Source organism: Sorex araneus, chromosome 4 (assembly GCF_027595985.1).
Source record: "Sorex araneus isolate mSorAra2 chromosome 4, mSorAra2.pri, whole genome shotgun sequence".
Taxonomy (NCBI): Eukaryota; Metazoa; Chordata; class Mammalia; order Eulipotyphla; family Soricidae; genus Sorex; species Sorex araneus.
Window position 1 is genome coordinate 122,255,086 of NC_073305.1, and position 72,089 is coordinate 122,327,174.

Below are 72,089 nucleotides of genomic sequence, written 5' to 3' on the forward strand. Positions count from 1 at the left end.
CAGACCGCAGGGATAGTACAGGGGCTAAGGAATTTGCCTTGCAGGCAGCTTCTTGCACCAGGTAGAATCTCTCAAGCACAGAGCCATGAGTAAGCCCTGAATCTAACTGATCTTGCCAATAAATAAATCAAATAAAGGTCTATTTCCTTGGATTGTTGCTACTGTATATACCAAAATATGAGTTCATCTGGTATTTGACTTCTTCCCTCTTTATGTGACACAACTCTCATTCCACCTATATTTAAGAAACAGTAATATTTCATTTTTTCTTATAGCTTAGTGATATTCTATTGCATATATAGTCTACATATAAATTCTGAAGTCTTGCCCTGTTTTTCTTTTCCCTTCTGTTGGTTCAAATCCCTTTCTTGGTTACATACCTAATATTTGTGCTCCCCAGGGCTAAACCATCTCCTACAACAAAAGGAGGGCTTGTAATTGCCTTGAAATTCAAAGCCTAGCACTCACTCTTAGGAGAATATGCAGATGCTGCCTGATTATCCTTCTCCCTTCTGGAATTCTAAAGCTCTCTTTTTCAGGAGGTTTCATCTGACATAACACCTTCCAAGATAATATCGTTAATGAATTCTTTGTAACATTGAATTTCTACCTCCTGAATTCAGTGCAATTTTCCTAATTCCTGGCATCAACTTTAATTTTGTCATCATTGTCATTGTTTTATTTATATTTTGTGGGAGCACACCCAGAAGTGCTCAGAACTTGCTCATGGGGTTACTCCTGGTTGTGTTTGTGTGTATCTTACCTGCTAGGCTATGTCTTCAACACCTCATCATGTGTATCTTAACTGAATCTAGGTCATTGTTTCCCAAAGTGGGTGATAGTACATTCTTGGGGGCACTGGAGAAATCCACTCCAATGTTAGCTATGGGTAGTGGTGGTGGGTGATTTCTGCTTGCTTAAAGAAGGTAGATTTCCTGAAGAGTGGTAATGGTGGTGGATGTGGGGAAGAAGGCAAGATAAGTGTTTGTTTATTTATCTGTTTTTGTTTTTATCTGAAAATGGAATGTTAGGTCAAATAAGCTTGGGAATCTCTGATGTCAATTTAAAGTTTTCCAAAATCATCCAAACATTACTTGACTTTCCTAGTTACATTTAAAATGATAAACTATCACATAACAAAAATTCTTATTCCTGTGTTTTGGGCTGGAGCAATAGTGCAGCGGGTAGGGCTTTTTCCTTGGCACACAGCCGACCCGGGTTCTATTCCTCCGCCCATCTCAGAGAGCCGGACAAGCTACCGAGAGTATTCCACCCACACGGCAGAACCTAGCAAGCTCCCTGTGGCATATTCAATATGCCAAAAGCAGTAACAACAAGTCTCACGATGGTGACGTTATTGGTGCCCACTCGAGCAAATCAATGAGCAACGGAATGACAGTGACAGTGATGGTGTTTTGTTTAATATTTTTATTCCCCTTAATTCCACTCAATTGACAGTTAATTAACCCACCACCAGTTTAGGTGGTTGCACATTCAAATGTCTATGCAGCTGATGAATTCTTATCAAGTTCAATAGAAGAGCCCGAATCAGATCACCATTATACTTTACCTATAAAATATAATAGTCTGTATTTCCTCTCAGTGTTTCCTCTGATCTCTGCCAGTGTCTACTACATGGAATGAGATACAGGATCTAATCCCTCCTCTGCCTCAAGCTCCTGAAGTTTCTTATTATATTAGCTTCTTTGAAACCTTTCTTTCATAAGAACTTAGGCCTTATGCCTCATATTCTTTTTTACCTATCCTCCCCCACCCCTCACTAAAGATGTCCCAACTACACAGGTTCTTTCTAGAATATTAGTCATATTTATATTATCTTATGTTTCAAACCTTGTGACCTTCTTAGGGACAAACAAAGAGTGAATTTAACTTTTAGGCCCAAAACCTCTTCTAATATCAAATACTCAAAGATTCTTACTGAGTTATGTCCCTTTTAGATTTTTGTTGTATTATCTGAGATCACTCACTACTCCCTCTTGGCAGAAAGTTTGTTTTGTTTTTGAGTTTATGGGGCACCTTTTTCGGGACTCCTACCAGCTTTTTGGGTTTCTTACCAACTTCATGTTCAAGGGTCTTCCCTGGCTGTGCTCAGGGGAACTTGTAGGCTCAGAGATCAAACCTGGGTCTTCCACGTTCAAAGCAGTTGATTAGTCTGTAGAACTGCCTCACTGTTACAGAATTTCTAACTTTTTACAAATGCATTTATTTGAATAACTGTTTGACATAAAGTAAACATATTTGGAGGAAAATAATCTCCAATACCTTGTAATATTCATGACTATTTGATTCTTTATGGTCTATCTTATAAAAATAGATTCAAACATAAGAAATGAAAAAAGGGAGATGATATGTAATAAAACTGACATTTGAGCAGTTCCCAATGTTATCAAATCTTTCTTAAAACTTTTATTTCTAGTGGCAATATAAGGTATTGCTTATAGTGTTTCAGGAATACCAAAATAGGCAGACTACTCTAAATTGTAGGCAGCAATTTTAAGGAACAAAGGAAATTACTAGCATGCCATTTCTTCCTAGGAGGCTACTCTGTTTTTCCTTCTTCACCTTCAACTCGATTTTAAAGAGGCTTGAACAATATTTAGCCATGTGTGCAATCTAGCTGACATCAAGAATGCATTACTTATTTATGAATATACGTAGGACAGTTATATTTTTAAAATTTTTTTAAATTTTATTGAATCACCATGAGATAGTTACAAGTTTTCATTTTTGGGTTACAGTCTCACAATGATCAAACATCCATCCCTCCACCAGTGCACATTCCCCACCACCAATATCCCAGGTATAATCCCCTTTCCCACCCTCCCCTGCCTATATGGCAGACAATAATCTCCATACTCTCTCTCTACTTTTGGGCATTATAGCTTGCAACACAGACACTGAGAGGTCATCATGTTTGATCCATTACCTACTTTCAGCATGCATCTCCCATTCCAAATGGTTCATCCAGCCTTCATTTTTTTAGTGATCCTTTCTCTATTCCATCTGCTTTCTCCCCTCCACTCATAAAGCAGTCTTCCAGCTATGGGTCAATCCCCCTGGTTCTTGTATCTACTGTCCTTGGGTGTCAGCCTCATGTGATGTTATTTTATACTCCACAAATGAATGCAGTCCCTCTATGTCTGTCCCTCTCTCTTTCTAACTCATTTCACTTAGCATGATACTCTCCATGTCTATCCACTTATAAGCCAATTTCATGACTTCATCTCTCCTAACAGCTGCATAGTATTCCATTGTGCAGATGTACCAAAGTTTCTTTAACCAGTCATCTGCTTTAGGGCACTCAGGTTGTTTCCAGATTTTGGCTATTGTAAACAGTGCTGCGATAAATATATAGGTACAGATGTAATTTCTACTGTGCTTTTTTGCATCCTTGGGATATATTCCCAGAAATGGTATTGCAGGGTCATATGGAAGCTTAATTTCTAGTTTTTGAAGGACTGTTAGTATTGTTTTCCAGAAAGGCTAGACCAGTTGGCATTCCCACCAACAGTGAAGGAACGTCCCTTTTTCCCCACATCCACGCCAGCATTGGTTGCTTTAGTTCTTTTGAATATGTGCTAGTCTCTGTGGTGTGAGATGATATCTCATTGTTGTTTTGATTTGCATCTCCCTGATGACTAGTGATGTGGAGCATTTTTTCATGTGCCTTTTGGTCATTTGTATTTTTTTTTGAGGAAACTTCTCTTCATTTCTTCTCCCCAGTTTTTGATGTGGTTGGAGGTTTTTTTCTTATACAATTCTACTAGTGTCTTGTATATTCTAGATATTAATCCCTTATCATATGGGTGTTGGGTAAATATTCTTTCTCATTCTGTGGGCTCTTTCTGTATGTTGGTCACTTTCTTTAGAAGTGTAGAAGCTTCTTAATTTGATGTAGTCCCATTTATTTATATTTTCTTCCACTTGCATGGTCAGTGCTGTTTCGTCCTAGAGGACCTGCATGTTCTAAGGTAGGGAAAAGGAATCTTCAAATTACTCCAGAGACAGTTATAGTATGTTATCAGGGAAAGAAGACATTAAGAGTCAAATTGCGGGGCCGGAGCGATAGCACAGCGGGTAGGGCGTTTGCCTTGCACGCGGCCGACCCGGGTTCGATCCCCGGCATCCCATATGGTCCCCAAGCACTGCCAGGAGTAATTCCTGAGTGCAAAGCCAGGAGTGACCCCTGAGCATCGCTGGGTGTGACCCAAAAAGCAAAAAAAAAAAAAAAAAAAAAAAAGAGTCTAATTGCTGGGGAACAAATTCAGCATCATTACAGATAGCATTCGACATCCTAAAATGTTTTGTTTCAAAAATATAATGTTTGGTTGGAACAAAATGCAGTATGTAGAGCACTTGCCTTACACAGGTCCAGCCCCTTTTGATTGGCTGTACCACATATGGTGCCCTAAGGCTGCCAGGAGTGATCCCTGAGCCTGAGCGTAAATCCAGTAGCAAGTTGCTGAGCATCTCCGACTGTGACCCCAAAACAAAATCAAAAGGAAAGAAAACAAATCTGAACTTGGTCATTCTGAAGGCATATCTAAAGTAAATACTAAGGGAATACGGGTGGAAGGAAGTGGACACTGGTGAAGGGATTGATGTCAAAACATTGTATGCCTGAAAAAAGAATTGTGAATAACTTTGTAATCCATAGTGACTAAATACAATTGTTTTAAAAATCAAAATTCTAAAAGAATTAATTACACAAACCTTATGACTATGACCCACAGAAGACCTGTTAAAAAACAAGCTGCTGCTTTTCTTGCTTTTATTGGGACAGATATAATCTAAAATGTGTGTAAGCATTCTACTGCTTATAGTTTCCAAATTCTGTCACTAAAGAATTTCTTGTGTATAGGGTGAGGTTAATTAAAAAGAAACAAATTGACAACGATAGTTGAAAATGATCACTCTGCAGAAGAACTTAGGGCTGAAAGGAGGTAAAGTGTTATACGTGATACCGTTTCAGTTGCAGTATTGCAAAGCACAATGCATAAAACGAAAAAAGTGGATGAAAAGAAAGAGAGAAGAAAAGTGCCAGGCATAGAAGCAGGCTGAGGTTTGGGGCAAGGAACTGTGGACATTGGTGACTGGAAATATGCACTGGTGAACGAATGAATGATGGGATGGGTAATTGAATACTATATGATTCAAAATCAATCATGAGCAACTTTTGTAATTGTATCACTGTCCTCCAGTTGTTCGTCAATTTACTCAAGCAGGCACCAATAACGTCTCTATTACACTCAGCCCTGAGATTTTAGCGGCCTCTTGTTACTCGTCTTTCCGAATGATTGGAGGCTCTTTCAGGGTCAGGGGAATGAGACCTATCATTACTGTTTTTGGCATATTGAATATGCCACAGGTAGCTTGCCAGGCTCTGCCATGTGGGATACTCTCAGTAGCTTGCCAGGCTCTCTGAGAGGTACGTATATATTTTTTACTGTATTGGGGATATGAATATGCCATGGGGAGCTTGGAAGGCTGTCCCATGTGGGCAATAGACTCTTGGTAGCTTATCAGGTTCTCTAAGAAGGAGAACTAGGCTATTAGATGCTTCCAGGAGCTTTGTCTTATAGTCTCTGGATGCTGGCCGTTGATGGGATTACAAGGCACTCGGGGCAGTTTGTGATTGTGGCTGCCAAGCTACTGGAAAATGGGGTTCTGTATGGAGAAGGCTCAGTCCCAATTCGAGCAGGCTTGGAGATCTCAGCCCCGGGTCTCACACACCTGGGTTCCTCTGCTGGTCTCTTCATGTGTGAGGCTCATCCAAACATGTGGAGAGTGGCCTTGAGCAACTTTGTAACTGTATCTCACCATAATTCAAGAAAAGAATCAAAACAGAAAAACCCCAATATTTTTCACAAACTGTAATATGTTAATTGATTTCCTTTGTATTTCAGCAGCTTATATATGACTTTTTGTTTCATATGGCTTACAATTTTTTTTAAGTCTATAAATTTTCTTGTTCCACCTCTTTGGTAGTACAAGTAAATCTGTTTTCAAATGTATGGAAAAATATGAATTAATAAACCTTCAGTGAATCTGACAAGAAAAGTACATATTTAGCAATTCATATGGAAAAATATGAACTAATAAACCTTAAGTGAATCTGACAAGAAAAGTACATATTTAGCAATTTAGTTCTTTAAAATTAAGTCTTAGCAGCTCAAATATTCAGAAAAAAAAGGCAATTTCATCTTTTAGTTTGAATGCCATTTTGTGTTGGACTACCTCCAAGAATCCCCTTTTCAATCAAAAATGATTATAGAAATGCGATGTTTTACATCAGATACTTGACTAAAATATCTCTTCTCATCAGACTTCTAAGAGTCAAACTGCAGGTGGTCCTAAATTTATTTTAAATGTCTGCTATTTTTCTCCATTTGAAATCTCTTTCAAGTAAAATGACTTAACAGAATATCAGGAAGCAATTTATTGAAGATTGTGTATTTATTTTAATCAACATAGAAAGTTAACTCAATGACTCTAATATATCACTTGAATTCAGCTACATTTTGTGTTATTCTTTTTATAACTGAAGATAAAATTTTCTGTGGCCCATTAAGTGTATTATAATTTCTCTTTTTAATTAAATTTGAACATAAATCAATTATCATTTCTCTCATTAAGTTCTATTCAATTTAAGATAAACTTCTTGTTGTTCTATCTCATAATATTATATTGTCTGGCATAGTTTCATGTATTTTTAAAAATTCTTATAAATATGACAACCACTATGTAATATAAAACACATATTTTTGCAATTTGCTATCTAGAACTGAAGTATGTATGCTTATTTGCTTCTTTTTTAAGATGAGGAAGTCAAATAATTTTAGTTTGCCTAATTTGCAGTTTAATAATTTTCTTTTCTTCTTACTTTTTTGGGGGGTGAGCTTTCTTTGCTCAGGGGTTACTCCTGACTCTGTACTCAGGAATTACTCCAAGAGATGCTCAGGTAACAATATGGAATACTGGGGATCAAACCCAGGTTGCCCATGCATAAGGCAAGCACCCTACTACCTGCTATTTCTTTTGTCCCCAGTTGAGTAATTTTCATATTTGAAAAATCTTACTATAATATTTAAAGATTGTTGTTTGTCTTTTTACAAAGCATTTGCCCTGTGTTATCTCAAATTGCAAATTTTTTATGATTTTTTTTTTATTGAATCACCATGTGGAAAGTTACAAAGCTTTAAGGCTTAAGTCTCAGTTACACAATGCTTGAACACCCATTCAAATTGCAAATTTTTGTAATGATATCTTAAATATCAGAGTTCTTATTACTATGAAGATATTAAATTTGTACTGAAATATGTCAGTTGTCAAAAAAAGGATTTTCAAAAAATACAAAGTTAAAATATTTTGCATACCTAGAGAAAATAACTTAAGATTTTTTATATAAGCAATCATATCTACTGATGCACATATATGTATATTATTTATGAATGCACAAATTTTCCAAAGATGTCTACAATATCTAGACTGGAGCAATAGCACAGTGGATAGGGCTTTTGCCTTGCACGCGGCCGACCCAGGTTCGACTCATCTGTCCTTCTTGGAGATGCCTGCAAGCTACCAAGAGTATCCATCCTGCACAGCAGTGCCTGGCAAGCTACCCATGGCGTATTCAATATGCCAAAAACAGTAGCAATAAATATCACAATGGAGACCTTACTGATTCCCGCTCGAGCAAATTGATGAACATCGGGACGACAGTGCAGCACAGTGCTACAGTCTACAATATCTACATTTCACTTACTTTTCTGTTAAAAATTCCATATTTCCACGCAAAATTTACACATTTATGTAAATTTTTATTAATTTATTTATATTTTATTTTCTATTTTATAGTCTATTTTATAGTCTATTTTTATATTAATAACATTTATGAATATGAAAATAGACACATTTTCATATTAATACTTATTGATGTTAATACATATTAATAGATATTGATGTTAATACATACTAATACATATTAATACCTATCATTGGAATGTTTCTAGGAGCAACTTGAATATTATTTTTAAATGTAATATATAAAATACGTAGATATTATATCTTTTGATTTAAAATAAATTTATATTAATAAATAGGTTAACATTTTTGCTATTTTAAAAACTACTGTGAAGAATATTGTTATTTCAGGGAGTTCTTATGTTTTTTCAATTTGTTTTGTTTCAGTTTTTGGTTTTTGGACCACACTCTGGTCTCTGCTCAAGGATTTCTTCTGGTTCTCTACTCAGGGATCACTCTAATGGCTCTCAGGGGAACGACATGGGGTACCAGGGATCTAACCCATGTTAGCAGCATGCAATAAACTGCCATACCCTTTCTACTATGTCAATGATTTAGTATATGCTTATTTTTATGTATTCCAATAAATTCCTATATATATGCATATATATTCTTTAAGCAACGTATTTAGTACTTTGATATGTTTTAAATTCTAGAGTATTTTTAAGTAGCTGAACTAAAATTTTATGAGTGTTGCTTTATCCATAAAAAATAAACTTTAGGGGCAAGAGTAATAGTACAGCAGATAGGGCGTTTGCATGGCACATGGCCAACCTGGGTTCGATCCCCGGCATTTCATACGGTACTCCAAGCACCACCAGGAGTAATTCCTGAGTGCAGACCCAGGAGTTTTGCTGGGTGTGACCCCACTCCCCGAAAGAAAATAACTTCAAATCTGAAAAAAAAAGTTGTAAAAATTCAGGTTTTAATTTGTATGTTATTGAATACATCTAAACATTAAACAACTACATATTTAAAGAATCTATGCAAATTAAATGTCAAGATCCACTTACAAAACCTCATAACTTCCAGACTACTAAGCAGAATTTGAAAACAAGCATAGAAAGTTATCTATTTTTTCTTATGCACACAATACTTTTTTTACATTTCAATTCATTAATTATTTATTCATATTATATGTTTTAAACAAGATGTCAGATATTCATTTTAGTTTAGGCACTGATTCATATCACTATTAATAATAAGGTTTCACACATTCAGTGTTTCAACAGCTCACTTTATCAGTGTCCCCTCTACCTTTCAACCTAATTACCCCATCTTCTACCATTGTAAATTCAATTCTGTAGACTAGTTCTCAAACTGACCTCTCTTAGGCCATTTCGTATTTATTCCTCTCAGTGTGCACTTATATCACACATGAAACAGAGTTTTTTCTGACTTACATCATGCAGCATGATACTTTTTAGATCCATACAATAGCAGCGAATTGCATGACTGTATCTTTTTTTAGAGCAAAGGAGTATTCCACAGTTTCTATGCAACCAAAGTTCCTTTATTCTGGCATCTGTTTTTGGAACTTGCACTATTTCCAGATTTTGGCTACTGTGAACTGTGTTTCAATAAACACAGAAGCTCAAATTATTTTCTGAATATTTTGATGTGGCCTTGGGGTAGATGCCAAGAAGTGAAATCATTGAATCATATGGAAGCTCAATTCCTAGTTTTTTGAGTTTATATTGTTTTACAAAGGTATCTACATTGTTTTCTACAAAGGTGTGTTGACATTCTCACCAGCAGTGAATTAGGGTTCCTTTATCCCACATCTACACTAGCAGTCATTTATTTTTATTCTTTTTGATGTGTGCCATTAATGAAATAAATTATTATCCTAGAAATAATTTCTTGCCAGGCTCTGCCGTGCAGGCGGATACTCTCCATAGCTTGCTGGGCTCTCCAAGAGGGGCGGGGTAATCAAACCTGGGTCAGCCTCGTGCGAGGCGAACACCCTACCCGCTGCACTATTGCTCCAGCCATATTTGGTATGCCAAAAACAGTAACAACAAGTCTCACAATGGAGACATTACTGGTGCCCGCTTGAGCAAATCGATGAGCAAGAGAATTACAAAGATGTGGCAGAAATAATTCCATTCGTAATGGCCATTCCTTTATCAACAAATAGAAATGGGACAAATGGATAGCCATATGCAAAAGAAGAAAGTTTGATTACTTCTAAATGCATCTAGGCACAAAAACTCAAGCATTGTTCAAGATCTACAAGGGTAACTCTGTGCCATGCTGGGGGGAGGCCATGCAATGCAAGATCAAATGCAAGGCATCACAATTAACAGTTTGATTCACATCAAATATTAAGAGGATTTCAAGACATAAAGTAAATGGAAGATAACATAGGTGAAACAGTCTCACCTATATAATCATGTCTCTGGGAATTAAAGCTTAAGAGAAGGGAAATGAAAATAAAAATATAATTGTGATTATATTAATTTAAAATTCATTGGGATAAGCAAAATAAAATGAAAGAAGGAAAACAGTGCAACTATTACCTCTCTTGTGAATTGGGCACTCAGGTTGTTTCCAGATTCCAGCTATTGTGAATTGTGCTGCATTGAATATAAAAATGCAGATGGAGGAAACAGCGGGACGCTTGGGCAGTCTCGGGCCAGGGTCGGAGCTCGGACTCCGGCCGAGATTCGACCCGGGTGGCCATGCCTTTGCACAGCGGCTTGGCTGCGGAATGAGCAGGATCCAGAACCAGCTATATGACTTGGTGTTCCAGCGAATGCTTCAACCATGTATCCAGACTGTGAACTAAGCTTTTGCTCCATGCTGCTCCAGGAAGGGAAATGATTCAATTTCCAACTTAAATCTCCCTGGACTTAATTACTAAAATACAGAAATTGTAAACCGCGCGGCCGCACAACTTTTTATCTCTTCATTCTCATCAGTGGAAAACTAATTATCAAATATTTCCTTGTCAAAAGGGCTGCATTCTTGGGGGATAAATTTCAACAAGAATAGTGAGTTTGTGTTGAAACTCCAACAACAATAGTGAGTTTTGTGTTGAAATATGGAATGTAATCAAGGTAAAGAGAAAAGGAAGTGAAATTTATCAGTTACGCAGGGGGGGACTGGGGGGTGAGGGGTGGGATGTATACTGGGGTTTTTTTTTTTGGTGGTGGAATATGGACACTGGTGAAAGGATGGGTGTTTGAGCATTGTATAACTGAGACATAAGCCTGAGAACTTTGTAACTTTCCACATGTTGATTCAATAAAATAAATTAAAATAAATAAATAAATAAATGACAAGCAAAAAAAATGCAGATGGCGTTTCTGTTGTGTGGGCCCCCAAAGTATATTCCCAGAAATGGCACTCTGGGTGAAATAGGAGCTCAATTTCTAGTTTTTTTAGGAATATATATATATTGTTTCCCAAAAAGGTTGGAATAGTTGGCAATTCAAACAATGAAGGAGAGTCCCTTTCTCCCCACGTCTGTGACAGCACTGGTTGCTTTGGTTCTTTTGGATATGTGCCGGTCTCTGTTATGTGAGATGATATGTCATTGTTGTTTTGATCTGCAACTTCCTGATGATTAGTGATAAAGAGCATTTTTTCATCTGTCTTTTGACCATTTGAATTTCATCTTTGAGAAAGTTTCTGATCATATCCTCTCCCCATTTTCTCATGGTGTTGGATTTTTTTTTTCTTGTAGAGTTCAACCAGTGCAGTATCTTTGATATTAATCATAAGGTCGTTGAGTGAATGACCTTTCCCATTCCGTAGGCTCTAATTGTATCTTTGTTACTATTTCTTTGAGGTGCAGGCTAATGAGTAAAGGAATAGACAAATGAATAATGGATAAACATGAACTACGGAACATCTATACAGTGGAATACTATGCAGCTATTAGGGAAAATAAAGTCATGAAATTTGCCTATATCATGCTGAGTGTAATGTCAGAAGAAGAGGGACAGATTTAGAATGACTGCATTAATTTTTGGTATATAGTATTTGTTGGTGTACAACATCCCATAATCTCAGGCTAGCTAGGCTTGGCTGTATAAACACACATTAAGTAATATTTCTGTTACTGTTACTTTAACTGACTATACTTCTGTAGTGTAACTGACTTTGATACTGTTTCCATTGACTAAGTTAATTTGCATATCCTGCCTATATGGCTGAATATCATTGGTTAAAACATCAACCTACTTAATAAAAGGGGGCTGAACAGGCTGCTCTCCAGCAGCCACAACACAAAAACCTCTGAAGACAGTTATGTGATCCTCCCAAAAAATGTATATTTCTTTGGCGAGTATGTCTTAAATGCCTCAGACTGTCAAGTTAAACCTTACTGCAACATCGTTGCAACGTATGGTGTCCAATGCCAGGCTCGAAGATAAAGGCCTGGTATGGAAGAAATAGAGAAAGGGGAGAGATAAAGAAAGGGAATAAAGAAAGATAGAGAGAAAGAAAGGAAAGAAGAGGAAAAAGAAAGGGAATAAAGAAATAGAGATAGAAAGAAAAGAAGAAGAAGAAAAAGAGAAAGAAAGGGAATAAAGAAATATAGATAGAAAGAAGAAAAACAGGGAAGAAGAAAAGAGAAAGAGGGAAAAAGAAGAAATATAGATAGAAAGGAAGGAAAAACTAAAAAGAGAAAAGGGGATAAAGAAATAGAGATAGAGAGAAAGGAAGGAAAGAAGAAAAAGAAAGGTAATAAAGAAATATAGATAGAGAGAAATAAAGAGAAGAAAAGGAGAAAGAAAGGGAGAAAGAAGAAATATAGAAAGAGAAAGAAATAGAAAGGAAGGAAGAAGAAAAAGAGAAAGGGAGAAAGAAGAAATATAAATAAGGAAGGAAGAAGAAAAAGAGAAAGAAATGAAGGAAGAAAAAGAAAGAAAGGGAGAAAGAAGAAATATAGGTAAGGAAGAAGAAAAAGTGAAAGAAATATAGATAAGGAAGGAAGAAGAAAAAAGAGAAAGGGAGAAAGAAGAAATTTAGATAGAAAGAAAGGTAGAAGAAGGAAAAGAAAGGGAACAAAGGAAGATAGTCAGGAAGAAAGAAAGGGAAAAGAAAAAAAGGAGAAAGAAAGGGAGAAAAGAAATAAAGAATAAATAAAGGAAGAAAAAGAAAAAAGGGCAATGGGTAATTCTGTAACGTCTCAGCAGGATGCCTATGTTAACACTTTGAACTCTAACAAAAGCAGCTGGTCTGCCTTTAAAGGAACAGATAAGATGCCTCTTGAGAGAATATAAAAGTATTGTCATTGGTTTAAGCAAAAAGATAGAGAGCAATTTGATTTAAAACTATGGAAAAAAGTAGGGGGAAAGTTGCATGATGCACAAGTTTTCAAAGCAACTTACAGAGAAACTCCTGTGTTAGAGGAGAAAAGTGGGGAAGAATTTTTGATATTGAAAAAATTTTGTGCTAAGCCAACAGCATCTGTCTTGTCTGGTGAATCATATCAAATTGATGATTCACCTACCTGGTCTCAATCTGACAGTGTCAAGTCAGACACAGAAAATTCGGTTTTAAAAGAGGTTGTAAACTCCCAAGAGTTGAGAAAAGTTAATGAAACATTAGAAAAATTAATTAGACAAATGAAGGACCTTGAGATGCACCACCTTTCTGAAAGAAAGATAATGCCTGCTGTACAGGGTATCACTGATCCTGACCCTTTGGCAGCTCCTTCCCCTCGCCTATATAATAGGGAAGAGGAATCTCTGTGTTGCCTTTTTAAACTTACTCCTGAGTTGCATTCTCTGATACAAAAATATGAAGCCCCTTTATGTAAAGCAAAGTTGAGTCAACAGCCTGCTCAGTTTATGGCTTTTCCAGTTGTTTATAATCCTGATATACAAAGAAAAAGACAGGCAGGTGAATATGAGCCTGTTCCTTTTAAGTTTCTTTCCTCACTAAGCAAGCTGTGACCACCTATGGTGTTACTTCTAACTATGTGCTAGCCCTTCTAGAAAATTTAGGGGAAGCTAATACTGCAATTCCACTTGATTGGCAAACTCTTGCGAAGGTAGTGTTAGAAAATTCTCAATATGTACAATTTAAATCCTGGTGGAGAGAAAAGGCTGAGAAATTTGCTAGAATTAAAACACCAAAACAAGTTGATAACACTGTGAACCAGATTTTAGGCACTGACAAGTGGGCTTTAGCGGAAGAACAAGTTTATTAAGAGGCAAACATTTTAGAAGCTGTTAGTAAGACCTGTCTAAAGGCGTGGTGTTATCTTGAGACCTCTGCAAAACGTACTATGTCATTCACAAAAATCTTTCAGGAAGCAAATGAGCTTTACGCAGATTTTATTGCCAGACTCCAAGACTCTCTTGAAAAGTCTATACCTGATGAAGGCCTTCGTGAAATGCTTATGCTAACTTTAGCGGTGGAAAATGCTACAGCAGATTGCCAAAAGGCAATTCAAACTGCTAAGCTAATGGGAAAAAACTCTCTGGATGATTTTATTAAAGTATGTAGGGAAGTGGGAACACTAACCCATCAGGCGCAAATAATAGCCACTGCTTTTAAAAGAGTAAACTAGATAAAATGTTACAGCTGTGGAGCTTTGGGACATCTCAGACGAAATTGTACTAGTATTAGCTCTAGGATGACAAAAGAACCAGGCATCTGTAGAAAATGTAGGAAGGGGAAGCATTGGGCCAATGAATGCCACTATAAAAGAGAAAAATTTGGAAAAGATAATGAGCCATCGGGAAACTGGAGTTGGGGCTTGACCCGGGGCCCCTTCAACAATATGGGAAATCTTCAATACAATCTAAAATTAAGTTAAAGAGTTCTTCATCCCCTACCATGATAACAATCAATAAACCAAAGAGCATTAGCAAGAAACTGTCCTATACTGACCTTGTGAGAACAATGGAGGGAAGTGTAGCCGCTGATATTTCAGTTTTACAGGATTTGTTTCTGATTCCTAATAAAATTTATAAAATTCCAACTACTGTTTATGGCCCCCTTCCAAAAGGAGCAGCAGGATTGATCTTAGGGAGAAGTAGTATGACTCTGCGAGGTGTTAATGTAAAAGTGGGACTCATTGACAGTGATTTTGTGAATGAAATATCAATTATAGTCACTGTTCAAGCGGATATTAGAATATTAAAAGGGGAATGTATTGCTCAACTGCTTTTGCTTCCATGTATACTAGGAAAAAATACAGGCATGGAAAAAAAGGGTGATTTTGGAAGCACTAATGCAGAAATATTTTGGGCAAAAAAGATTACTGATGATAAGCCTACTTTGGTTATGACGTTTAAGGATGGGACAAAATTGGAGGGTGTGTTAGATTGAGATGCTGATGTTACTGTTGTTGCCTTTCATCATTGGCCTATGGTTTGGCAAAAGCGGTGTGTGGACATTACTTTTTCTGGTATTGGAGTGGTCACTGATGTTCAGCAGAGTGTGCAACCTCTTCGTTGTAGCGATCCTGATGGAGACACGGCAATCATCCAGCCATATATTGCTCCAATAACTATCACCCTATGGGGACAAGATTTGTTGAAAAAACTTGGTGTGAAATATTTTAAAGAAAAAGGTGTCTCAGCAATCGCCATTTTAATTTGGACCACTGCTCAAAAGACAGCTTTCCCAAAAGTCTGGAAAAAGTTTCGGCCTGTTTGGATTAAGCAGTGTGGCCCTTAACAAAAGAAAAACTTATGGCTTTAAATGAATTAGTAACAGAACAGTTTGAATTGGGACATATTGTTTTCAGCTCTAGTTATTGGAATTCACCAGTATTTGTTATCAAGATAAAGACTGGTAAATGGCAAATGTTAAGTGATCTAAGAAAAGTTAATGACTGCATGGAACCAATGGGCCCTTTGCAATTGGGCCTACCTAATTTAGCCATTATCCCAAAACAATGGAATATTATTATAATTGATCTAAAGGATTGTTTCTATACCATCCCTTTGAGAGAAGAGGATAGAGAAAAATTTGCCTTTACTGTCCCTTTCTTAAATAGTGAAACTCCTGCTAAAAGATATCACTGGACTGTTTTGCCTCAAGCGATGATGACTAGTCACACGATGTGTCAATATTTTGTTAATCAACCATTGGATATAATTAGGACACAGTACCCTGAAGTCAAAATTATTCACTACATGGATGATATTCTTATCACTGCTCCACCTCATATAAATTTGCAAAAGTTTATGAAGCTGTACCTCATGAACTAGAGTCATGGGATTTAAAAATTGCACAGGACAAAATTCAATGTCAGGTTCCCTGGGAATTTTTGGGACAAATAGTATGGGAGAGTAGAATTACACCTCAAAAGGTCCATTTATTTGGAGAGATAAATTAAGAACTTTAAATAACTTTCAAATACTATTAGGAAATATAAATTGGCTACGACCTTCTTTGGGTATTCCAACCTATGCCCTACAAAATTTGTTTCAAACATTGGAAGGTGATCTCTCTTTAAATAGTCCAAGGCAACTTAGCCCAGCAGCTGAAAAAGAATTAGAAATAATTGAGGAAATTGTTAATAAGGCTCAGTTGGATAGAACTGATTCTTCAAAAAGTTTAAATCTGATAGTGTTGCGTACTTCACATTCTCCTACTGGGATTTTGATACACAGAACTAATATTGTGGAATGGAGTTTTTTACGTGACAAGTCTAGTAAAACATTGGTTACATATGTAAATAAGATATCTAATAATTTTTAAATGAAAAAGAAGAACTAGACAATTAATAGGGAGCGATCCTACTGAAATTATTGTACCATTGACTAATGAGCAAATTCAAGCGCTATGGGAAATTGATGAAGATTGGCAAATTGCTTGCACTAATTATCTGGGCGAAATTCATAACAACTTTCCAAAGCAAAAGATATTTCAATTTCTTAAATTTACTAATTGGATTTGGCCTAATATTATAAAGGTTGAACCTATTGAGTCCACTGTTGCATTCTTCGAGGATGCTGGTAAAGAAGGAAAGGCTGCTTGTACTGACATGCAGGATGACAGGGTTTTGCAAATTCCATATAGATCAGTTCAGAATAAATAAGCCCTAATAGAATTTAAAATGATAAAACTAATCAGAGACGTAAGGTCCTTTACAGGAACCCAGTATCTAGGAGTTGGATGCGAGGCCAGGTGGATAGGTGGGGATGAGGTTTTGCTTTTATTTCAGCAAATAGAAACCATTTTTGGTGTCCTACAAAAAGACTAAAGCTTCTCAGTGAATAATGGATAGCAAATGAAAAAAACTGCAGTATGGATTCCTTTTTTATAGATTTTTGCTGGCTTTGTAAAAAAAGAAGCACTTTTTTTTTTTTTTTTGGATCCAATTCTACAAGCAGGAAACAGGCTAGTTGGACTGAGAAATGGGGGTAATCCCAATTGGTCAACAGGGAAATTTTTACCCTGGGGACTGCCTTTACTTTCTCTGTCCATCAGTTTTTCTTCCCTGATTCTTGGAGGGTCAGATCGATTGATCAGGTATGTATGAATGCACATGCATGTGATTTTGTTGTCTTTCTGTATGTCTGTCTGTGTTAAGTGTTTAAATATTGAAGTCAGACTGAAATCAGAAGTGGCAATCCTACTCCAAAAAATTTTAAAAGTTTGAGTGTCTTTTGGAGCTTATTAAGAGTTGTAGAGCATGAAACCAGAGTGAAAACTGTTCAAGATTGATATAAAAGGTTCATGATTTAAAATATCTAAAGTATAAGAACTATTAAAATCAATTAAAAGGATGTTTTCCTCATGCTTTGTAAAAATGATACAAGTTAGTATCATGTATTAACAAATGTTAGTACATTTTTCTCTTTAAATATTTATAAATTTTGTTTGTATCTGTGTTATAGTGAACTGTTAAAAGAGAATTGAAATAATTGTATATAAAACAGGTTCAAAAGGTACTGGTTTAGTTCAAAACGTAAGTTTTAAGAGATAACAGGTTTATTATATAAGACTGGATGATATTTCATGCATATTTTATCGAGACATCTATGAAGTTTGAGAAGGAGGAAGTTTCTAATTTTACTTACGGATGCTGGTGATTCTTCTTTGTCCATGAGAGAAGAATCTGATAATCTGATAAAGGGAGTGCTTCGGCAGTTACTGGTTGTGGAAAAACCTGGACTGTGAAATTCATCCAGAAATGACATGAAAGTGTTGTTCTTGTTTAGAGACTAATTGATCTTCGTTGACAAATGTCTCTGAACAAGGACTGGAACTGAAATATTACTTAATGTGTGTAAACTCTGTATATGTAAACTCTGTATTGTAGAATGAAAAACAATTTCTGTAGAATAAGGTTAGATTTTCTTAAGATTTTCTTGAGGTATTACTGGAAAGATTTGTGAAAATGTTTGTATTGTTTATTATTGGTCATTTTAAACAAAAAAGAGGAAAATGTTGGTGTACAATATCCCATAATCTCAGGCCTAGCTAGGCTTGGCTGTAAACATCGTTTTTTTCTGCTACTGTTACTTTAACTGAATAGACTTGTGGTAGTGTAACTGACTTTGATACTGTTCTCCTTGACTAAGTTAATTTGCATATTCTGCCTATGTAGCTGAATATGATTGGTTAAAACATCAACCTACTTAATAAAAGGGGGCTGAACAGGCTGCTCTCCAGCAGGCCACAACACAAAAACCTCGAAGACAATTATGTGATCCTCCCAAAAAAATGTATATTTCTTTCAGGAGTATGTCTTAAATGCCTTGGACTGTCAGGTTATACCTTACTGCAACATTGTTGCAACATAGTATATACATATTAGAAGACTAATATCCATGGCCAGGGAAAATAGAGGCTAAGAGGACTGGTCAGAGGTTGGAATCAAGGGGTGGAGAGGTCGAGGGTGAGTAAGATAAAGGAGGTAACAGTATGACAATTATAGCTGGAAATGATCATTTTGGGCAAGAATTGAGAGAGAGAGGGAGGGAGTTAAAACCACCTGCTATAAAGGCAGGCTGAGGAATGGGTGGTGGGGGGAGTGATGGGAGGGAATTGGGACACTGGTAGTATGAAATGTATTCTGGTGGAGGGATGGGTGTTGGAACACTGCATGGCTGAAACCCAATCATGAAAAGCTTTGTAAGCTTTTCTATTCTTTTTCCTATCTATCTATCTATCTATCTATCTATCTATCTATCTATCTATCTATCTATCTATCTATCTATCTATCTATATTTTTCTATCTCACAGTGATTCAGTGAAATAAAAAATTAAAGATATTTTTTCCTCAGACATCTGAAAAGGGATTGATATCCAATGTATTAAAAATAATATGACAGAAGAGCAGTACAATTAAAATATGAGTAGAGATTTAGTATACACTGTTCCAAAGAAATATTTATGTAGACAAACAGTAGAGCTAGCATAGAAAGCAGCAATTAAATCTCTTGGTACCTCTTTAAAAATATAAAAATAATTTAAAACTTTATACCCATGCTAATGTCCATTACAATGTTATTTTCAAGAGTTAAAATATGGTTGGAACCAAGAACACATTCATATACTATTAGATAAAGAAGATGGTGTTTTGTGTGCAAAGGATTACCATAAGTATAAAAAGATGACCTTTTCTCATTTCTAGCAAACTAGACAGGAAATCAAACAGATCATGGAAGCTTGGCAAAAAATGTTCCTCTGCATAATTTCCAATACACTTACTCAGAAATGACTGAGGTCAATGGTCTCATATATATATACATATATATAATGTCTTATATTATATATATGACATTTTAATAACAAAAGAACATATCTTGGAAAACTGTTTCTCTTCATTATTAGAACTATCCCACTTTTTATTTTTCCTGTATTTTGTTTTAATTTCTGACATTTGTGGAGAAACCATTTATGGTCTGAGAGTTGCCCAAGCAATAATAGGGATATGTGTACAATTTAAAAGTATTTTCCCTGCATACCTAAATGTGTTTTTCAAAATAGTTATGTAGTAGAAAGCAGTTAACATAATTTTAGTAATATGGTATCCCATAATGAATTGGAAAAAAGTTTAGACATGAGTTGGTCTAGTAGGATAATATATTTTTTGCATTCTATCCTTTAAAATTTACAAGATTTCCCTTCAAAGTTCTCTGTATGTCACTTCCACTTGTCCAGCCTTTTGTCTATGGAAACCATATATCTAGATGCTTTTTCCTGTGTTATTACCCTAACCTTTAAGAAGAATCACAATGCACCAGAAAAAAAAAACTACTGGTTTTCTCCCTAAATTATATTCTTATATGACACCAAATGCATATAACTCAAAATATTTTTGATCAGAGCAATCAAAGTGTCTACTAGAGATGCCTCTATTTCATTCCTTTCTGAGTCAGTGCCTTTATCTATCTCTGATAGAAAACTTGAAATGTTAGAATCTCCTAGATTTATTTTCAATAGTATTTTTCTAAAATCTCAAAAAAAAGCTTTTAATTCATTTCCTTCTCCATAAGTTAAATCCTATTCATTAATTCAGGCAAGGAGTGAGGCCTGAGTATCACTGTATGTGGCTTATTTTTTAAATTTATAAGGTATTATGTCCAAAACTGATATAATTTTTATGTGTTCAAATTTATTCCTTTACTTGTTTATTTTTCTGTTAATTCAAAAATTAATACATCATTGGATTGATTTATTTAAAAATTATATCATATCCTGTTGATGGCTATAGATCAATGAAACTGGCATACCAGGTAAGCAGGAGAATATTAGTCTGCATAAAAATTTTCAAAATAAGTTTATAATGGAATAAAATTAAGAAGAAACTTAAATGTAATTTGGGTACAAGAAAGAAAAACAACGTCATAAGAAATGCTATGTCAAAGTTGAGTTCTAAAATTTAAGTGACAATTAAACCATAAAATAAAAGGTATAAAGAGATGAACTAAGACAAGCAAGCCTTCAACGGAGTATAGTTTCTTATAGTTAGAGTGCAAAGAGGATGGTAGTATGATAAAATACTGAGTTTGATACTGTAAAGGTAACCAGAAGTCAAGTCTTCAGGGCCTCTTTAAGTTGTGTTCAAGAGTTTTTTACTTACTTTATCCTGAGTTTCAGAAAAATAATTAGAAAGCTATAAGGATTTAGATCATAGAGATCATTTTGATTGCTCTGTAACAATTTCACTAGAAGGTCGAAGGTAAGGAAAAGATCAATCAGAATTACATAAAAGGTGATGAAGCTTTTAACTGAAGTAGTGAAATTAGAAATGAAAGACAGAGAATGATAATAAAATATAATTTGCAAAAGTGTGATTTCTTTAATTGGGGTCATAGAGGTAACAGAAGTCAGAGGTTTTTGACTTTTACACTGAGCTGCTTAAGGATTTCTATGGACACGTCTTACCCAGATATTCTGAATATTTTCCTTTCCATAAAGGGATAACATTACTCTCCCTCCTTAACATTACAGAGTCTTTTCAAGATAAAAAAAAATTGAAAATCATATAATATAAATTACTAAAATATAAAACTGTGGTTAAGTGTCTGTTGATGTATTTTGGTGAGTAATTCAGGGAATATACATCTCATAGAACAAAATTTCTTCCCTTAGGTATTTATAGTCGTTGATATAACAAGTAAATTCAATTATTTTGACCAAAATTGATTAATTTGTTGTTTATTTTCTTTTTACTTTTTTTTTACATTTGTTCTTTTGGTGGAGGGCCCTCAAGCAAAGCTCAAGGGCCGCCTGAGGCCACTGTTGATAAAACTAAACCAGCTGTGCTAGAGGTTCAGTCTAGGTCTTGAAGATAAAGTTTTGCTTGGGCGCTGCTGTTCTGGAGTTTCTGCAGGGCACCACCTTTTATTATTGGGATGTCATGTGTGGGACTGGAATAGAATCTGGGCCTATTGCATGCCAAGCTTGCACCCAAAACCTAGGACTATCTTCCCTGATCCTTTGTTCTTTTAAATGAGAAAAATATATACTTAATATGATTATTAAACAAAGTCAAACTATCATTAAGTACAAATATCAACATATTTTACAAACATATTATATATATGTATATATAAAATGAAGAATGATGTTTATGTCACATCCACTGACTATTTTAGGGTACAACATTTAAAAAGTTTCATATATATACACATATGAATGTACATATGAATATACACATATATAAAACTCTAAAAATATACATAGAAACACATAGCATACATACATATATACATAGTATGTGTATATATGTATCCATATGTATGTGTTTATATAGCAGACATAGAACTCTACTACTTAGATTACTGATATATATATGGCTTACATTGCCACCATATCTGAGAGTGGGACAGGCTCTTTCTAGGATATTTGGCCCTACGAAGTCATTAGTTTATTTGAATCTAGCAATACCAATCAACCAGAGATGAAGTCTAATAGAGTAGGGTTAGTGAAATTCTCTCCCAGTTCCATTCTTCAGGAGTGTCATGACGTGGACAAGTACTTCAAACACAAACAAATTCAAAGGAATTTGACTTGTTTAGTGTCAGTCTATTAAGTGGTAGTAATAGACCAGATGATTTGTAACATCAGCATTTATTTCTTCATCTCTGGAAGTTGGATATACAATATTAGAACACCGGATAGGGCCCTTTTGTGTATTGCAGAACACATTCCAATTTGGCAGAAGACCAGTGACAGATTTGTCTGGTCTTCCTTTTGTGTGGGCACTATTCATTATGGTTGATTCGACCATAACTCCAATCTTATGGTCTAATCAACCCCAAACTACCAATCTTCTTCTAACTTCACCTTGAGATTTGGTATCAATTTACGAATATGGGAAGAACACAAATATTCAGACTACAGCAACTTACAACTATATAACTCCCACTACTCCCTCATATAGTCCAGACTTTCTTTACTAAAGATTTGTTAAAAGTTAAATTTTTGGCATTGGAAGGATACTGAATATTAACAAGGTCTTAAGTGCTTACAACCAGGTATGTACTGCATGTATTGTGTGTAGTATATTTTTGGACAATTGGGAAAGCCTATGTTACTGGGGCACAGCACTGACAGCAAACCCTCTGAGGCTACCCATCTTATCAAAACATTCTGCAACATAGTGAAGTGCGCACTGATGCCAGGATTGTTGTTTTTCAAAAATAAATGTTTTCTACTACTACAAGATCACTGATTTGATTTTCAGCTTGTTCCACTTCACTCTTGACTGTTGTTACTGTAATTGTTCAGTTCAGCTACTGTGCAGCTCTACAATTTCTCACTGGATTTTTCTTAGACTTTCTTTCATACTTTAAGTTGTTGACATTTTCTCCTGTTGCCCTCTTAATTTCACTGCGTGCTATAAGGACTATTACTTAGAAATTTTCCTCACGTAGGTCTTTTAACTCTGTTATAACAGACTTGGACTGTTGGCAGGGGTTTGTCCTTTCACCATTTTTGTGGAGACCTTGCTAGACTTGTTTCAACTAAGGTTTCAAGTAAGTTTTTGTGTATCTTTTCTATGAACATAGAACATTAGCTATGGTCACAGGTTGGGAAGATTTAGATCAAATTGGCAGAATTCATGAAATAAAAGAGTAAAGTGTTGTTACATTCAACTAGCAATGTCTAAAATTTAAAACACATTTGGTCTTCAAGAGACATCATAATAGGTGGAGGAACAAACTCAGAGATAGATTGTATATTTCACCTAGTTGAAGTCTTGGATTTGATTTCAGGCTCCTCCCACACAACAAAACAAAAGCAAAGACATATAAGAGAAAATCCATAGGAAAGATTTTTACAGCCCATAAAACTGATAAGAAGTATTAATTCCAAAATTTATAAAAATTATCCACTAATTTTCAAAAGCAAACAATTAGAGATTTCATTACAAGCACTAAGCATATCAAAACACATAACTCCATTGATGAGAAGTGCAAATTTAAAAGTAACCATATTTTACTGAAATGCAAAAATTAAAAATCTAACAATAGCAGGTGTCATGGAGAATGTTGTGGTATCTTATGTGAAATGGATTTTTGTATTGATGAACCTCAAAACCTGAATAGCAGAACAAATGGTAAAGAGGAGAAAATTCTATTTGGTGCACAATATAAAATGCAACACTATGATAAATATATTCCTACAGATTCACATAACTTTTCAAAAAGAGCAGGAAATTCAGTAAGATTTTACATAATGATTATTTCTAAGAAATATTTATGGAAGGCTATCTTTGAGCATTAAAACAATTCTGTTATTTTTGTCTATTATCAGCTCTGAAGTTGGTACCTATAAATTTACTATTATTTAAAATGTGGTTGCCTAGAATACCATTTGTATGTATATTTCACAATCAATTTGTTTAAATGATGCAATTTTATTTCCAGGGCAGTTCTTACAAAATTGTACACACATCAGCACATTGTAGACTGAGTCAGGGTTATTGCTAGCCTCCCAAAACTGATGTAAGCTAAAATTATCTGAACTTCCAAAAGGAAAAAAAAATTTTAAAAAGTCCCTAATCTTCAAACCTGCCTTATTCTCAATTGTTTCTATTACTCTTTGTAGTCTCATACAAACGTGATTTGATATATTTGCTAAATAAAACTGCCACCTTTGTCTATTGTATGCTTCCGAGTAAAGCTCCAGGATATAAATACATGAAATAATTCTTTAATTTTAAAAGTTTGAAAACCACGGTGTAGTTGAGTTAAAATCAAATTTTGAGTGACTCGCTTCAAAAACGGAGGCCCTCGATTAGATACAGCTTTGCGGGGGAAACTTAAAAACAAGTTTCTAAGAGAGAGGAGGGTGATTCTGGTAGTGAAAGCGGTTGGTTAATAACATAGCACTCTCTTCCGCCCCTTCTCTCCACTCTTCCCGGACTCCCTGCTAGTATTCCAGGACTCAGCGATCCCTTCGGATGCCCTAGGGCCGAGGGAACAGCTTGCGGAAACTTGAGTCCCGCCCTCTCGTCTGGCCACGCCCCCAGCCCAACTGGCCCCGCCCCCGGAGCTTCCGGAACGCCCCGCTTTGGCCTTTTAAGGGGGCGGGGCTTGAAGTGGCCGCGGCCGGCGTTTCTCTCTCCGTTTCATGCCTCCGGGGCTCTAGCGTTATAGTTTCTCCTGGTGACCGGATTCCCAGAGCCCGGGTGAGTAACTGGAAAGACTCGGGGCCCCCAAAACGCATCCGTGAAGGACACGGGCTCACCCTGAGCGCCTGCGCACTGGCCCGCCAGCCAATGGGCTCGCGCTCGCCCGCCGACGGCCTTTGACCCTGCGCCCCTCGGGCTGACGCTTCGAGCTGAGCGCGGGGTGGGGGACTTGGTGCCACTCCGATCTGTCACTCTGATCCCTTCATTTCCTCTGGGCCAGCGCTCGGGCGACCCCGCTTGCCTCCTCTGGGCCACTTCTTTGCAGCCGAACCGCCGATCGCCGCATTTTGTTTTTGTGTGTGTGCGTGCGTGTGTGTTTTCCGCCTTCCCGGCCGTAGGAGGTTTGGGCATATTCCGAGACTGTCTTCCCGCACGGAATTCTCTGGACCCCAAACTGGGACTCGGCCGTGGCCTTGAGCTGAGGGGTAGGCTGGGGAGGATCGTGGCCTTTTTAGCTCCTTGTAAGCCTCAAGGGTGCCGAGCCAGGTGGCGGGCGAGAGCCCTAAGGATGCGAGGCCACCGCAGAGCGTGACTTTGCCGCTCTGCTCTGCAGGTGCTTGGCCCTGCCCGCTCACCCTTGTGTTTTGCTAAGTCTTAGTATCCGCTCTGCTTGGCTGGCATCATCTTTTCCCATTTTCCCAAAAGATCAATAGAGGCTCAGGCGGGGTCAAGACAGGGCTTTATTTATTTATTTTTTTTCTTGTTGCAGGACCCTAGGGATTTAAATGTTAAGGGAAAAGAAGTGCTATGAAAAATAAACAAGGGAAGATAATGCTGACTTAAGTGAATAAAAAAGAAAGATGTTTAAGAGTGAGTGGGTGGTTTTTGTTGAAGCGTTTTAGTGATGATTTGAAGGATACAAAATCACAGTGTATGCAAAATTATTTTGATGACAATGCGTTGTTCCCTTGAGGTCTATATGTAAACCCCGGAGTGACTGTGATTTATGACTTTTTAGAACCTTGCCTATAAAATCTCCCACCGTTGTGGGAGATTGGGCTATTAGCCATGTGTTGGGTCAAAAGGCAAATTGTCTTCAGATTACATTTGGGCTACAGTTTATGGGAAAGATCACAGTTCATTTTGTAAAACCATAATCTATAAATCATAGCAGAGCCACATGGTAATATATAGTTACGGTGTTCTCTAGACTTTTTTTCCTAATTAAGGTGTAGCTAGGTGGAATAGTACGAGAGCAAAAATTAAATTTCTAGAACCATACTTTGTTTGCTAGTTGTTTAATGTTAGATTAATTTTCCATTTGATCCCTCAAAGACTTGAAAAAAGTTACCAAAGTCTTTGTATCACCGTCCTGTTTTCTGTAAATGTTATTAGAAAAGCTCTGCTCTAGGCTATGACGATTAAAATGGACTGAAGATATTATGCATAATCATGTTTCTTTTACCCCCAGTTTCTTTTTCACCTCGCATTTACATTAAACACTAACTTAAGCAAAGAAACTTTGGGACAGAAACTCATCTTGAAAGTTTCAGATGTGTCTTCTGGTGTAAACTCTTTCCAGTCGCTTTTTAGAAAATAGATTTAGGGGGCCGGAGCGATAGCACAGCGGGTAGGGCGTTTGCCTTGCACGCGGCCGACCCGGGTTCGATCCCCGGCATCCCATATGGTCCCCCGAGCACCGCCAGGAGTAATTCTTGAGTGCAAAGCCAGGAGTAACCCCTGAGCATCGCTGGGTGTGACCCAAAAAGCAAAAAAAAAAAAAGATTTAGAAGAAAACAATACTGAAAAAGAAAATGCATTGGAAGTCTGTATACTTTTAGAATATAAATATCATAAGTGGACTTTGTTTTATTTTGTCATCTTCTGAGAAATAATATTTCTTGCAGAAAATATATTTTGAAGCAGTAATAGATTACATCTCAGACTTCGTCTAACCTCACAATCAGATATATACAGATGTTCAAGGTACTTGGAATCTATAGTGTTACAAACCAAATCTATAGTGTTATGATAGTTATAATCTATTATGATATGTTATAATGGAAATTGCAGTTTGAAGGAAACGGACTTCTAATAGATACCATTTCTAATAGGTTGAGTAGTGCCAGCTTTGGAAATAAGTCTTCAGTTGTCATTTATTTTTCCTATTAGGTGACTTTTGAAACTTTTTATTAAAGTCCTTATCAAATATGGGACTGAGAGATAGTACAGCAGATAAGAAATTTGTCTTCCATGCTGCCAGCCCAGGTTCAATCCTTGTCACTCCATCTGGTTTCCTGACCCCCACCAGGACTGATCACCAAGTACAAAACCAGAAGCCCTGAGCGTTGCCTTTTGTGGCTCCTAAGCCAGAAGAATAAAATCAAACAAATAGTAGATTCGCTATTACCTTCTCAAATTATTAGAACTGTTAGTCATATCAAGAGTTATATGATTCTACTGTTGGTATGGTCATTTTTTATTAATATGGGTTTTTAAAAATTGCTGTCTTTTTTGTCAGTTCTATCTCTGTTTAATAGACTGACTCTAACTCAAGTATATACACATATTAGGGCCTTTTTTAAAAAAGTACTTATCATGAATTACAAAGATTCTGATGATTGAGTTGTTTCAGACACGTGATGTTCCAATCAATCCTTTCAGCAGTGTTCATTTTCCTTCTCCATCAAAATGCCTTTCATTATATACCCCTGCCCATTTTCCTCCCTCTATGAGAAGCACTTTTTAATATATCTATATATTAAATATATATACATAAAACACTTGACACTAGTTTCAGTACTATAAGTACTGTTGCTGTCTTATGTTTCTTTATACCCCACGTATGAGGTATGAGAGAGACCGTTCTGTGTGGTGTCTCTCCCTCTGACTTCACTCAGCTTGATACCAGATTCATCCACGTAGCAGCAAATTGAATGGTTTTATCTTTGCTTTTGGCTGAGTAATATTGTATTATGTATATGTACCATAGTATTTTTACCCACTTACCTATTCTTAGACATTTGGCATGTTTCCAGATTTTGCCTCTTAGGATTGAGCTGTAAGAACATGGGCTGCAAATGTCTCTTCTCTATTGTTTTTGGGCCCTTGGAGTAGATTTCAAGAAGTGGAATTGTGGGGTAAATGGGAGCTCAATATCTAGTTCTCTAGTGTTTTTTAGGGATGTCCAAATTGTTTTCCGAAAAGGCTGGACCAGTGAACCTTCACACCAGCAGTGAATGAGGGTCCCTTATTCCCGCATCTGTGCCAGCCAGCACTACTTATTCTTGTTCTTTTTGAAGAGTACTAGTTTCTGTGGTGTGTGTTGGATATCTCACTGTTGTTTTCATTTCCATTTTCCTGATAATTAGTGATTCAGTGCATTTTTCCCATAAGCCCTTGACCATTTATAGGTCTTCCTTGAGGAAATTTCTGTTCATTGCTTCACCCCATTATTTGATGGGGTTGAAATTTTTTCATATAGTTCTATTAGTGTTGTATATATATGGTACATTAATCCTTTATCAGATGAGTGATAGGCAAATAGTTTATCCTAGTCAGTTGGGTGCGATATTTTGTTTACCACTTCCTTTGAGGTACAGAAACTTCTAATTTAATGTAGCCATTTGTTTATCTTGTTTCTATTTCCTTGGCCTGGGACATTGACTGCTTTCAGATATCTCTGGCTTCAATGCTTTGAAGAGCTCTGCCTATGTTTTCCTCAACATAACTTAAAGAGAAAGGTCTGATATTGAGGTCTAGAGAAAAAGAAAATGGGAGGCACTGCTCTCCCTGACGTTAAACTGTACTACAAAGTTGTAGTAATTAAAGGAGCCCAGAATAAGGACAAACTCCTATGTCAGTGAAATGGAATTGAAAACTGAGAGAGAAATCATCAGGTATATGGGCAGCCTCTTCAACAAATGGTGCTAGAAAAACTGGCCACGTTTAAAAAAAAACACAACAGCAAAAATCCATTCAGACTTCTAACTGTGCACAAAAGTCAAATCACAAAGGCATAAGAGAATATTTTATAGACTTCAGATATATGCCAAAGGAACCAGAAATTAAATTATTTAAAAAGTCTTCAATTATGTATTATATATATTACTAAACATGAATATTATGCTAATATTTGAGTCTTTAGGAACATTCTAGTAGAGGATATACTCATTTAGATATATAATTTGGTAAATAAAACAATTTAAAAAGCTGATAATGCTTTAGATTAATATTTTTCAATTGGGGCTATATGGTCCCCTATGGATATTTCAAGGGGTCACAGATCATGTAAATCGTGCACAATAGCACTAGCCTAGAGGGTCAGCTGGTAAGTGTGTTGCCCAAATAGCACATAAAAGAAGCAAGGTGAATCTTTGGAAAAAGATTAAGAAATACTAATTAATTAGATAATGAATAAGTACTTTATACTCTTGGAATTATTAAGCGCTCAATTAGAAGAAGCAACATTTGACTATGACTTGGAGGATGAATAGTACTTAAAAATTTTAAAAAAAGGTATTTATAGAGAATGAATTATGTTTTGGTATTTTTATTGCCTGTCAGACAGTAATCTTTAATCACCACATCATAATAAATACTTGTTCATATTTATTTAGTGTTACACTAAACCAGAATTTGTTCTAGGAATTTTATAACCATTAAATTCTCAGAAAATATATGAGTGAGGTAATTACTCATTGTACAGTTGAGAAAAGAAACAGGACAAGACCAGGGAATGTGTAGGTGAAAAAGCTGAAAAATGGCACATCTGGAATTTGAACATAGGCATTAGAGCACATACTTTGAGTCACAGTGTTCTGCATTTGGTTGAGATGACACTGCTAATTAAGATTTTGAGATTGGGGTAGAGTCAATGGATTTTAATGGTGTGGTAATTAATTAAAGTGAAATATAATCTTTATATGTATAGGCTAGAGAAAAGGTGACTACCATAAAAGATGTTTTGTCTTCATATGTCAATCAGGTAAATAAAACTAAGGGCTATTTATTTTCTTTTTCTTTGCTATTCATTTGTTTTGCGATTGAATTAGTTACTAATTAAAACATTGCACTTTACATTTTCTTCTATATACATTATTTTGCATGATTCACAAAATAGTTGTTTTACAAAATGAAGCAGTGTTCTTTTAAAGGAGGAGATTCAGTGGCATTTTCAGTGTCACGGGGCTAGGTTAGTAGGGCTCATTTGAACTTAAACCTTTAGGTTACAGAATAAATATTCTTTCCTATACGTATCCCTATGCAGTTCTCCAGCTAGTTACTTAGTATCTCAAAAATTATTTTCTTTTTTATAAATTCAATAGTTGTTTTTCCCACTTTCTATGATTCTTCAATATTCTTGTTATCACCTTTAAAATCCTTAACCCAGAGGGAAAGAACAAGCACAGTAGTTGCAGCATTTGCCTTACATGTGCCTAATCAGTGTTTCATCCCTGGCACCCCAGCTGGTTACCCACATACTGCACGCACTGCACTCATCAAGAGTCTCCCTGAGCACAGACCCAGAAATAAACCCCAAGCTGGTGTGGCCCCAAAGCAAATGAGTCATTCTTTTAAAAAGATGAAAATGAAAAAGAATAAATCGGATGTCTATCAAAGAAATTTTTCTTCCCTATGAAGCATTTTGTCATTAGAAGACAAAATATCAATATATTGTTTTACCCAGAGGTAACCGCTTGACATGTTTATTATTTGCTTACATTGTGTACATCTTTAATATCCTTTGGTATTATGTTTTTATGGGGCTGGAGCAGGCAGAGCCTGGCAAGCTACCCGTGGCATATTCAATATGCCAAAAACAGTAACAACAAGTCTCACAATGGAGACGTTACTGGTGCCCGCTCGAGCAAATCGATGAGCAACAGGATGACAGTGATTGTGTTTTTATATAAATCCTGTTTTTTTTTCTCTGTAATGATTAATTAGGTACACATATATCTGTATCCTCCTCACCTTGTCAAAATTCTCACTTTCTTCAAGGAAATGTTTTGTTTTTGTCACGATAACTTGGAAATTTTAGGTGAACAAGCAGTAGAAGCTGGCCTAAATCAATTACATCATCTCTATTGCTACACTACCACATTCTGAATGTAGAATTTTCACGTCTAGGTGTTGCACAGATATCAAAGTTCTTCAAAGTTTGAATGAGCATGTGATTTGACCATTTGCAGAAATAAGCAGACAGGTAGATCAATAATTCCTGTCCTCCAGTTTTCTCATGGAATTGAAAAAATGATTTATGAAAAAATTCCAAAATAATGCAATTTTGAAATCTGTGTGTCTTTTCCCAAAATTTTAATGTTTTCTTTTTAAAATTTTTATTTGTTGGTGTTTAGGCCACACCCCAATGGTGTTTAGGCCACACCCCAATGTGCTCAGGTCTTACTCCTGGCTCTGCACTCAGGGGACCATATTGGGTACTAGGGGTCAAACCTGAGTAGTCTGTGTACAAGACAAGCGCCCTACCTTCTATGTATATCCTATTTTTCTAGCCCCAGATTGTAGTATTATACTACATTTGTTTTACCATCACACAGAAAACACACTTAAGTGTTTGTTATGTCTAATTATACATATGCACTTTACATGTATAGACATGCATAGAATGAGTAGATAATCTGATCCTGAACATGCATTTGTGTATATTTATATACACTTTATATATTGTTTAATGTTTCTTTATGAGATAGATTCCATTTTTTTTTAATTGAATCACCTTGAGAAACAGTTACAAAGCTGCTCATGGTTGGGTTTCAGTCATACAATGTTCCAACACCCAATCTCCACCAGTGTACATTTACCACCACCAATGTCCTAGTTCCATCCCCACTCCCCCCAGCCCTCAGCCTTCAGCCTGCCCCTATATTAGGCACCTTTCTCTCTCTCTCTCTCTCTCTCTCTCTCTCTCTCTCTCTCTCTCTCTCTCTCTCTCTCTCTCTCGCCCCCCTGCACCTTCTTTTGGGTATTATGGTTTGCAATACAAGTACTAAAAGGTTTTCATGTTTGTTCCTTTACCTACTTTTAGCATGCAGTTCTTATCCAGAGGATCATTTTTAGCTATCATTGTCAGAGTGTTCCCTTTTCTTTCCCAACTGCCTTCTCCCCCAGCACTTGAGGCAACCTTCCACCTATGGACCAATCCTCCTGGCCCTTGTTTCTACTATCCCTGGGTATTAGTATCATTTAATTTTTTTTTTAATATCCCACAAATGAGTGCAATCATTTTATATCTGTCCCTCTCCTGTCTCAGTTCACTTACCATGTCCATCCATTTAAAGCAACAAATTAACATCTTGGACGGAGGTTTACTGTGGGTGAGTACAAGAGGCAGTGCTCTGAGACTAGCCCTGCCTCAGTGCTTAGGACTGATCCTTTGTAGTACCTAGAGCACAGCATTGGTGCCAGGGATTAGATCCAGTTAGCTGCATGCAAAGCAAGTTCTTATTAAACTTTTACCATTTAATGTTATGGGCAATTCTTACTTAATTGAGTTCTTATGGTAGTTGCCAAATGGTGATATTCTAATTCCATTATTTTATGTGAGTTTATTAATTGGCAGATTCTTGGCAGATTTTTACTCACTGTGTTGATGCTGAAGTTGTCTAGATTTAGTCCATGGCTGCTCCTTCGAACAGGCTCCTGTGACCTGTGGACATGCTTTACGTTTTGAGTGCTTCCTTACTTTGTAGCAAGCTTTTCCGTTTTTCTTGTACTTTCCCATCAGTCTTGGAATCAGCAGTTCTCTAAAGAGCCAGGTTCCTTTAAATTCAGAGGGGTGTTTAAAATGCCAAAATGTTGGCATGAGCCTTTTTTTTTTTGTCTTGTTCCTAGCTCTGTGCTCAGGCTCACTCTTGTCAGGGCTCAGAAGACTTTATGCAGTGCTGGGGATTGAGTACAAGTCAGTTGCATGTAAGACAGCATGTGAGATATTGCCTGACAATATCTGTTGTACTCTCTGACGCAGGTATGTTTGTTGCTACCAGGGTTTCTTTGGTTCTGGTCATTCAGCAGACAAAGGTAGGAAATAATGCGAAAATGTACCTACATTTGTATGCAGTACACCCATTTATTACCTATTCAAAGCAACACACCTCTACTGATACTGCCAATAGCTATCTGACAGCATGTTTTAGTCTAGTCTCCCACTTCATTTATAATACTTTTCTTCTTTTTTTGTCACTGCAAATCCTGAGCCGCATTTTCTAGCATACAGCGTTATTTGCTTGCTGCTTTGTTGGGTGGGGTGGTTGTGGAGGGCTGAGCTCCAAGCTGTGTTCCAGAGACCTTAGTACCCTCGTAGCATAGTCCTACCTGAGTGGGAAATTGAATGCTCAAACTAGGCAAGCTGCAGGTGGGGCCACTTGGGGAACTTCGGGCTGCAAGTGGTGGGGCTCCATGCACTGCTTGGGCAACTCCATGCTCTGTCTAGGCAAGTTGGTGGTCCCTTTGCTGTGTGCTCCCCCGATGGCTATACCTGGCCAGGGTTGGAGAGGGGCTTGTGCCAAGGATTGAATTTGCCACTGGATCCCTTATTCACTTCACTTTTGGGATGCACTAAAGCATTTTAAGATTTGCTGATCTGTACCATTGCATAGAACTTAGTAGCTAGAGTATAGCAGTTAATGTTTATTTCATATGTAAACTATCACATGATTCAAAAAGATGAACTGTGCAAGAAACTATGTTCATTGTAGACCCACTCATTCCTCCAATCCTGCTCCCCCATTTTTATCCTCCAAAATTTGCTACCCTTTTCCTCCTTACCTCATTAGATTTTTTTTTGTTTGTTATTGGGCTACAACACCTTGCAGTGCTCAGGGTTTATTTGTGGCTCTGCTCAGAGATCACTGGCTCTGGGGACCATATGTGATTTATGTGCAGGGCAAGTGCCTACATGCTATACATGCTATGCTTCTTTCCAGCCCCCTCATTAGATTTTTACATATTTGTCTTGAGTTTTTGTGTACTAGATGAAACACGTTACACTATGTAAATATGGACTATATATATATATGTATATATATATATATTACATTCCTTTTGTCTTTTTTTTTGCTATGGTAGACATAAAATTACATTGTCTTTTCAAAGAATGCTACTTTACTTTTCAGTCGATTTTTGCAGTCACAAACAGTGCTATTCATAAATTGATCTATTTGTGTTTGTGAATTTTCACATCTACCTGTATCTTCATCTGTTCCTTAAAAAAAATCCCTTGGGGTGAATAAATAATTTCTTTATTAAGATCTATTGTGTTGGTCTGCCACTGCTGAAATCTTTCCCAAATAATTTGTTTGAAAATGTCTTTATTTTGCTTTTACTTTGACATAGATGTCTTGATTTCTGTATTGACGATTATTTTCTTTCATCACCTTTTATATTCTTCCTTTAATTTGTTTCAACAAAGCCAATTATTGTTCCTTTTCTCAGTTCTTTATATTATAGAGTATATTGGTTCCACTAATTGGAACCAATTAGTTCCAATTTCCAGGGTCATTTTCTCTCTTTTCCCTGCCAGTGTATAAAGACTTTTGTATTTCTTAAAGAGTTTCCTTAAGCCCTTAGTTCATATGATATTTCACTCCCTTATGGGTCTTCATTTCTCTTTTTTTTAAATTTTTCTTTGAGTTGTTTGCATGTTTTCCTTCTTTTTCCCCATGGACTCTATGCACTTTAAGCATAAAAACTATGTTTTAGGAACTGGGAAAACAGTTTAGCATGTAATACACTTACTTTGCATGTCACTGAACCAGTTTTGAACCCCATTTTTACAGCCTATGTGGTACCCTGAACACTGCCCGGTGTTATTCCTGAGCACAGACCATGAATAAGCCCTGACGATCATTGGGTCTGACCCATAAACCAAACCAAAGTAGAATTATAAAACTGTGTCTTTTTAATCAGTTTAACACGTGAGGTGCAGAACTTAGTATTATTCTCCGGAATTCATATAACTGAATTATGTATCTTTTACTTTCATTTTACTTCATTGGGAAGAACATCACCTGGGTTCATAAGCCCCCAGAGCTTATAGGGCTGACCCTTATTTTAAAGAGTTATTTTATACAAACATTCAATGTTAGCATTTTTGCCAAATAGCTTTCTAATAAGACAGTTTTCAATAAAAAGTAGATTAAGTATTTTGTTCATGTACACATGTATCAAATTTTACATGTATATTAAACATTATGATACCATTTTAGAAGCATTAAATTGATGTTTATTACCTCTTTTCAATAAGATTTTCAAAGTTAAAAAATAAGATCTTTTGAATTGGGAGTTTCTGATTTGTGCTCTTTTTTTCCTGCTCTGTTCTTTTTCTTATTTGATTTCTTTTCAGAAATGTCATTAACATTGATTATTATTATTATTTTGTGAAGTCATTTCTTTAATTAAAAGCAGTGCATTGAAATCCCCTTAGTCTTAGGCTTTATTGTACTCCTAAGTATTTCCTTTTTGAACTTTGAACCTTCATTTTCTTTATATTTGTAAAATTTTACGAGTCATTAAATATTCCCTCCCTATATTGATACATCCAACTTCTGTCCGAATAGTGAAACTAAAAATATTAATCATCATGTTTATCTAAAAAATGTAATTGTGATATCCCCATATATAGATTCTGCGGCAGACAACAGTACTTGGTGATCTACTTAATGCACTTAAAATTTTTTCAAAGTAGTAAAGTTTATGGATCTTCATTTTGAATAAATTAGAAAATACTACTGATACCACTTACTAATTATTGTTTTCAATGAATTGCAGATAACCATTTACCATTTTGGAATTCAAAGTATGTCATCATGGCAAAGTTTCGAAAAAGGAATTGCATCATTTTGTCATTTTTTATTTTATTTATTTTCTGCTTGATGATGGGTTTAAAAATGCTGAGACCAAATAAAGGTACTTTGGGAGATCCTTTTGGACTTGACCTCCTTCCAGTTTTCAGTAAACGGACATCTCATGTGAAAAAAGTTTTTTATTCCCAAAAGAGTGACAAAATCAACATTGAAACAAATACTGAGAATTTAAAAGGCGTTGAAGTTGTTGTGAAAGATTCTAAAGCCTCTGAACCTTACCTGGAAGAACAGTCACCTCTGAATTACTATTTACATGTGTTTTACTATAGCTGGTATGGAAATCCACAATATGATGGTAAATATGTACATTGGAACCACGCAATCCTGACGCATTGGGACTCAAGCATAGGTGATAATTATCCACAGGGGAAACACAGTCCTCCAGAAGACATTGGCTCTAATTTTTACCCTGAATTGGGAAGTTACAGCTCTCGAGATCCTTCTGTCATTGAAACCCACATGAAACAAATATCCTCAGCTTTGATTGGTAATTATTTTATTTGTGTGTATTTTATACTTAGAAATACATATGTGTTTATCTAGATATATACATATTAAAATGTATAGAGCAGTAAATTACTCAGTAATTTCATATTGTTTCTAATTTTAACTTATAAACTTCAGTGCATATGTTTTTCTTCATTTAACTTAGAAAAGGAGAGGTATCATTTTAGACTTTCTGTTGAAGTTACATTAATTCATAATACAGGATTCAGGTGTACATCATTAGGAGTTAGTATAAATTACATTAAATGGAACACTAATTTACATCTTTTCCCATATATTTCATTCCTTTAAACCAATTTACTAAATCTTGTTCTCCTATCCATTGTGATGTGATTTGGTTTATAGTCTGAAATTTTATTTTATTTTGTTCATTTTGTTTCTTTATAAACCACTTATTAGTAAAAAACATACTCTATGCATAAAATCTAGGACTGTCATACTACAGATGACAGAATTTTATACTTTATTTTATTTTTTAAGCAGATTTGTGTTCCTTTGTATGTTTATTTTACATCATCTTGATCTAATCATCCTGTTGATGTATGCTAAAGTACTACTCAGATCTTATCTATTACTAATGGTGCAGCAGTGAACATGGGGGTTGCTTATATCTGTACAATTTTTTTTTTTTGTATTTTCAGGTAAATTCCCAAATGTAGGACAACTGGATAGTATACTATTTCTAATGTTAATGTGTTAATTTTTTTGGTTTTGGGGCTACACTTGGAAATACTTAAGGATTATTCCTAGTTGTGCTCTCAGGAATTACTCCTGTCAGTGCTCAAGAGGATCATATGGGCTGCTGGGGATCAAACCCGGGCTGGAAGCGTGCAAGGCAAGCGCCCTACCTGCTGTACTATCTCTCTAGCCCCTCTATTGTGAGAGAAATTTCCATATTTTTTTCTTATAATGCCTGCACCAATTTATATCCCACAAGTAATCTACAAGGGTTTCCTTATATACTAAACAGGGTTCGGTGTACATGCAGTCTGTCTGTTCTCTTCAGCTTTTGTGGCTTCTTGTCTTTTAGATAATAGTGATTCTTCCAAGTCTGGGATGATATCTTATCTAATGTTGACTTAATCTTTCTGAATAACAAAAGATGATGAGTATCTTTTTCATATTCCTTTGGCCTTCTCTCCTCTCTAAAATGTCTATTTCGCTAGTTCCTCCACATTTTGATTTGAGTTACTTATTTTAATGTTTTCTATATTTTATGGTTTGGGTTCTAACATAAAATTCATTTTGAGTTAACTTTTGCTCATCATGTGAAAGTGTGATCTGACCCTTTTCTCCTCCTCCTCCTCCCCCTCCTCCTCCTCCTTCTCCTCATTATTATTTCGGCAAATTCTGACCCTTTTGTTCTTTTCACTTTTAGGGACCTTTTTGATATGAATGTCATTCCTTTGTTACTATGCCATATAACTTATACGTTATTTCATCTTTGTTTTGGTGTGGTTACTTCTGTTTCATCTCTGTATTTATTTCTGCTTCGTCTTTGAGTTCACCAGTTTGATTTTGGCTTACTCTTTTGTGCTCTGGAGCCCCCTTTTTTTTTTTTTTATTTAACCACTGTAGTCCTTGGTTCTATTATATTTGTCTGGACTTCTCTTAAACTTTCCCTCATTCTTTTTCTCTTTCTCTGTCTTTGTTGAAGCTCTCTTTCATCGATCTCTTCATTTCACTGAGTATCAATTTATTGGACTATTGGTTTTTCAGGTAATCTAAACTTGAGTGTGCCTAGTCAATAGCCAGCTGGGATTGTGCAGTTGTTACTGCTCATAGCACTGAGGTTTAGTGGCCTGGGGGTGACTGGATGATTCACGTTTGTGAATGTTCAGACTCGCCTGTTTCTTGAAATTCCAGGTACCAAGTACCTCACTCTCTGTCGTGAAGGATACGGGGAGTCTGGTACTGGGGGGCTTCACATTCCGTAACACCTGGTCATCTCTGGTGCACATTTGAGACCTGGCAATAACAGTAACTCATAGGCATGTGTGCTTATTTCCCGCTGTAGCACTGAGTTTCAGCGAACCTGGACAATGGCTGGGAGTTGTTGTTGTGAGTGGCAGGCTCTGACTCTATCAGCATGAACCAAAAAGCCGTTGGCAGCAACCAGGACCTCTATATTCTCAAGTGTCTGACTGCTGCTTAAAGTGCCAACAACATGCAGATCTGGGCAGCAGCTGAGGAGACCATGTTAGATCAGATCTGAAATTAGGCCGAGCTCTCAGCTCTGTGCAACAGAACACACAGTGAGGTACAGGCAGGAGGTGGAGTATAATTGGCTGCCCGACACATAAGGAACAGCCAGGGCATTGCTAGCACAAGTCCCGGAGGGCATGTTTGTGCCAGTGTAGAGCAGCTCGAAACAACCATCCGGTGAGTGCCTTTATGGCTGTCCAGTGGTGGCCACATGCTGGATTCCCAGAATGGGAGTGTTGAGCAGCCGCTTTGTCACCGGCCCTGGAGAACTGGACAGTGGTTTGGGAGTATGTAGGGGGAGCTACAGAAGCACGTGGGGCTGGCCCAGTGCTCCGTTCACTGCAGGGAGTTTCTGGGTGCCAGTATTCAGCGGCCTTCCACAGATCCTGGATGGCCGGGCCCCTAGAGACCCATGCAGTGCTCAGAATGCTGGGTTTGGAGGCACATTCTTTAGTGTCCTGACCTTCATGCCCTGTCGTTTCTAGGACTCCAGTAACTTACGAAGTAGCTGTATGGCCGTGGTTGCTGTCTTCAGTCGTGCTGGATTCAAGGGGAGGCTATGGCCTGAGAGCCAGCAGGGGACAGCACTGTGATGCTAGTAGAGTTCAGAGATGGGCTGGCCCTGAACCTGCAGGGGCGTGTCAGCGTGTAGGCTCTCTTTGGCCACGCAGCTGAGCACCATTAGTCTCCCAGGGTATGGCTGGCTTGCTGGTAGTCATTTTCTCCGCATCCAGATTGCTGTGCTGGGTGGAGCTTCCCTCGGGTATTTGCTCTTAGGGTTTGTTGCAGTGGTGAGTGAAAACCAAAGTAGTGTCCACCAGTGATGCCCGCCAGTGATGCCCTCAGTCATGGTGCGGTCTCCAGCTCCTCCCCTCTCCTCCACTCCTCTTACCTTGCCCCTTCCCTCTCTCTCTGCTCCCCCTCTTTCCTCTCTTGTCTCTTCTCCCTTTCCTCCTCCTCCTCCTCTCTCCTCTCTTACTCTCCTTCCAGCCCTGGAATTAAGCACAAGAAGCCATGAAATACAGGAAGTGTAGTTCACAGCAGTTGCCATACATACTTTTGTCCTGTTTGGGGCCCACACCGGCAATAGACAAGGAATCACACACTCCTCAACCTTTGGAGCTGCCTCTCAGGCCTTAAAAATTTTTAAATTTTAAATTGCCTATTCAGTAATTTTAGCATTTTTTTTTAAATCTCGGTTCCATTCTGTTGATTTTTGTTTGTTTCCTAGCAAAACTATTTTTCTTGCTTTTTTATGTGCCTTAGCATTTTTAAACTAAAGTGCGCTTTTCTATGTAATTTAAATGGTGCTCAGATTTGAAGAAGGACTTACCTCTTTTTTTTTCTCTATCTTTAGTTTGAAAGAATATGTCAGTGTTTGAAATCATGTGAAATAATGTCATATTGCCCTGGTACATGACAGGGCATAGCCATGTGCTTTTGTGGGCTGCCTTGCAGCATATATGCATGTATTATAAGGACCACAAATACCATTGAGGACTTTTTTCCCTTTTACTTGAAGAATCTATTGACTAATTTGGTTATTAGTACCATTTTCTAGTGACATTTCTTTATATTGGTATCTTAGGTTATATTTCTTAAGTATATTTATGTACATTATATGTTATTTATCATATATAATGATACTACAAATTACTTGATTTAAATGGTATCCTCTTCAGTTATTTTACTGTTGTCTGCTTAAGTGGTTTTGCTAATCTGTCAGTTGAAAGTAGTAGTACAAGAAGAAAATTTCTTCACTTTCTTAAATCATCTGATAAAATTTAATGAACCATACAAAAATTTCACATAACTATTTATAAAATGGTATATTATACAACAATAAAAGTAATGAACTGTCATACTCCAAAATAAATAAAAGGACTTAGTAAATAAAAGTACATAGTGCTAAGTAGAAGATAGTAGCCTGAAAAAAGTTATTTAGAAGAATATATTATGATTACATGGTGCATTCTGGAAAAAGCAAAACTACTTAGGGAGTAAACCAAATCAGTCAAGTGCCACTGGAGTTGAGGAGGAGAAAGAGGAGGAGTGAAAATTAATAGGTGGAGGAGAAAATTTAGTAAAACTGGTCTGTATGATACTGTAGTGGTAGCAGCATACATGATGCTATATATTTATCAAACTCCAAAAACAAAAAAAAGAGTAGTTACTCTAAGAAAAACTGTGGGCTCTGGTTAATAATTATTTATCAATATTATTTTATCATTATAGTAAATGTAACCTCCGTAGCTTGCCAGGCTCTCTGAGAGGAGCAGGGGAATCGAACTTCAGTTGGCTGCCTGCAAGGCAAATGCCCTACCGCTGTGTTATCGCTCAAGCTATTGAGAGTATCTCGCCCGCACAGCAGAGCCTGGCAAGCTACCAATATGTGTGTTCAATATGCCAAAAACAGTAACAACAAGTCTCAAGATGGAGGTGTTACTAGTGCCCGCTTGAGCAAATTGATGAGCAACGGGATGTCAGTGACAGTGACAGTGACAGTAAATATGCCAATATTGATGAAAGATATGCATAACTGAAAAACGTATGTGGCATGGAACCTGGTGTATTGGCAGGTAATACCCAGAGACTGTACTTTCTTTGTAGCTTTTCTCTGAACCTAAAATTTACTCTAAAATGTAAAATCTATCGATTGAAAGATAGTGATATCCAATAAAGAATTCATATATATGTATACATATATATGTTTAATATGTGTAGTACAAATTCCCAAGTCTCATGAAACCTTAATAAAATTAAAAAAACACTTTAAGAGAATGTTTCCTTTTTAATATTAACAGTTTAGTTTAAGAATACCTAATAGTCATTTCTGTTTCTGTACTAATTCTTTTCTTTGTTCTTATTAGGCGTTTTAGCTCTCTCTTGGTACCCACCTGACACAAGTGATGAGAATGGATTACCTACTGATAACTTGGTACCAACTATTTTGGATAAAGCTCATAAATATAACCTGAAGGTATTTTGTTGTCTTTAATTGAAATATATGTATTTGATGGATAGCCTTACATTACTTTTAGATGTGCAACATAGTGTTTTCATAAGTACTTATTTTTAAATGATTATCATAGTTAGCCTTATTAATATACATCACCATATATAATTATAGATTTTGTTTTCTTGTGATGAACACTTTTAATACTCTCTTAGTAATTTTCAAATATACAAATAGCATTGTAAACTAGTGTGACCATGCTTTGAGTTACATCCCCAGAATTTACTTTATAACTGAAAATTTGAACCTTTTTTTCCTTTGGTTTGGGGTCATATCTGGTGGTGATTGGGAGAACTTGGGTCCCTGTGATACCCAGGATAAGATTCAGGGCCTCTACATTGAAAACTATGTATGCTGTACCCTGTTGAGTTGTCTGTCAGGGCCCTTTTACCTTTATTTGCAGTTTCTTGCTTGTGAGAACCTAAACATAGTGGGGCTGGGAGGTGGGGCAGGGATACCCCTGGCAGTGCTAAGGGACCACCAGGTTTATACTGGGCAGTACTCAAATGACCATGCTATGCTAGATAAGATGTACAGGGCCTCACACCTACACATTAGGTATTATTGTACTTTGAGCCACACATCTGGTCCTGGAAATGTATTTTAACCATCTTCACCCATTTCACCCAGGTTCTCACCTTTTTTCTTCTTGTATCTCTATGCTAAGTAAACTTATTTAACTGTCTACTAGGAAGAACCTAAGAATAGTTTCAAGAGTATGAAATCTAAATCCAAAAAAACTTTCAGTTTTACCGCTTACAAATTAGGTATATAAATTTTGTGACTTTGAATCCCATTATCTCAATAGGAAATATATACTAATTATATATTATATATAAATATATATGAAATATATACAAAATACTAGGTGACTGCATGCTTATTAGTGACTAGCAAAGAGTGAGCATTATAGAAGTACAATAAGCAGAGTGTTTTTGCTTAGATAATTTACTAAATGCTAGAGAGATAGCTCAATTGCTGAGTGCATACTTTGTATACAGAAGACTCAAGCTTAGTATCTAATACCACAAAGTACCCTAATACCACTGTCAGGGATTGGAGCCATAGCACAGCGGGTAGGGCGTTAGCCTTGCACGTGGCCGACCTGGGTTCGATTCCCAGCATCCCATATGGTCCTCTGAGCACTGTCGGGTAATTTCTGAGTGCAGAGCCAGGAGTTATCCCTGTGCATCGCTGGGTGTGACCCTCCCCCCTCCAAGAAAAGATTATTACCAATAACACTGACAGTTGCCCCCTTAGCAGAGTCAGGAGTAGCCTCAAGCACTACAGGGGTGGCCACAAAACAAACAATAATAATTCAGTATCTGTTGAATTTTGAGTAATAATTGAGTATACAAAAATTTCTGAATTTCAATATATGAAATTTGAGAAAATAGGTTCATTACCAACAAAATATTAATTGAGAATTATTTAGTAACCAATATTACCAAACTCCATATTAATGAAGAACGATTGTCATACTCATTAAACTGAGTACAATAAAAAAACTATTTCTGTCGTCGGTATTATTAGTATCATTTTATATAGTATCATTTCTAAACAAAGTTTATAAATCTAGAAAATAAGTCTAAATAGTTATTTGTCCTAATATAATTTTAAAGTACTTTTAAAAAACATGAGAATTAGCTAAAGTCCATTAGATGTGAGTTCATTAAAGTGACTCAGACTAAATATATGCAAGCATGTAGGATTTCTACATTACAGAAAAAGATATGGGAAAATAGAAATTGAAAATAATCTAGCAACAGGTATCAAAAAAGGATTTGTTTTTCATGAAGATTATAAAACACTTGCACAAATAGAAGACAGTTTGATTGGAAGATTCAAAATTGCAAACATGGTGATTCCAATGTTTCTATTTATCTAATGTAATTGGTAGATTTTATTTAATTCTAGTTAATCTTTCTAGAAAAAAGTAAATAAATATACATTTTATCTAATTAGAGATAATAAAATGGTATAGGTGTTTGACTTGCACACAACCCACTCCGGTTCCATCTTTGGCTACATATGATTTCCTCAAATACTTCTAGGACTGATGCCTGAGCACAGGACAGGAGGGAGTAAGACTTGTTCAACTAGATGTGGTCCACTCCTTTCTCTTCCCCCAAATGATGTTTATTAACGAGGAGAAAACTTACCTTTCTAGATTACAACTGGACTATAAGACATAGAAATTAAGAGTGTGATGTTTGGATAGTAAAGAAAAAGAGATCAATGAAATCAGTAATAGAAACTAGATTGTTCAGTTTGAAACCCAATGTGTAATTCAGTAATAATTTAAAATCAGGTATAAGAAAATACTTATTAATCATCATAACTTTATGGCACTAGTGGATACTCTACATTCTGCTACTTTTTAAAAAAAATTTTCATTTTATTTTTGGATGAAGGACACATCCAGAGGTGCTCAGGTTTCAGTCCTGGTTGTGTACTCAGGGATTACTCCTGGTATTACCAAAAATCAAGCTCTAGTTGGTTGTGTGCTAAGCATGTGCCTTACATGGTGTATTGATACCACCATAGTTCTTTTTTTGTCATAGAAAATAATAGGATTACATTTCTAGTGGTATTTATCTTCTGAGAAACTTGTGTATTGTTTCCCATAGTGTTGACCCATTTTACATTCCCACAATATGTAAGATCTCTTTTACCTCCATCTTCATAAACACTTGTTACATAATGACAGTTGCCATTTAGGTAGACATATGGTAGCAGTTTTGTAGTTTTAATTTTTCACTTTCTTGATGATTATTGATGTTGAACATCCTTCTATATCTTTTTACCTCGAGAACCATGAAAGTGAAATGAAATATAGCAGAACTTTGGGATATAGCAAACGTCTATAAAAGGAAGTTCAGAGGTAACTGCGTACCGCAAGGGAAATAAACAATTCTCAGATACTGCCTGACCTTTTACATAAAGGAAGAAGAAAATGAATACATATTCCACAGTTAAAAGAATAAAAGCAAAACAAAAAAACAGGAAATAATGTCAGACTTAAACTAAAATGGAGAATCAGCAACAGTAAATAATACCAGACTTAAACTAAAAGGAAAATCAAATTGACAATGCTTAAGTTGTACTCACTATGTTAGAAATAAAATAGGTCTCAAATAAATCAGAAATGAAAATGAAGTAATAGCTTATACTCTATAAACAATTATAAACCAATATTGGTCAATCTAGGAAAAAATGGGTAAGTCTTTAAAAACATACTCTACTAAGACTGAATTATGAAGGAGTAGAGAATCAGAGCAGAACAGACCAAGTCTTAGTAAGGTGATTGAATCAGTAATCAAAAATCTCTGACAGGAGTCTAGGATTAGATAGCTGCATTGATTAACTATGCCAGGTCTTCAAAGAATTAATACAAATCATTCCTTTTTAAAAATTATTTTTAAAATTGCAGCACCTATAATGCAAACCATTACGCTTCTGCCCCCACTGCTGCTGCCCAACTGGAAAAGCCACGCCCTTCCCAAATCATTCTTTTAACTCCTTTCCCAAAAGAAAAGAAGTGAGAACATTTTCAAAATTATTTTACCTAGACTGGTATTACATTGTACCACCACTTGACAGCTTTTGATGACGAAAGAAAAGTACAAGTCAATATCTTTCATGATAATGGAACAAAAAAAAATCTTTGACAAAATATTAGCAAACCAGATTCGATAGTACACCGATAGTACACAAAAAGTGATTACACATCAAGATACAATGGCCTTTCTACAGGGATGCAAGGGGATTGAGCACCTGCAAATCATGTAATGTGGTCTATACCAAATAAACAACAGCAAGGATAAAATGTGTATCTCTGATTTGATTTATAAAATGTAGTAGATATTAACATTCATTTATAATAAAGACACAATACTCAGTATAGAGGAGAAATACCACAAAATAACAAAACTCATGTATGATAAGCTCACAGATTCATGAATGTCAGCATCCTTCTTAACAGTGATAAGCTGAAAATTATTACTTTAATATCAGGAAGTGGTACCTTATGCTACTACTTCTTTCAGATTAGTACCAGAATTCTATCTCAGGCAACTAGGCAAGAATTGAAATGTATAGAAATTGAGGGATATGTACAACTATCCCCATTTGCATATTACATATTTATATATAGAACCCCAAAATTCTGCCAAATAAATGATTAGAATAAACAGATGTATCAAATCTTCAACATATAAAATCATTACACAAAACCACATTTCTTCTTTGATTCCTAAAGCCCATCGGATGTTTAAAAGCTACTTGTTTAAGCTACTTCATTAATTTCCAAATAACTGTAGATTTCTTATGTTGTTGATACCTCATTTCATAACATTGTATTCAGAAAGAATACTTTCATGGTTTGAATCCTTTAACATTGTTTAAGTCTTGATTTGCATTCCATCATGATATCTATGGAATATACCTTGTGCTCTTTAAAAGAATGTGCATTCTGCTATAGCTGAGTATAGTTTCAGACATTCTTGTTAGATCCTTTCAATTCAATGTTACAAATCAAACCCATCATGTTTCTTTTTAGTTTTCTGTCTATGTGTTATCCTTTCATGAAAGTAGAGTTAGGGTTCTAAATTCTTTAATACTTTTTTCTTCCTTCATGTCTATTAGAATGTCTTTGGTGTATTTAGGTAGCCTGATGAATTATGTCATGGTCATGTTGTTGTTGTTAATGAATCCCTGTATCATTATATACTGGCTTCCCTGGCTGCTTTTTTTCTGTTTTTAGCTTCAAATTTATTTTGCCTACTGTAAATTTATGGCTGCTTTCTTGTGAATTCTACTTGAATAATTATATTTTTGTCCATCGCTTCATGTCTAGCTGTGATCTTAGAGCTGAATTAATTCTTGCTGGTAGTTTATAGTTGGGTATTTTTGTTTTCATCTGTGGCTTTTGATTGGTCAATTGACAACTTTTTTTTTTCTTTTTGGGTCACACCCAGCAAAGCTCTCAGGGGTTGCACCTGGCTCTGCAATCAGGAATTTATTCCTGGCAGTGCTCGGGGTACCTTATGGATAGAACCCAGCTTGAGTGCGTACAAGGCCATTACCTTACCCACTGTACTATTGCTCTAGTCCCAGAATTGACTTAACTTACATAAGTTAAATTTGATTTGTAAAGATGTTTGAATTCCATGATACTAAATCACTTTGTTGTTATTTTTACAATTTCTTTTTTTTTTTCTATCTGCTTTTGTAAATTGATTCTTTTCTGTGTGTGGTGTTGTGTTGTTTCCCTCCTTTTTTTCACATGTTGTAGGTTTACCCGTTGTGGGATAAAAAAAATAAAATTAAAGATCTTATAGATGGAGCAGCCAATTTTAGACTTATTGCAGCTTGATGTTGATAATCTTTAAAGGTTCAAACTTTTATTATTTTGTTTTACATTATTATTATAGTATACATATATTGTTGTGTATTTGCTAACACTTTATAGTTGTGATAGTTATCTTTGCTTTTTCTTTAACCTTTATACTATAGCTTAGTATTTAACACACCATCCTAATATAGCATTATCAGTGTCTGTCTTTCACTTTACTGCTTTATACACTTTCATGTGCTTTCCATGTGACTTTATTGGTGTCTTATCTTTTTAACTTGAAGATCTTTCAACACTTCTTCAAGGCAGAGCTAGTGGTGGCAAACTACATTAGACTCTGTTTTTATTTTTCTTTGTATCTGAAGGAAAACTTTGCCAGATAAAATATTCTTCTTGGCATTTAAATTCGTCAGCACTTTGGAAATGTCATTTCACTCTGTCTTTACTTGTAAAGTTTCTGCTGAGATGTCTGCTAATAGCGTAATGTGAGTTCCTTTGTGTGTTATCTCTCCCGTAGTCCTTTCCTTAAGGTCCCTTGTGACAGCTATAAAAGGATGATGTATTGTCTTCATAGGCTTCAGTGTCTAGGTCTCTCCTCAGGTTTGGGAAGTTCCCCAGTTTATTTCTTCAGATGAGCTCTTCTCTTTTCTCCTCTTCCTCTTCAATATCAATTATTTTGATATGACTATCCATCAAAAAAAGACAAAGCAACTCACCCAGGCTTTCTTTACTCTTTTTAAAATGTAGACTCCCACTTTGTTATTTCTAAGTACTTACCATGTTACTTATTCTTTCTTGTGTTGCGTTTTCCCTGCTTCAGACATATTCCATTGCATACTTCTCATTCATTGAATTCACATCTTCAGTATTTCCGTTTATTCTTTTTTTTTTTCCTTTCTGGTAAAGAACTCATTTCCATTCACTCATTCACTCATTTATTTAACGTTCCTCACTAATTTACTTATTTGTTGATTTTACTCACAGAACTGTCTCAGAATCATTTTTAAATTACTATTATTTTTCTTTGAGTTCAGGTGCAGACTGTCATTTCCTTTCATGATATCACCTCCCTAACTTTGCTCATTGTCTTCAGTGAATAGATTGTTTTGTCCGATAGCGCTTTTGAGTTTTTCTTCAGTGTTTGTAATTATGTACTTCTGTACACTTCTAACACACTCTTTTTATGGCAAATTTGGCTTGCTTTGCTTTACAGTTCTTATTACACTGGCTATTGGACTCTTAGGTTTCGCAGAAGATTGTAATAAAGCTCACTTGTGGTTTCTGGATTCTTTTTTCAAGAGCTTTCTCTTGCAATTGCACATGGATGGCATCTTGTAGAAGGATGGGACAATAAAATAGGTAAAATCCAACTTTAGCAGTAGGTTCACAGGCTTTGTTGGCAGACTAAGATCCAGGGGAATTATACCTAAACTTCCTACTGAACATATTCTCGTTAATGACTTTTAAGATTCTTATATGTCTCTTTCTAATCTCTCTAATACTAAGGTGGAGAATATGTAATCTCCCTAATACTAAAGAATTATAATTAAATCTTATAATTCCCATCTGAGTATTCTGGGTGCTGATAGGGAGATTTAGAAATAGGATTTCTCAGACTTTTCATGTTCACCTTACACTCACTGGCTATGATATTTTTCTCTGTTGGTATGCTGGAATTATTTTGGGAAGATTAGACTACTTTATATTCTCTCTGCCTTTCACCCAAGTCTTCTTTTGCCCAATTTATGCCCAGCCATGATGAGAGGGATCTTGGTGATTGGGCTGACTTATCTTATTCTGCACCTTGTACAGAGATTTGTCTTCCTCTTCATCTACACTGGTGTGTGACACTCCTCCCAGCACCATATCACAAAACACTCATAATGACTGTTTTGTTCATGTATAACAGTATAAAGACAATAGAACTGAAGAGTAATAGAATTGAGCTTGTGGAGGAGGGCTGAGAGATGTCCTGGCCACAGTTGGTGAAAGGAAGTAGGTACTCTGGTGGCGAGTGTGGTGTTGGAATGTTGTATGTATAAAACTGTCATTAATGGTGTTGTGAATTGCAGTACCAAAAATGGTACATGAAAATGGACAATTTTAAGAGATGAATTGTTTTATTATTTTTTTAAATATTTATTACATAAATTTATTATATTCATTTATTACATGTTGCTGCCATTATTCTCACTCTATCAGATAATTTGTTTTCTGAAGTTTACTTTGCAGGGAAGAGAAGAGACTGACAAGGTCAGAACTAGTCACATGAAATGAAGGGATATTTATAGGATTCCTATTCTCTAATGAAAAAATGCAAACACATTTTTAGTATTAGTTTAACAGATTATTCCAAATATAAGGTGGGAATAGTGACTAGGTCTCATCATTAAGTAAACCTTTAACATAATTTTGAAGTTGTAAATTTACATTCTTACTTTGCCTTATGCATTTATTAATACTGATAGTTTAAATTACATTAAACATTTTATTCTCTACTTTCAAATGAAAGATAACATGTATGATTCAGCTTTAATGTATTATGACAGGGAAAACAACATTTATCCTAAAGAAAGTATTACCCATAATAATAGGTAATATGAACATTAAAATGCTTTTTAATGTTCTTTACTTTTTTTGTTGAACATTTTTCAACAAAATTAAAAAGCAGACATCATGATCACTGAGAAATCTGTCTTTCCTAGTAAGACACAATGTACTACAGAAATGAATTTGACTGTTTTGCTAATGAGAAACATTTCCTTAGTGTAAAATTGCTGAAATTATTAAAAGTAGGGGAAGTCTTTGGCTTAAAATTTAATTTTAAAATTCTATGAAAACTGTTAGTGCTGACTAACATGGAATATATTTTATTTCATTTTATTAGATAATTAAAATCAAAGAGATATCACTCAAAGCACAGGGTTTGCTCTCTGGCACAATATGATTATACACTGCAGGTATGCCTTTCATAGCAAGTTTTTAAAAATCAAATAAAACTAGTTTTTATTAAAGGAATATAATTTCATACATATTTTAATGAAGATTAAACCCGAAAATCAACATCAGTTGAATTTTTGTATTGCCTTAAGAATATTTAATAATTATTGGTAAGTCAGAACAAATAAAGATTTTGTTTTACAGATCTTCGGTATTGTCATTTATCTTAAATGGGGAAGTATTAACTGTACCATCTATATTACTAGTTATTTAGGCATGGCAAATAATTTTTAAGTCTAGTAACACCAACCATTTTTTTATCTATGGGTAACTATTTCTTGTTAGCAACTGAATTTTTGGTATAGAGGCCAAGGCACTTGTCCTGCATTCTGCCAACCATGTTGTGAATTCTAGGCACCACATATAGTGCCCCCCAAGTACTATCAGGAGTCACTCCTGAGCACAGAGATAGGAATAGTCCCTGAATACTGCAGGAATTTGCCCAAACACAAAAAATGCAATAATAAAATAATTTTGGTTACTATTTTCTATTCTGGTAAAGATGCAGAAGATGTCTCAATAAGCAATATCAAAATTAGTTGTCCTTTGTAATACTGGTGGGTAGTTTTTTCCATAAAATGTTTTGAATAACAATAAAATGGATTATTTTATAAATTGATAGAGTAAAATTCACCATTTAAGACATGTGCTATGCCAGGGAGAAAGCTTACAGTGCTAGTTTGGTCTAAATAGTTTTACACGAGGGAACCCTTGTTCACTCTTTAGCATCTCTGAGTGTTGCCTGACCCAAAGAAATAAGACATTTTCTGTTAACAGTGTAAACTTAATGGTCATATCTGAAAAGAAAATCGAGATCTCTCCCTCCCTCCGTCTCTTCTTCCTCCTTTCCTTCTTTCCATTTTGCCTGAGCATAGCCAGCTGTGGCCCAAAATAGCAGAGCATGTAAGGATGAAGGTAGGAAGGAAGGGAGGCTTGAATATGGAATATTTTTTTTCTATTTTGTTCATAAAGTTGAAGAAGTTCATAATTTGAACCCCTAGTTAAATTGCCCATATTACCCACCACCAAACTGGCTAGGTGACAAGTTACTAAGTCTATTTCAACTTTGATTGGCTCATTTAAGAAAAAAAATTATGGATTAAAATAAACTCATAGTCATAAGAATTAAGATCAAAATATAGAATGCTTAGCATATTATTTAACAGAAAGTCTTCAGTAAATGTTATCTTTGGTAAATGATATTTATTAGGAAAGTCTGCTCAATAAGTATCTTAAGACTATTAAATTAGCTTCTTTATTAAAATATGATATATACTTTAATCATATAGTTTTTCTCAAATTAATTTTTTTTCTTTAGGTCACTTTTCACATAGAACCATATAAAGATAGAAATTATGAAAACATGTACAAAAATATCAAGTATATTATAGACAAGTAAGTTTCTTCTGTGTTTATAATTACTGTTATGATATAATGATAGTGCATAATGATTTACTGTTGTAAGAAAAATACATTTAGACTACATATCTGTAGTTCGTTACCACTTATTTCTGAGTAGGACAATTAAGGATTGCTGTTTTTCTTATTTTTCCTATTTCTTGTCCTATTTGTTAAGTCATATTATCATCTTAAATTTATATTCTTATATAACAATGTAAGATATAACAATGACATGACAAATTAAGATGTTAAATATCTTAAATATAACAATTTATATCTTACATATAACAATTTAGATTGTTATATATATATAACAATTACATATAACAAAGTTGATATAACAGTTTGTATTATTTTAAATTGTTGCTAGATCTTCTAAGAAAATTTGGAATAGGAAATATGATCTACTTTAGAGCAGCAGATCCAAATCTAATATTTTCATTTATTAATAGTTTTATTTTATTCAAGAATTTTAAAGATAATACTTTGAATAATATTGCATTAGTCACAAGTAATTGTTGGCAGCAGTGAAACATTACTGAAAATAAAAAAGCCACATGTGAATTTATGTGTTTGTCTTATTGGAGTCTTCCTGGGAATGCAAGATGTGTAGATCAAACTCACTTGTCCCATGGCTTTGAACATTCACTCCAGCCCCCAAGAAAGTGGGTTTTTTTATGGTGCTAGTCATTTACTGGGATTTGTAAATCCCAGTGTAAGATAATTAGTATCTGTCTGTCTGATTTCCCAGTGTCAAAATTAAACATGCAATTTTAATAATTAAATTTTTATAACTGGTATACGCTGAATCTGCAGCAATTGTGTTAATTTTCAGTATTTAAGAAACAATTGCATATGAAAAATAAGTTGTAAATGTTTACTTTTGTGTGTCTTTTTATTCTAGATATGGAAATCACCCAGCCTTTTATAGGTACAAGACTAAGACTGGCAAAGCCCTTCCTATGTTTTATATTTATGACTCCTATATTACGAAACCTGAAGAATGGGCCCATCTGTTAACCGCCCAAGGACATAGCAGCATTCGCAATTCTCCTTATGATGGATTATTTATTGCACTTCTAGTAGAACACAAACATGCACTTGAAATTCATCGTGGTGGTTTTGATGGAATATACACATATTTTGCCACAAATGGCTTTACTTACGGGTCATCGTATAGTAATTGGGAGTCATTAAAATTATTTTGCAATAAATTCAACCTATTATTTATCCCAAGTGTGGGTCCAGGATACATAGATACAAGCATCCGTCCATGGAATGCTGTTAACACTCGAAATCGGATCAATGGAATATATTATGAACACGCTCTCAAGTCTGCACTTAAACACCAGCCCAGTTTAATTTCTATCACTTCTTTTAATGAGTGGCATGAAGGAACTCAAATTGAAAAAGCTGTTCCAAGAAGAACCAGTAAAACAGTTTACCTGGATTATCGGCCTCATAAACCAAATCTGTATCTAGAACTAACTCGCAAGTGGTCTGAGAAATACAGTAAGGAAAGAGCTACTTACGCATCAGATCACTAGCTGCCTCTTGGTGCATTCATTTAAGCCAATTCTTAATGCATTCATTAAAATTTTATAATTATGAATTATCACTTCATAAATGCCGCTTGTTTTAAGTTATGGGGAAAGAGAGATCAAAATCAGTATGCACTGCTCATCACAACCGTTCACAGTGCTGCACCGAGAGAAGCGTGAACACTGTTCCTGTGGCATAATTTGCTGAATTTCTGACAGTAGCATTTCTGCTTTGATGGCAGTTGACTATGTTTTACTTCACAAACAAATGCTTGTATTATGTTAAGTAATTAATACAACATTAAATTCTGCTTGAATTCAAGATCAGAAGAAGTAGGATTATGTGTGTATTTGGTGTATCTCTTGAGGAGAGAAGACAAACTTAAAAAAATAAAGTACATATTTCATTTACTTTCTGCTGTGAACCATATTGTGTTAGGAAAGCTTGTTTTCCAACAGCACAAAAGAAATCATTTTGCATATTTTGGTTATCTTTAGCATGCAAACTATTTTGCATATGTAATATTTCTGCTTTATAATCTTGAAAATCAGATTTTAGAAAATATGGAAATTTCTTACATAAAAGTTCATGAGTATGCCTCAGTGATTAAGAAAACATTAGTTTGAAGATAATAGTGTCCAAGAAATGGCTTTGCAGCGGGGTTTTTTTGTATGAGACTTATTTAGAAAGATGTGAGAGGAGAGAGAGAGATGTTTGTGTGTAAGAGAGAACACAGGCTTCTGTGGAGTGGTGAAAAAGGCAAGTAAAGGAACATTGAGCCAAGCAAGCAAGGTATGTGTTCAAGGGAGAACAGGGACCGGAAGAGCACGCTTTTGGCAGCAGTCTTTAACTTGTTAATGTTTTAAAAGGACCAACCATAAGTATTAACTCTTTTCTATTTTAGCTTTTTTCTATTTTCTGTTTTCTACTGGATTCATTTATTTTTAATATTTAAAGGATGGTCACCAAAATTGGTAGAGAAAATTTACTTGTATTTTAAATTTATTTCTGATATGTGTTTTGTTTGGTTTTGAGTATTGTATGCTTAATGGCTGAAGTATTTCATTAAAAAGAGAAATACTTCAAGGTTGGAAAGAAAGGACGGCAGGGAGTGCTTGCCTTCCAACTGGGTCTGATCCCTGATACTCCATATGGTTCTCCGGGCATCACCAGGAGTGATTCCAGGAGTAAGCTCTGAGCATAGCTGGAGATAGACAAAATATAAAACAAAAACAAGCAAAAACCAATAATGCTTCAAAATATACTGTATCTTATAATATTTAATCAGATACACATTTTTATGGTAGCAATCAAATTAATACTTGTAATTTATACTTGTAACTAGTTATATTGTGAGAAATTAATCATCTACATGCTAAAAATGGATAAGCTACAGAATAAAATATAGTTTATTGTGGTTAATATTTATAATTAGAACCCCAAATGAGCTCTAATGTATATGCAGCTACTTTGTATTATTTATTATACATTTATTTCATTCAGAATATAAACTGTTCATAAGCAAATTAGCAGGGGAATTCATTATTAACAGTTATTTAAATCAGATGAAATAGTTATTTTAGATGGTAGTTTGGAGTAAAATATGTTTGTAAAAGTCATGAGTAGTGTCAAACATATTTATAATCTACAAGTTTGATGTTTCTTAGAGAATAACCAGGCCATAGATTTTCCACAATAATAATAATCTGCTTTCTAGAAGAAATTGCTAGGATCAATCACATGATGATATAATCAAATATCTTTATAGGAAGAGTCTATATAGCCTGTGGATTTTTTTCTGATATTAAGTTAGCCACTATCTTATTTTAGGAATAAACTTTAAATATGCTACAGTTACCTTTTCATAAGACGGATTACAACTTTTTTTTTGTCTATGTATTTAAAACTGAAAAAAATCAACAATCTTATGAGGTTAAAGGGAATGTGTAAAACCAAAATCAGCAGATCCTCTACATGGATATACCACTGTCTAATCTGGTCCCATTGCAAGAAGTAATTCTGTTTTTACCAAAGTAAGAAGTGCCCCATCTAGAAGGGGAACACTAGAAGGCCTAGGTTGAGGGGTACTTTTTGTTTGTTAGCATAAAGAAGAGGCTCTCTGTTTATGTTACTGTTTTTCTGAAAAGGGAGCCATTGGCAACTCTGTTCAGGAACCTCTAATTATATTCTAGGTAACCTGTTATAGCACTCTTGAACCCCATGCTTTGTTCCCACCATATTACCTCAACCATCCAATAATGATAAATCAGATTTCAAAGTAGTTAAAACATATCCGTCTTCCCTGCAGAAAGTTATTCTGAAGAGAAGATGGTTAGATTCTAATCTCATGGTTTGTTAATATTTATTATTTTCCTGTTTTTTTAAAGAAAAATAATTTTCTGTTTTATTAGAAAAATAATTTCTAAAAACTTTGTAATTGTTAGGTAGTAATGCCTTCAAAATCTTTCTCAGGTATTCATTAGAGCTGCCTTTATCAGTAGACTTACAGTACAGTCCTAGATTATGATGATCATAAAGGATAAATAATTGATTTTCTAATCTAAAAGACTGTAGTTTGAATTTAACAAAGTAACTGTGTAAAAGCAGAAATTATATAAGGCATGAATCATAGTGATTTATTTTTACAATTTTAATCAGTTTCATTGCTTTATATAAACCCAATCTTATCCTTTTCTATTCCCCTTACGGATTATCATTGTTAAAACCTGCTGTTTCTAATGTTTATCTTAGTTATTTATTAACTTCTGGACTAGAGTGATAGCACAGTGGGTATGGTGTTTGCCTTGCACGAGGCCGACCTGGGTTCAATTCCTCTGTCCCTTTTGGAGAGCCCGGCAAGCTACCAAGAGTATCCCACCCGCATGGCAGAGCCTGGCAAGCTTCTGTGGTGTATTCCATATGCCAAAAACAGTAACAACAATTTTCACAATGGAGACGTTACTGGTGCCCACCCGAGCAAATCGATGAACAAAGGGATAACAGTGCTACAATGCTATTTATTAACTTCTATTTCTGTTTTAGGAATGTATAATTAAAAGATTACTATTTTGTTATGGATTTGTTACCTTTCATTTAATAAAAGCATAAATGAAATTGTATCTTAAATATAAAATCTGAAATATAATTTACTCAATTTCTGAATAAAAGTTAACTTTATTGCTCATCTGACACTCATATTCTCTGTTGAGATATGCAGCATTTATAAAATAGTTCACTTTAACTGTACACACTTTGTAAATATGTAAATATTAGTATGTACACACATTGTGTGCATATGTGTCTGTTTTGTTTAATTTGGGAGAGGTTTCATTATTGGTCATATATTAGCTCTGACATGCTTTAGAAATTGAACTTTACCTACACATTAACAACTCACCCAGAGAAACTAATAAATTCACATCCCTGTACTTTTTCAAATGGTCAGTATTTAGCTTGAACATTATGACTGGGATCAGAGAGATAGTAAGTGGGTTAGACACATGTGAATCATATGTCTGATGTAGGATTGATCCCAGGAACTTCATAAAAACAACCAAAAACACCTAATAAACATTATGACTACTTCTAAACTCTACTGCAGCAATTTTTAAAAGTCTTTATCTGAATTTTCTATAAATGTCATTCTAATACCCCTTAATATAGAAATAATACTATATTACTAAAATAATTTATTTTTATAAGTATGTACATTCAAAAAATTAAAATGACATAGTCATACTTAAGTTTTTTACCAAATACATTTCTTTTTAAAAAAACAAGATCTATTCACATTTTTAAATATCAAATATACATTAAAAGTCAATATTCCTTATTGCTCCTACTTGCAATTAATGTTTTCTCCAACTTTATTTTCCTGTTGTTGGATGAAAAGGAGATAGTTTGTTGAACTGAAGAAATATTCACCTGAAACTGTGCATATATAATATCAGAAAGAGGTTTCTTTCATGAATATTCGTTTCCTCAAGATGCTTTCAGGAAGACTGTAAATATGCTTTTATATTAATAGTTGAAACCATATGTTCTATACATGATTTAATTTTCTCTTCATTAGTTAAAATACAGAAAATTAAATTATTGTTTTGTTTTATGTTTTTCTAAAAGTCAATTTTAAGGAAGCACTGTATCAAAAATGATTTTAAAACCCCATAGCTTATAGAAGAATAAGGCTATTGTAATGATTTACATATTAATAGAAGCAATTCTTGAAGTGTCTAGTAAACAGTCGTTATGTCAACCATTACTCTAACAGTATTTTTGAAGTAGTAATAGTTTCTGAGATAGTGACAAAGTTCCTGTGCATTTTCTATTAAATATTTTACTAATCAATACTGCTTTTATTATTTTCTTTTATTTTTTGCATTTTGGGTCACACTCAGAAGTGCTCAGGGGTAACTCCTGGCTCTGCACTCAAGAATTACTCCTGGCAGTGCTCAGGAGACCATATGGGATGCCGGGGATTGAACCCAGGTAGGCCATGTGCAAGGCAAGTACCCTATCCGCGGTACTATCACTCTGGCCCCAACACTACTTTTAAAACAGAACATACACTAGAAAAAAAAATTTTAAGTAAATATTTACATGTTTTCCAGACAGGAAAGTCTTGTGTTGAAAATCAGCCTCATTTATTCATCATAATTCTTCATAAGTCAATCAATATTAATGTTTTTTTTCTATTTATGGTAACATCCCTCAAAGAGCATTCAAAATACTCAGTGACTTAAGTACAGGAGTGGGATGCATAAGCAATTATCTCAGGAATGCCACACACACGGAAAGCTCTACAAATCTTGATGAGTTTAGAAATGAAAGATGAATTTATTATTGTATCTTTTATTATTTTTGAAGTTATTCCTTTCTCTTCAGCCCAGATACCACACTCAGTGAGCCATGTTCATATATAATCAATCACATAATAAATACAAGCAGGACCAATAATATACATAAAAAGAATATGACATAAGTACTGTGTTATTTAATATATATTTATATAATTAAAATATACAGATATGAAGAAATTCTGGAGATGTAATTGAGATCCCTGGTGGGTTCACTGTAACTTAATTTGAATAGATAACCTAGTTGGAGTGACCTACCAAGTGACACTTTATAAGAGATCTAAACATGAGGAAAAATATTAGAGAAAACTGTGCAGGCTTGAAGAAGCAAGTAACCATGGGACTATACCTTCAATGAAGTGAATTCTCCCAACAACTGTGTGACTTTGGATGAGGACCCTGAAATCTGTGGTTCCCAGTGCAGGTTGTCACCTTATTTACAAACGTTTGAGACTCAGAACAGAGGATTTAGTTAAGCCATATCTGGTATGCTGTTTCAGGAAAATGAGGTAATTAATTGCATATTGCTTTAAGCTGATTTGTGATTTATTTTAGACAGCACTAAAATTCCAAAAGAAAATGTAAGTGGACAACCAGCACATATACATATTATGCTTATAAGTTCTTTTGGACAGTCCTTTACATATGATGAACTTGTTTTCATATAAGGTCGATCTCTGTGGGTTTCTGTATCTTTTTTCCTTTTGTCTGTTAAAAGGGCATATGACTCTGACAATCATCCTCTCTTACAGATTATTAAAGTTTTGCTTTTCAGTTGAGTCATTTCCCAACAGAAAACAGGTTCAATTTTCTTTGTACTTAAAAAAAAAAACCCACCATGCTTCCTCTAAGGTGTTCTTTAATATAAGCTGTCCAATTGTGGGGAAAAGCAAAACACCAGAAACACCCAGGTTGAGGGACCTACTGCAGAATCCCCAAAACAGCCAATGCCATTGAGATAGGGAAGACTGCAAAACCATTATAAACCAGGGGACAAAATGAGGCTTGACAACTCTACAAATGGTACCTGGTACTGATCCTGGAACTGTAAAAAGACATTAAGGAAATAGATACTTGAAATTGAATAAAGTCTCAAGCAAAAGATACTTGTTCCTTAATTTTGACAAATGCCATGATATAGTTCCGTAGCTCCTCCTATTGAGGCCTTCTTTGGGTAAGGGGTTAGGGAAGGATAGTTCTCCCAAGAGGTACTTAAAGAACCTCTCCCAGGTACAAGCTTGCAGTGATGCAATTTCTGAAAGAAATTTCTCTGGACTTAGTTACTAAAATATTAAAATACAGAAATCCAAAACCGTGCAGCCACTATTGCGGCTGCTCAACCTCATATCTCTTCATTCTCAGCAATGGAAAACAAATTATCAAATGCTTCCTTTTCAGGAGGTCCAACTTTGGGGGGAGAAACTTCAAACAGTAATAGTGAGTTTTTGTTGAAATATTGAATGTAATCAAAGTAAAGTGAAAGTAAAGTGAAATTTATTAGTTACACAGGCGGGGTGGGGGTGGTGGGTGGAGGTATACTGTGATTCTTGTTGGTGGAATATGTGTACTGGTGAAGGGATGGGTGTTCGAGCATTGTATAACTGAGACTTAAACCTGAAAGCTTTGTAACTTTCCACATGGTAATTCAATAAAAAAAATAAATTAAAAAATAAAACTAAAAAAAAAACAAAAAATAAAATAGAATAGAAAATTTAGAACACATTGGACTTTGTAAAATAAGAACTAATTTGTGCAACTTGTCTAGTTTTATAAAAATATGAATACATGTGATTAAGCAAGTGAAAAATATATTAATATTTTTATTAAGAGTACCATCAAGCAAAGTTTGATTTGAAAGACACCAGAATAGCTCAAATGTAATTGAATGGAAGAATATATGTACTTGAATAAAAAAAAAAAAGAACCTCTCCTAGTGATTCTCTGCTAAGTAGACCATTAGTTCAGTACGAAGGTTAGGAGATGCATCGCTGCTTAGGTCCTGAGGTCCTGCTGGGAATTACCTGAATCAACTATCTACAGTACTTTTGGGGTTGGGGGGGAGTCTCAAGGTCATAACCAGTGATGCTCAGGGAGCCACATGGTGCTAGGGGTGAAATCACATGTGGGCAAGTGCCTAACCCCTATACTGTCACGTCTCCATTTTTTAACTTGTTACTGTTTTTGGCATATCGAATACGCCACAGGTAGCTTGCCAGGCTCTGCCGTTTGGGTGAGATACTCTCGGTAGCTTGCCAGGCTCTCCGAGAGGGGTAGAGGAATCTAACCCGGGTCGGCCTCGTACAAGGCAAATGCTCTATAGCTATAGCCCTTAATTGAATTTAACAAACCCTTATATTGTTCTCATTAGATGAGAAAATTAATTGAATAAAAACATTCCATGTCTCAGTTCACAATTTAGCACCAAAACGAAGATTTTGTTGCTTCTACTTTCATAGTGTTCCTTAACTTTTTCATCAACATAGTCGATCCTTTATATTTGTGGAACCGGATGATTTCTGTGATTCTGGTGAAATTATTCTCTGAAACTTTCACCAGCTGTTCTCTAATAGACATGGAGCACTCAATTTTAGTCCTACATGGAAAGTGTCTAAGAAAAATGAAAGAGGGATGGTAGGGGAGGGGAGAGAAAATACATGTAAGAGAGACTCTTGCCTAAGTGAAAGGTATAAGTGTATTTTTTTGAAGTGTATTTACCTGAATCTACTTTAACTTTTGGATCTCTTCCATTAGCTGTAAACCTCTGCTGTTATTAGTTCACTTTTGTTAGACTTAGGCACATAATTGGAGCCCCAGTTAACACTATTCTGGATAATATTATGTCCTATGAGGTGGACTAGGACACTAGGAAAAGAATCAGTCTTCTCTGAAGGGCCTAGCGAATATTCACTTACTTGCTGACAGAAAAAGTTAACTTGCCCATGTTTATTATGCTGTTAAACTCTTCTTCTGATTTCCATGTGTTTTATCTACAGGTGAAAAGGGGCTTTGTGATACTTAATTTTTGAAACGTTCTTCTTGCATTCTAAGAACTCATGTTAATGCATGAGAATATCATCGTGGATTGAATTTCATGTGAAAGGGTAAACTGGAGATCTGAACTCACTTAATTTTGCTGTAATTTTGGTAAATAATACACTAAAGATAAAGGGTGCTTTAAGACAAAACTGACAAGAGAAATATGATTACTAATGAGTGATCTACTCTGTGGGTTGTGGCGTCTAAACGATCTACCTTGGGGGGCTATTGTGAAGGAAGAATTATATCTGTATGTAAAATTGTGCACAATTTTTTGTGGGAGTCATATTACCCCTCATGTTGCTTAAAAAATGAAGTTAGATAATCCTAATGATAACTGCTTGCATCATTAGTACGGTTCTTTTCATGAGTACAACTTCAGAAGCAAGGGAAATGTTTGAGAACTTACGGTGTGATGACACTGTAAAAAGGCTTATTCATGAGTAGGAGAAGGACAGTTATGCAAATAATATGTTCCTTTATATGAGGAAATAGTGAAAGGTATTCAAGGACACTTTACTAGCTCTATAACAGCAGACAGATTGATATAGCTTCAGATTTATTTTATTTACTCCCAGAATGGTGGGATCGCTAGAGCAATAGCACAGCCGTAGGGCGTTTGCCTTGTACATGGCTGACACAGGTTTGATTCCTCCACCCCTCTTGAGAGCCTAGCAAGCTACGAGAGTATCTTGAACGCATGGCAGAGCCTGGCAAGCTACCCGTAGTGTATTCAGTATGCCAAAAACAATAACAACAAGTCTCACGATGGGGACGTTACTGGTGCCCACTCAAACAAATAGATGAGCAACGGGATGATATACAGTGACTCACAAAACTTCCTAACACAACACATAAACTTGACAGATTTTTCTATATGTACATATTTTTCTCATAAATATTCTTATTAAACTATTTGATGTAAAGTCTGACTTTTCTCAGATGTGATTATTGTGTCATGTAGATTTATCTGTTTTGTCTCTATATATTTAAATAGAAACTCCACAATCTACTTGAGGTTACTTTCACTAGTTGACAACTATTCTTTTGTTGTTGAGCATTATGGTATTATCTATTATTAGATAGCTGAGAAAATATTGATTTTATTTAAAAATGCCCTGAATCATAATCATCTTATAAATTTTAACTTGTAGGAATTATTACAAGAAGTCATAAACTGAAGTATTTCTTTTTTATTGTGCACAGATTTCCAAGAACTCAAAGAGAAATGTGTTTTTATTCACTATTTAGAGTTATCATGCCTTTTTAGTGGTAATTATTGTACTCTAAGCAATAAAATATCTTCAACTATGAATTGAGAAAACCTAGTTTAACTAGTTTTAATTGAGACAGTAATTTATTGTTGGCACTTTCATTAAAAATTAATACCTTCTAGTAAATATCCTTAAATAATCTTCATCCTTGAAAAATTTAAACTTCTTGGAGCTGGAGTAATAGCAGTAGGTAGGGCATTTGCCTTGCATGCTCTTGACCTGGTTCCAATCCCTGGAATCCCATATGGTCTCCTGAGCACTGCCAGGAGTAATTCCTGAGTGAAGAGCCAGGAATAATCCCTGAAAGCACTGCTGGGTATAACCCAAAAAGAAAAAAAAAAAGATACCAGATTCCTTTTTCTTTCTCTCATTTCCTCCTGACTTTTTTAATATTCTGCTTCTTTTCAGGTCATTTAGGTTGTTTTCATATCGATGGTACTTAGTACTACAGTGAACACAGGTGTGCATGCTATCTTTTTCAAGTATCTTCGTGTGTTTGGGTAGATGCCAAGAAATGGAATCATTGTGTCACATGGAAACTGTTCTTTTGGGGGGAAATCTCCATATTGTTCTCCATAGAAGTTAAGCCAGAGAATATTTCTGTAAGTTGTGAAAAAAAAAAGTTCTTTCTCTTTTTACCTTTCTCCCTTCCTCCCACCCCCCCTTTGGGGGAAACCACACCAGGCAGTGCTTTAGACTTATTTCTGGCTCTGTGTCCAGGGATAACTCCCAGAATTGCATAGGGGACTATATGTAGTACAAGGAATCAAACTTGGATTGCTACATGCAGGACAAGTCTGTACCTACTGTAGTATTGTAGTATCTTTCCAACCCTACTCGCTCAGTGCATTTATGTGAAACACACAGGCATGCGCAAACACATGCACGCACACACACACACACACAGCATACTCTTGATAATTGCAAGCATATTTATCATTTACTCTGTGTCCTTTATGGATTGTAAATTCTAAAATCAGTTCTATAATGTAGGTATTGCATTATTATGATGTAGGTATTAGCCCTATTTTACAGATAAGGAATGGACTTAGTAAGTAACTTGTTTTAGTCCATCTCACCACTAAACTGAACAGCTACAAACACTCTCATAGTTCCCGAATCAAATCCATAAAATCCTTGAGAGACGCTAGCATATATTTCAGATATAGCATCTCTTCTTCACCAGCTTTATAGAAAAACTGCAACATTGTTAGCCTCTAAGTAGACAGGGATTAATACTTGCCTTTAAATAAACATATCTTATAGGTTTAAAAGAACCAAAACTCTTGTTAGAAAGACTGAACCAGTTATACTGCTTATTCACCTGGAATTTTTTTTCTTCAGGTAAGATGTTCATAATTATCTAATAAAATGAAACTTTCCTCTTTTGATTCTTTTATTAAAAACTGTAGGTTGAAAGTGTCCTCCAGGCATAAAATCTAGATTGATTTTAGTTTCTTCTTAGCTAAAATTCTTGAGTGTGAGCCGTTGTTTGAAATGTTGTACATGCTGTTTCACAATCGTGAAAGCTAGTTTTCAGGACCTAGGCTACTCTAGAGAGAAAGTCTTGTCTTGAAAGCATTTCTAGCTAAAAAGCTTCAGCAAACTCTGCCAACAGTTCAGAATTAGGAACAACCCTGTTCTTTCTTAAATAGTTTTACTCCCAATTCATTTAACTTCCTCTTTGCCGAATAGTTTGGGTTACCCTAAACCCTACTGCATCTCAGAATCATCTCCAATCAAATTTGCCTTGTTGCCTCTCCTAATTAATCTTGTTCTGTGCACCTAATCAAGGGACAGATCCAGAGACTGTGATGCACTTAAGTAGAATTTTCCATTTGGATTGACAGCCTAAATCAGGTCCAGGTGGGTGGTAATTTAAGCTGAAATCAACATTGACTTAGTCTAAACTTTTGGCATTGATTTGTAGGAAAACTATTTGTACTATTTTTCAGGGAAGTAAAATTTAAATAAAACAACAACAATAATAATATACATAAAATTGTCATGTAAGAATAATATTGCTTTATAATCCCTTTGCTGGGATGTTTCAAATGTTCCCTTTTTGGGAGGACGGAGAGAAGAGTAGAGTGGAGGAGTGACATAGATTTTGGTACAATATATTACAGGATATTGGAATTCAAATTCCCCTTTCAAAGGACTTCATGGCATCCTTTGGCTCATTGAAAAGCTTCTGCTGGTGCTCTTGTTTTCTCCTATATCATGAAAGCATTGGAAGAGAACTCCCAAATCCACAAAAATTTGTTTCATTCTGGTCCTTGTCCTTTGGCATGAGACGACAGGATTGTAAAATATCCTTAAAATTCATTACAAAGGAATATATTGAATCTAATCTATATGAATGTATTGAATCTACATGATTGATTTTATTTTAATTAGGATTTTACTTGGAACAATATAGACCCAAATGGACACCAGGGTCACTTATATCTCCTTTCTCTTCATTAGATCAATTTCAGTCTATGGAATAAAGTGATAGCTATAAGAATTTATTCAACCAAATCATCATCATTATCATCATCATCATCATCATCATCATCATCATCCCTTGATCGTGGAATTTCTCAAGCGGTCTCAGCAACCTCTCCATTTGTCCTATCCCTGAGATTTTAGAAGCCTCTCTCCACTCGGCCTTCCCAACAGTGCCACATTGGAGGCTCTTTCAGTGTCAGGGGAATGAGACCCAGCTAGTTACTGGCTTTGGCATATGAATACACCATGGAAAGCTTGCAAGGCTCTCCCATGTGGGCCGGAAACTCTCAGTAGTTTGCCAGGGAGAAGTAAGCTATAAGATATCGCCTCTGGGAGCTTGCTTTAAGTCTCTGGATGTTGGCTGTTGATGGGATTACACCCACCTGGGTTCTGCTGCCGGTACCTTCATGCGTGAGGCTTGTCCCAATGTGTGGAGAGGGGCCTTGAGAATGGCTGTGGCTAGGTTCCGGAGGTTTACAGCCCCCCGGGAGCTCTGCTCAGGGTGGGGAGGGAAGATGGAGCCCATCTCCTTCGAGAGGCCCCAGGAAAGACAGCCAGGCATGCGGGCAAGAGTTTGGTTTGACGGGCAACCAAATTATAATAATGTTTTGAAATGTGAATTGTTAAAAATTAAAACTATTAATATAGTGCTGGCATATCATTTACACTCTATTTGTTTCTCTGGTTAGTTGTTTTTGTTAGTAACATAAAAAACATATGATGAACATACAAAACCATATATATGCTTCTTATAATTCCAAAGAAAATGCATAACAATCTGCTTGAATTAAACTAAAATCTACCGTAACACTGTAGAAATAGTACATGGGTAGGGTGCCAGCTTTAATGAGACTGATCTGGATTTGGTCCCTGGAATACTATACTGGCCCCCATATTCTGCCACTAAGAATTCTTAAACACAGAACTGGAGTAAGCCCTGAGCACATTGCCAGGTGTTTCCCAAACAAAATAAAACAAAAACCCTAATACTTAATTGTAATTTGTGTGTGAAATGAAAATGTATTACTATTTCTTTCTTTTTTTTTTTTTTAAGAAAAGCAGTGCCTCAGAATCTTTTCTTTACTGGTGGGAAAGCTGCTTAATTCAACCTCTTTGGGAAACATTTTGGAGATATCTCCAAAAATTAAAAATAGGGGCTGGAGTGATAGCACAGCAGGCAAGGCGTTTGCCTTGCACGCGGCCGACCCAGGTTCGATACCCAGCATCCCATATGGTCCCCTGAGCACCGCCAGGAGTAATTCCTGAGTGCACGAGCCAGGAGTAACCCCTGTGCATCGCCGGCGGTGACCCAAAAAAGCAAAAAAAAAAAAAAATTAAAAATAGTTTCTCATGATCCTGAAATTGCACTCCTGGGTATCTGCACCAAAAACATTAATTTGCACACCTATGTTCACTGCAACATTATTTACAGTAACCAAGATTTGTAAACAACCCAAGTGCTCAACAACAGATGAGTAGTATATGCACACAATGGAATACTACTCAGCTTTGAGAGCTCATGAGATCCTTTCGTCGGCTGCCTCTTGGATGGATGTAGATAGAGTCTGCTAAGTGAGGTGAGTCAGAAAGGAAAACAATGAGCACCAAATAATCTCACTCATTTGTGAAATGTAGGGAAAAACGGCAAGAATTTGACATTCCCTGTGAAAACAATTATGAGATTAAATAAAACTGCGCTCCAAGGGTGCTGGGTGATGGAGGACTGAGAAGGAATATTGTGATAAAGGTGGAGGAATCCAGGCAGCCTGGTAGCAGACACTGGGAGTATGGTAGCACTGAAGGTATAAAACAATACTATGGGTTCTATTACAAAACATCACTTCTTAAAATATCACCCTTTTATTTTTAATGTTGAGCTCTCCTGCCAAACCCTGAGCCTGTTCTCCTTTCTGTTCCTTTGTTTTTGTTTATTTGTTTGGGAGCCACATCCAACAGTGCTTTTCCTGGCTTTGTCCTTAAAGGACTATATGTGATCAAACCAAGGTTGACTGCAACTTAGCCCTGTTTTTGATCTTCTAGTTTCAGAGAGCCTGTTTTATTTTTTATCAAACTCATTTTGACTGACATGATGTTACATATCTGTTTTCTAGAATTTGTTCTGTGTATTTAGACACTTCCCATAATTTACTTACTGCTAACCCCTTAGAAGCTGAAATAATTTCTTGACAATTATTGGAATTATGTTTTCATAAAAGAAATAACAGTTTTGGGGCTGGAGCAATAGCACAACGAGTAGGGCATTTGCCCTGCACGCGGCCGACTCGTGTTCGATTCCCAGCACCATATGGTTCCCTGAGCACCGCCCGGAGTAATTCCTGAGTGAAGAGCCAGGAGTAACCCCTGTGCATCACTGGGTGTGACTCCAAAAAAAGAGAAAAATAAATAAATAACAGTCTCCAAAAGATAATAGGACACCAAAAAGGGACAAAATCCTTTCCAAATAAGAAAAATTGAAATTATCAGATTTCTGCCTACTTTATATATTTCCACTGGGAAATTTCCTGACTCCATTCTCTATGTCCCTGTACACAGCAATTAGCTTTAAATAACCCCTCATCTAATTTAAACTATCATAACAATATTTATTCAGATATTTAAGAATTTCTCATCACTTGAGTCTTTTCTACTGCTGTAGAAAAATAGACTTTCACTGGGGAAACATAATTGCTTAAGCCATTTTGTAAGGTTCATTACCTAATCAGTAATCATCTAGTTGGCTTTGATGTTTCTGGATGATGAAAACACTAAAAAGATCTTTCAAAACTTTTAAAAGACATTTCCATTGTCTTAGCTAAGCCTCTTAGCTAAGCCTTAGCAATATCACTTTCTTCCAGCTTACTGTTAATTGAACTAACATCCCAAGGAATGTTTTTGAAGTTATAGAACTTTTTCTTTTTCTCTGTTTTTTTTCCATCAAAAACACTGCAGAAGAATTCTATTCATTTATTCTGAGTAATCATTTGTTCAATGGATTTCTCCCATGCCTGCCCACACTCAGTTAAGTTTTAACACTCAATCTTTTTTTTCTTTTAATTTAGTGCCTGAGAATGATGTTATATTTCTACAGAGATGAGTCTGTTCCACGTTTTAATAACCTCATTATGCAATTCAAAAATAAAAAATGTCCCTTCATAGTGCTCCTCCTTTAAAATGACTTTCTTACAAGTGCTCTAAGAAGAAAATAAGAGGTTTATTTTAACCAGAAAAATATTTTATTTTCAATATGCCTGAACTTCTGACAAAAATCAAACCGACACATTATTGATAAATCATATGCATATAATAAATGTAACTTTAGAATGTGGTTCAAAGTTTGCAGAAAACAATCACTCTGCTAAAGAAATTAGCATTTCTTCCATTATCCCACTCCTCTTCTCCATTTAGAATGTGTAGTTTTGTATTTCTTGCATTTGAGATTAAAATCTGTCTCAGAGATTTTTTTTTCCCTTAAAACTACAGGTAGTTTCCATGGAAACACAGCATGGTTTCTCAAATCTCAGCTTTCTCGAACTAGCACTTGCAGTTTATGAAGGATCCTTCATTGAAGTGTGACAGTCACCTTCACCTCAATGAAATAAGTAGTGAATATTAGGATAAGGGAGATAAGGGAACATACGATGATATAGTTAAATAGAATTGCTAGAGTTAACTATCTGAGGTAAAATCCCATTAGTTAAAAACGTGTGTTTTAAGAAAAAAATCTATTCCCTGCATACTAATCAAAGAGACATGGTAGAGAAATAAACACAGGAAGCATATTGATTTCCTTTTTCATGAAACTTAAAATACCAGTGACCTACTTCATTCACCGCTCTCAGCTTTACAAAGCCGGGGCACTTTTTTAGTGAGCATTTCCTACCTCTGCAAAATATCAAAAAGTGGAGATGGTTGGGACCAGAGAGATCGTGTCAGTGGGAAGGGCACTTGCCTTGCACGTGGTCAACCTGGGTTCTATACCCCACACCACATCTAGTCCTGGCTGAGCATCACTAGGAGTGATCCCTGAGCACAGAGCCAAAAAGTGCTCTAAGCACTGCTGGGTTCCTCCAGGCGCCCCCTCAAAGAAAACATGCAAACCCGGTGTTGACAAAGTTGAAGGAAAGTTGCTAATTAACGTCTGCATTGCACACATTGAGCAGGCTCCAGAATTACAGGAAGGATATAAATGATGAGCTTATCTTGGGTTCTGGGTTTCTCCCAGGATGCTGTGTTACATCTATGCACAATCCTCGCTGTTTTATCCCTCCCCCGTGCCCTCAGCACTGTATTTTTAAGATGACAAGAAAAATTCATATATTTGCTAATGAGTGTGTGGTTCTCTCTGCTAGAATTGCCATTCCAGTTTCTGCAGAAAAATCTCTGAAGATAACAAAAATTTATTTAAGACTTGCCACTGGATCAAGTCTAGAATAGACAAAGAGGAAAGAATTAAGTGTGTCCATGCACTATGATCAGAATACTGCTAGCAAAATCGAGCAGAAAATTGAGACCATGAATCTAAATAATTACAAGAAAAAGACATTTTTTTTAATTAGAAAACATTATAAGTGTTTTATTTTAATGCGGGAGATACAGTACAGTGGAGGAATTACTTGTCTTGCTCGTGGTCAACCCAGCTGTATTGTCTGGCATTGCAAATCATTCCCCAGCACCGCAAGGAGCAAGCCCAGAGCACAGAGTTGGGAGTAAGCCCTGAATACCTCCTTCATTTCCCTATCACAGCGTCCAGATAATCCTTAACACAGAAACTTGCCTGATTAGCTATGTTCTTTCTTGATTTGTTTATAGTAAAGAAAAATAAAATATTGTCTAGAAATGTTCAATAAGCTAATGAAGTATTTTTTCGCCTGATGATTGGTTGGTGGAAATTTCTCTCTGCAACATTAATTACCTACAGTGTCTCTTGCATCTTCTTTACTTTCTTCTTTATTTTAACTTTTCTTTATACCTATTTTTGTCTTCACCTCTACAACATTTTTGGTAACTGTGTATCTTCTAGCTTTGTTAAAACTTTGATGTAGGTGATAAAATATGGGGAGTATTACAAGGGATAAGGGATTGATTTTGCATGCAGCGAATCGTGGTTTGATCCCTTCCATATGGTCCCCCAAGCACCATTAGGACTGATCCCTGAGCAACCGGCCAGGAATAAGTGCTGAGCACAGACTGGTATATCCCCAAACTAAACTAAAACAAAGCAAAACTTGCTTTATTCACATTTTAAACATTAAGTATGATGAAGTTAAAACTTATAATTTTGAAATTTTTTCTGCTCTATAATCTTTAAATTTTGTTTCTTTGTTCAGGGGTTGTTTTTCTTAATAACAGTGTTCTTAAATTTCAACCTTACCCTTGTCTGCTAATATTTCATAGTGGACAGTGAAAAGCTGATAAAAATCTATATGTATGATCTACTGTATCTAAGTATCTAATTTTTATACAGCATGTTCATCTAGACTATTTATTTGGCTGGCTTGGGACCACACTCAAGAATGTTCAGTGATTACCTTAGCTCAGTGCTGGGTGCAGGGGAACCCCCAGCAGTGCTGAGGATATAATTTTTGTTTTGTTTTGTTTGTATTGAGGTGGGGGGCATGGTGCCATCTGGACCATTTACAGAGAAATTTCATTTCAGCATTATTAATTAGGTCTTTCCTCCAAATTGGTCCAGATCACCTGGAGAAGATTATTTTGGTCTTTTGTCTGCTTGCTAGGATTTGAGAGGTCATGGAGGGAGGAAAGTTCAGGAACTCAGTTTCCATTATGTTCATTTTTTTCTTTTATTTTATTTTTCAAACTTTCAACTATTGCCCTTTAACTGAGAAAACCTCTGTTTGATCAAGCCCATAACCTTGATTGAGAAATTCTGGAGAAAGCACAATGATTTTATAGTCATATAAGCAGGAAGTGTATATGGAAGATTACTCAGAAATTTTTAGTCAGTTTTCTGTTCTCTTATTTTCCGGTTCATTTCAAGAGATAGCTATTGAAAATTATTCTGGGGTCTTTTGAATTTTACACAGTGTTTATATTATTGTTTCTCTGTTTCTACTACTGTTTGCTTTGGCTCATTTTGGGGTTCATCAAGTCAGTTTCATCTTGTGATTCTAATTTCTAGCTTCCAATTTTTGTCATTCTTATGTCTTCTCCCATTTTATAAATGCTATTTTCTACCTTAAACATTATCTTGCTACTTAGTGAAAGTGAAGTAATTAAAGGTAGCAGAAGGAGATACCTACATTAAACAAACCATCACATTTGTGGTTTTGCTCTCTATTTTGCTACTAGTATAGATGAAGATATTTTTACCACAAAGAGAAGAAAACTAACTTTAAGGTGGCTAATTGGTCAATAGATAGAATTGATTACTCAAGGTACATATGGATTTTGAAAATGTCTTTAATCATTGAAATTTCAGATGAGTGTCTTATAATTCCTAAACAACACAAGAACCTAAAAATTACCTCATCAAAGCCCTCAAAACTATTAATACTATACAGATAAATAAAGATTCAGATTGTAGTCCTTTTCTGAGTCCATCCAAGCATTGTAGCACTGTAGCACTGTCATCCCATTGTTCATCAATTCGAGCAGCCACCAGTAACATCTCCATTGTAAGACTTGATGTTACTGTTTTTGGCATATCGAATACGCCAAGGGTAGCTTGCCAGGCTCTCCCTGCAGGCAGAATACTCTCGGTAGCTTGCCGCATCTCTGACAGGGATGGAGGAATCGACCTGGGTCAGCCATGTGCAAGGAAAACGCCCTACTCATTGTGCTATCGCTCCAGTCCGAGTCCATCCAAAATTGGCAAAAATTATTTTATACTATTTAGCAAAGTATTAGAAAAGTTGGCTATAAAAGATAAAGTAGACAAAGTTTGTATTTGGGAGATTTATGTGGTTCCAGAATTTGAACGACTGTCTCAGCCACAGCTGCATGAGAGACAAATCCCTCTGTGCTATCTCTTCAGCCCTGTTTGTATTTGGGAAAGTAAATTGTCTTTGTGTTTTAGACTTCTCTTGACTTTCTGAAATTAATAAGACTACTGATTTAATGTAAGTATAAACTTAGCAAAGTTATGGTAAGTTCTATTTTCTTTATGAGGAGACTATTCAGATCTTGGTAGACTATTCTGAATTCACATCAATCACAAGATATCAGAGGTAATTTAACATGAAAAGTTTTGACTTGTAGAGAGAATCAAACCCAAACAACTATGAGATCTCTACCTTACATCCATTAGGAAAGCATATTTTTTAAAAAAAAGAACAGAAATAAGTGTTGGCAGGAGTGGGGAGAGAAGAAAACTTTCATATACTGTTGGTGGGAATGTACATTGGTTTGATTTCTATGAAAAACACTATGAATATTTCTCAAAAACAACTTTCACAGATTGATCTACTTACTATATGATTTCAAAATTCCCCTTCTAGATACCTACCCTAAAAATGCAAACCACTAATCTGGGAAGACTTGGACACCAATGTTCATTGCAGTATTATTTAAAATATCAAGATATGGAAACAGGTTAAGTATCCAGTGACACGTGTGAAAAAAGAAAATGTGTATACTTGATTTCTCCGCGCCCGCACCCCCAGAATGACTGACGAAGAGGAGGAAGCTGCTTGGGACACCAGCAGCCCACCAGCAACCTGCAGTAT

The 72,089-nt window shown here is 35.7% G+C and overlaps 1 protein-coding gene across 2 annotated transcripts; it reads left to right on the forward strand.

Annotated features, from left to right (window-relative positions):
* The first annotated feature begins 24,759 nt into the window (after positions 1 to 24,759).
* On the forward strand, positions 24,760 to 55,864 carry MANEA (mannosidase endo-alpha). 2 transcript variants are annotated; one of them, XM_004605749.3, is made up of 5 exons: positions 24,760 to 24,892; positions 35,624 to 36,205; positions 41,301 to 41,410; positions 51,121 to 51,197; positions 52,108 to 55,864. In XM_004605749.3, the coding sequence occupies exons 2-5, from the start codon at positions 35,662 to 35,664 to the stop codon at positions 52,748 to 52,750; spliced, it is 1,374 nt and encodes a 457-aa protein (XP_004605806.3). In that variant the 5' UTR covers positions 24,760 to 24,892; positions 35,624 to 35,661; the 3' UTR covers positions 52,751 to 55,864. The 2 variants fall into 2 exon arrangements, with proteins under 2 accessions (XP_004605806.3, XP_054991997.1); XM_055136022.1 differs by lacking the exon at positions 24,760 to 24,892 and adding an exon at positions 32,772 to 32,875.
* Positions 55,865 to 72,089: the final 16,225 nt, after the last annotated feature.

Excerpts from the sequence above, each read along its gene's own strand:
- MANEA (XM_004605749.3), top strand. The coding sequence starts at position 35,662 with ATGGCAAAGTTTCGAAAAAGGAATTGCATCATTTTGTCATTTTTTATT. Across the intron at positions 41,411-51,120 it reads CTCATAAATATAACCTGAAG|GTCACTTTTCACATAGAACC; the intron begins GTATTTTGTTGT and ends TTTTTTCTTTAG. Across the intron at positions 51,198-52,107 it reads ATCAAGTATATTATAGACAA|ATATGGAAATCACCCAGCCT; the intron begins GTAAGTTTCTTC and ends TTTTTATTCTAG.